General features: G+C 36.6%; 1 protein-coding gene across 1 annotated transcript; it reads left to right on the top strand.

Annotated features, from left to right (window-relative positions):
• The first annotated feature begins 49702 nt into the window (after positions 1-49702).
• On the top strand, positions 49703-53837 carry LOC129900269 (uncharacterized). The gene is made up of 4 exons (XM_055975236.1): positions 49703-50063; positions 51881-51982; positions 52073-52979; positions 53172-53837. Exons 1-4 carry the CDS (start codon positions 49830-49832, stop codon positions 53420-53422), a joined length of 1494 nt encoding a protein of 497 aa, XP_055831211.1. The 5' UTR covers positions 49703-49829; the 3' UTR covers positions 53423-53837.
• The last annotated feature ends 18252 nt before the right edge of the window (positions 53838-72089 follow it).

The following is a 72089-nucleotide window of genomic DNA, read 5'->3' as shown; positions in this document are numbered from 1 at the left end:
AAATTAGTAGTCGTCGGGTTCAAGCCTATACAGCTATGAAGAATGGTTCGGGTCTTGACATGGAAATTTTCAAGGCGTTACAGTAACCCAACCTATGTGATTGGAGATCCCATGAAGTAGGTCCATATTGGTAATAAAAAGTCGATATTGACACTGCGCACTAACAGAGAGTGCTTGCTACTAATTTTGAGGGATTAGTTATTAACTATTAATGAATTCATAGTCCTTAAGGATGGTGTATTTAAAGCAATATACACTTGATGAATTCACATATATGAGAAGTGGAGTGAAACCACTCCTATGAGACTTTGGCCTAGTCTCTAGAGCTCTCATGAATAACCAGGCATGCGCATGGCTTATTGGCGCAAAACCGCGCTGAGCAACAAATTATGAGGATTAAAATATGATTGGTAGAATCTCTGACTTACAATAAGAATTATTAGTTCCTGGAAATTTTATATTTCTCCAATAATCGTGTAAATTAAATTTTATCGGTCTAAGTTTGGTTCATAGTCCAAAAAATACCAAATCTATAACATTTGATTATACAAAATTAAGCAAGTCTTGTCTTTTATTTTAAAATATTTTTGAAATATATGAGGGATTGTTGGATATTTTAAAAATATAAAAGCTCATTGGCCTATCAATATATTTGACATCATCTTGATGACTAAATATACATATGTCATTAAACTTGGTGCCCAAGTTCACATATGTCATAAAAATTTGGTGGCCAAGTTTATAATTTACTTTGGCCCCAAGTATTTTTTATGTCTAGATTTCTCCTCCTTTACTTCTACATATATGGATGTGACACTACTAAAAACAGTCCAAAAAATGATGAAAAAAATAGCGATGAACTGTGTCGCTCAAAAAAGCAACATATATAAATAGTGATGGAGTCTGTCGCTTTAAATGTATTTATAAATTAATTATAAAATATAAATAGTGATGGAGTCCGTCGCTTTAAATTTAAAATAATTAAATATTATTTAAAAATTGCGTCTCCGTCCATCGTTATTTATTACATTTTATTTATCAATTTTTTTAAATAAGCGACGGACAGCGTCTCCCAATCCGTCGCTTTTTCGATCAAAATAGCGGTCAACTATTTAAAATTTGCGATGGACAGGGTGACACTGTCCGTCGCTTTTTCTGAAATATTACATATCAGTGCCCGACTTTTCTTATTTTCTGCTCTCTCTCTCTAAAAACCCTCCCCCTTCTCTCTAAAACTTCCAACCCCCCACCCCCTTCGCTGCCGTTCGCCACCCCCACTCCCTCCCTCATCTCCGTTGTTGTCGTCGCCACTTTCCTCTGTCAGTCTTCTCTCTCCGTATTGTTAATAAGGTTAGTTAGTTAGGGTTTTAATTTTGAAAAAAAAATTATTGATTTTTTAGTTAATTTATTTCATTTAATTTGTTTAATGTATGTTATTAACATAATTAATTTGTATATGTAATTTTGAATTGGTGAATGTTAGAAATTAGATTTTAGGTTTTTGATTTGATTTGAGTTTTTTTTTAATTAAATTATGAATTGAATATTTTTTAAGTTGGAATTAAAGTGTTCTTGATGTTCGAATGTTATTAACATAGTTGGTTAGTTCTTGAAGTTAGAATTTTTTTTTTTATGGGAACAGACCCTACACGAGGCTCCCACCTTTCGTGCACAGTCAGGAGTTGAGCATCACCCCCAAGCCTTAACATAAAATAAAATAGAAAAATACAAGGAGGGGGACATAAACCTTACCTCCGATCCTATGTTGGTTCATAAGTCGGCTAACCTATTAAGGTCGGCTAACTCATCCCCGTAGAAAAAGGAGCTATCTATAACTAGAAAGCAGTAAACCTATGAGAGGACTCCTCCCGATACAAGTCGACTAAGAAAGCATAAATGAGGGAGACTCTCCCCTTCCATGAGAAGACAAGAAAGTAACCTACACTAGTCCTATTCAACTATGCTACGTACCATACATAGCTAAATTGAGGAAGAACAAGTATATGAACCTTCTATCTCGTATGGGGTGAAAAAGCTCTTTTCATCTTTGCCCTTTTTCATCTTGTCGTACCAAGTAAGTCCAAGGGAAGTATGCAACAGCATCACAATCATGATTATCAGCTAAGGAGGATGAAACGAGAGGAAGTATATAGAGCTATAATAACCAGCAACGTTGGAGTTGTTGTTGAGAAAAAGAGTGACTGAAGAGCAGCAAATTGTAACTTGTAGGTGATGCAGCCATGGCATGAGCAGTTGCTTGGGTGTTTCCTTGCATTTTGCATGATTGTACCTGCATACCCACAAACAAACAAACAAGGAGCTCAAAGTGACTTGGAGCTGCTGCAAGAAGGCCCCTACATGAATGGTTGCTGTCTCCCTTTGTTTGGTTCTTTGTGGACCTGCACAAGGAAATAGCCAAGGAAGCAAACCAGTGTGTGGGGGTTTTGTGGTGCCCATTGGAGGGCTCCTCAATTGCAAGTAGATGGAAGTTGAAGATTGTTGGTGTTGGATTGTTGTAGTTGTAAGGTTGCTGCTGTATCTTCTGAGCTCCAAGGTGCTGTGGCTGGTTGCAACTCCTCTGGTTGATGGTGTTTGTAGCTGCTGCATTCCACAGCTGTGAATTTGTTGTTGCTTCCAATCAAATTCAGCTTCAGCACTCTGTGGCATGATATCTACAACTGCAGCTTCATGGATTTTGCAGCTTTTGATGTTCCAGCAGCCTGCATACTCAAATAAACAACCACACAAACAAGAACAATGGCCTCCCAGATTAGACTCCCATAATGAGTGTTGATGGGTGCTGCTGCTGCCTGGAGGTTTAACAGATGGTGCCTTGGATATTGGAGGGTTCTTGTGTGCCAGCACAGAATCCAGGAGGGCTGTTGCACGTGTTGTAGCATGGTAGCTGTTGGCTGCATCTACAAGTGCAACCATGCACTTTGTAATCCCTGCATCTACAAAGAAAAACAACCCTGTTGCCACTGCTGTTGCTGCAGCTGTAGCCCATCTGTTGCAGGTCTATCTTGATGTTGCTTTATGTTCTAGTGAGTGGTTGTATACTGAAGTACTTATTCTTGGGGATTGTAGTTGTGTATTGTACCTGCACAAGTAAAAGAACAAGAAGAAAAGTACCTCCAATACTCCTGCACAGCAAACACTGTGTTGTGGTTCTGCAGGTCCATTGTGGACTTGTAGTTTGTCCTTGTATGCTGCATGTTGTTGGAGTTTTTGTGTGTTGTGGCTTGTAAACATGTCCCCAACTGTAACATGTTTTAATGTATCTCCAGATACCTGCAAATGCATAGAGACAAGCCAACAAGACCAAAAACAAATAGACACCAACCTCCTCATTATGCTTACGTCGGCTAACTTTTTCAAGGTCGCTCGACTAACGTTTCCAATTATCCATTTGAGGTGGAACTTCTTGGGCCTTGTAGTTACTGTATTTTGTATGTTCTTGCAACATTTGGAGGCCTTTTGGACAAGCTGGAAGCTCCAAGTAGTGAATTGCTCCATTTGAAGACTTAAGTCAGCTAACTTTTTCAAGGTCACTCGACTAACGTCTCCAATTATCCGTTTGGGATGAAACTTCTTGGGATTTGTAATTACAGTATTTTCTATGTTCTTGCAACATTTGGAGGCCTTTTGGACAAGCTAGAAGCTCCAAGTAGTGAAGTGCTTCATTTGGAGAGTTAAGTCGGCTAACTTTTTCAAAGTCGCTCGACTAACGTCTCTAATTATCCGTTTGAGGTAAAACTTCTTGGGCTTTGCAAATACTGTATTTTCTGTGTTCTTGCAACATTTGGAGGCCTTTTGGACAAGCTGGAATCTCCAAGTAGTGAAGTGTTCCATTTGGAGACTTAATTCGGCTAACTTTTTCAAGGTCGCTCGACTAATGTCTCCAAATATCCATTTAAGTTGAAACTTCTTGGGCTTTGCAACTACTGTATTTTCTGTATTCCTGCCCAGTTTGGAGTCAATTTGATGTTGCATGATGCTTTTGTTGGGGGCTGCAGCTGTGGCCTGTGCTGGAATTTTGATGGCTGTTGCTGCAGCTGTAGTCCATCTGTTGCAGGTATGTCTTGATGTTGCTTTATGTTCTAGTGAGTTGTTGTATGCTGAAAAACTTGTTCTTGGAGATTGCAGTTGTGTATTGTACCTGCATAAGTAAAAGAACAAGAAAAATTCTGCACAGTAAAAACTGTGATGTAGTTTCTCCTTGTATGCTGCATGTTGTTGGAATTCCAAGCTCAGTTGCTGACACTCCAGCACCAGCCCCTTGATGTAAGTTCTGGTTGCATGGAGGAATTCCACAAGCTGCAAGCTCCAAATGGTGAAGTGCTCCATCATGCCACTGCTGTAATATGCAACACACATAGATGGCCCTCCAACTGTGGATTGATATGTTGCATGTGTACAAGTTCCTGCACAGTCAAAAAGTAGAAGGAAAGGAAAGAAAAAGAAAAAGGCTACTCTAATCCTAGGTAGGTAAGATGCAGGGGAGACTCTCCCCTTTACAATGGTCCTAACTGTAGAACCTTCAAAGTGGTTATCACTAGTCATATTGATATCCAATTTGAAGAGTAAGTTAGAACATTGAATATAAAAATAGTTCAAGGAGGTTGTTTGATCCTTTTTAATCTTTTTCTCTTGAAGCTTGCCATCCCTATCTTGTCCAGCTTGATGTAGCCCTTGGTGGAAAATTCTCATAGGATTTCCTTCCATATGCCTATCCCAACATGTTTTAACAGTATCCAGGAAGGTATCAATATCAGTCACCTGCAGCATTTTTTCCCAAAGACTTCTTCTCAAGTAATCTTTACACTTGGCATAGACAAATGTAATAGTGTGAGAATTGGGGCTAGACACATGTTTAATATCACAAGTGACCTGTTGTTCATCCTGGTCTCTAATGTGACAGTCCACATCCTGATTCCAGAATAGCCAAATCTTGTTATTAGGATTATGATAGGCATTATTCATTCCAAGCTGATTTTTGTATTGGTTGATCTGTGATTGATGAGCAAATGGTTCAAGAATTGCCAACATAGAGAGACTATGATAATCCTTGAGTTTTTGGAGTCTATCCAAAGCACCTTGAGTATCAATACTCCTTGCATTCCAGCATATTGTATTCATCATCAAGGTTTCATGGATTTGGACCTTGTTTTGATGCCACTCTTACAAGTAGCATTATCTGAACTGGTGGAGATGTCTTGTTTCTTTTTCTTCTTGTTCTGATCTTGCTGACCCCTGGGTGATAAACCCTTCTCCTCAGTGACCTGCAGCACCTCCTCATGTATTGTAGTATCTGTGATATCCTCCAATGCTCTAAAGGGAGAGGCACTAGTTTCCTCATCCTCATCTTGAGATTGTTCCCTTTGGTCCAGATCCTCTTCATCTTCAGATTGAATAGGTCTGTATTCATCCTCATTGTCATCTGATATGGTTCTCTTATTAAGAACACACACTTCAGTAGAACTGGATTGAATTTGAAGAGGTGACACATGAATCCCTGCTTGTTCATCAACCAACACATAGTTCACTCTGTGTTGTGTTTTTCCAGACAGAGATTTTTTTTGTTTCTGAGCTAACTTTTTCTTCATTGCATCCCTCTTCTTCTTACTCAGAGATAGAGTATATTTATTATTCAGGAGCTTAGTAACTGCACCCATATTTCCTTCACAGCTATTTAGAGATTCTGCACCTCCCTTATCCATTTCAGTGAGCTGTAACCTATCTTCTGGAACTTGTTGAATATCATCTTGTTGCCATTGCATAGAGGACCTTATTTCTGCTGGAAGAGTGTTGACAGGGGTTCTAGGATCTTTTCTATGTTCAGCCAAATTTTCCTTCCCCTTGGTTTCCCCTTCCTGCAGATTAGTGGTTTTCTCCTGTATTCCCCCATCCTCACCTCCACAGACTTCATCAGCCACAACAGTAATACCATTTAAGACATTAAAGTAATTGGGGGAGCCATGGGGGTGTGGGAGCATTGAGTCAATACCTGGGATTTTTCCATAGGCATTGTTGCATTCCACATTGTTCACAGCAGTACTTGGTGCATAAATAGCTGTAATATTTTGCTCTTTTTGTTTGTCTGCAGGTCTACTACTTCCAGTACCATGTAGAACCTGCTGTATAGGCTTATGGGGGATGGGATCCAATGTTGTATGGGGAGTAGGGAGTAAGCTCTGGACTCCAGAGTCTACATTACAAGTTTGGTTAGTACAAGTATTAAATTTAGAGCTATTAACCATACCTGCCTGCTGTGGAGTTTTCCCTTCTCTGCTGCTGTTGATATTATGCTGGTGGGGTGTTGAAGTTTCCCCTTTTGTCATGTATACTTGTGTTTTATGTTGTTGTGATTGTTGTTGGTGGTGTTGTTCTTCTTTTTTACCTTTCCTCCTTTGAATTTGCCAACCTGCATGTTCTTGGTCTCTTTTTTCAGCTGCAGCCCTGCTAGTATTTTGTTGTTCCTTACTTTGTTTGTCTTCTTGGTGCTTTAGCTCATTTTTCTGTTGTTCCTTATTCTTGTCAGTGCTGTCCTTATCTTTGTGTCTTGCTTCTTCTTCTTGAACTTGCTTTTTCTGCTTATCCTCATCCCTTCTTTTAACAGTACAAACATGAATGGTGTGACCTTGATGTTTGCAGTGTTGACAGTAATCTGGCACCCCTTCATATTGAATAGACTGCCACCTTTCTGCTCCATTTTCATCTTCACCATAGCCCATCCATACATGCTGTGGTCTTTCTTTTGTAAGGTCAATTTGTACTTTGACTTTGGCAACACTACCCCTTGTTTTCTTGTAGGTTGCTAAATCCAAGAATAACACCTTTCCAATTGGGGACAGTAAAGGGGTTACCACTTCAAGACGATAACAGTGCCAAGGTAGTTCTGGTAATATAGCCCATATAGGAACTAGAGAGGTTTCTTCTTCAGGCTTGAAGGTGGGGGTCCATAGCTGGAGTCTCATAAGCTGTCCATTTATGTACATTCTTCCTTTGGACCATACAGTAGAGTGATCATATTCATTGTCCAAGTCTATGTACAGATGCCTAGAGTTAAAATGAGTAATTTTCACTCCTCCTCTAAGCTCTGTTTGCAAGATGAATTCCTTTCTAATGGTTTCTATCTTAGGCATAGTATTAGTGAATTTTCCTATCAGAGTATACTTACAATCACTAGCCAATTTCACCAAGAAATCTTCTTCTGTAAATACTACAGCTGGATAGCCTTGTTTTGTAGTAATTTTGGGGGGTGTAATATCAATAATGGCTATTTTAATGGCTTCTTGGGCTCTCAGCTTAGTAGCCAAGGTCTGATGGATGACAGGATTTGGAGGGGTTGGAATATTAGTATTGGGATGCTTGTTTTGTTTGACATGTAACTGATTAGTAGGGGACACCACATGATTAGTAGAAATAGAAGTATTAAAAGTTGGAGCTCTAAGTTGGTTTGGATATTTGGGACCTAAATTGCTTCCAGTATTCATAGTAGCAGATTTATTATTGGATTTGAAAGCATCAAAGTTATTAGACACTTTCATTGGGTTACTATTAGGAACATAAGGTTTTTGGACATGTTGAAATTTCACATTGAGACCCCTGTTCAACTGGGCAGTTTGTTTGGTTTTTTCAACATTTCCAGGTAATATGTTCCCCTGCTCCTTGTGTTTATCAACAAGATCAACATCAACATTGTGAGTAGAAGTCTGCAGTACTTCATTATTCTTGGACATAACAAGATGCATATCAGTAGACTTAACAGTAGCTGCATTAGCTACATTTTCTTTTTGAGTATTATTATCAGTTAGACTAACTTCATGAAATTTGACAGTATCAATATGCATTTGATCAACATTGTGATTATGACTAGTACGTTCTATTATATATTGATTGAAATAGTTAGAGGACTTACCTGGAGGAACCACTGTAGGGGCACTGTTCCCTTGCTCAACAACAAAATTCCCCTTCGAATTTTCTTTGGGGACTTGATCATACTCTTCAATGCCTTCCAATGTTCCCATTCTATTTTCTTGTTGGTCATATTTATCATGATCCATCGCACCAGTTACAAATTCAGATTGAAGAACACTGTCACAGTGTTCTTCATTAAGATGAGTGTCTTTGCAACTTTTTGAGTTTGAGCTTGTTGGTTGTGATTCAAGGCACTCTATATAGCTTGGGAACCTCCTAACACCTTGATGGACCTTTTGGAAATTGTCTTGTACCAATTGGTTCACCGGAGCTCCGGCACCCCCAAAGTCGTCTTGACGACTTTTTGAATTTGAACTTGTTTGTGGAGATTCGAGACATGTTTTATTGTTAGAAAGCCTCTCCACACTGTTACGCACCTTTTGGTATTGGTCTTGGATGAATTCAGTCGCCGGAGCTCCGGCGACTCCATTGTTGTCAGAGCTCAAATGGGAATTCGAAACAATTGGAGTATATTCGAGTTGGCGCTCATGGCTGGGAGGATGGGAAATAGCTTGAGGATCATTTTGGTATTCATCTTGTTCAGTTTTGTTCACCGGAGCTCCGCCGCCAACACCGAACTGTTCGCCGGCGATGATTTCGCCGGAGATTTTTGTTCCCTGAGGGGCGCCATATCCTTGAGAACAAAGCCCAGGTGGTGCGATGGCTCGAATGTCGCCGGAACCACCTGAAACGTGAAGGTGCAGTGGTTGCACAGTGGTGTCAATATGCGTCTCTTCATTGCTCTCAATCTGGACTATTTTTGTGTCGGATTTTTGCACTGTATGTAGTATATGAGATGAGGATGCATCTCCTATATTACTTGTAACCTGCAGCAATCCACAATTTTTCAAAGCAATAATTTTTTCTGCATTCAGCAGCTCCTCTCGAGAAACTTGAAAAGTGATCTCTTCAGTATTTTGGAGATTTGAGGAGCTGTAGATGGAATCTGGTAACATGATAACTTTTGTTGTGTTCGTCTCGACGGAATCTACAGTTCCATCTTTCGAACAAAATTTTTCAGCATCGGGAGGTAGGTCCCACCCCATTTCCATTTTTGTGACTAAATTGCCCTTTCAAGGTTTTGGCTAGGGTTTCTTCAACAAGTCTAGATCCTTCTTGAAGTTAGAATGTGAATGAAGATTTTAGGGCTTTAGTTTGAATTATAGTTTTTTTTAATTAGATTGTAAATTGGGTATTGTGTTAGTTGGACTTGAAGTATTTTTGAAGATAAAATTAAAGTTAGAACATGAAGTAATTAGAAATCAGAATTTAGGATATTTTATGTTTGGAAGATATTCAAGTTAGAAAAATATTGGGTTGAATGATTTTTGATATTTGAAAGATATTCAAGTTATGAACTTGGACTTTAGGATTTTTGAACTTAGAATTTTTTTTGGTTTGTATAAATTGTGAACTTTAGATTTTAAAACTAACTATAACTAAGAACTTGAATTAATTAGAACTTGAACTTAATTATTATATAAATTAATTAATTATAACTTGAATTAATGACAGATGTAGTCTCGATGAATTGTAGTCTTTATGAACTAATTAAGCTTGAATATATATAATTTTATAGATGGATCATCATTTGTGGATGTATAACATGCATTATGAAGTTGGTGCTGGTTTGAAACCTGAATTTATTGACGGTGTAAGAATTTTTATCGATCATGCAATGACACTTGATATTTTTAAGAAAAATGGATTGGTTAGGTGTCCTTGTCATGAATGTAGGTTCTTGAAATTTTTTAATCTAGATATAGTTATGGTTCATTTGTATGGTAAACGGATTTAAGCCTAGATATTTTATATGGGTTGATCATGCAGAAATAGATAGATTGAATAATATATTTTATAATAGATGCTTGCACCACATGGTCAAATTAGGGTTGAACATGTAGGATTCTACATGATAGAGTTCAACAGGATACATTTCAACATGATAGAGTTCATGAAATGGTCAACGATGCTTTCGGGGTTCAAGGTGGGATAGAACCCGAACAATATTTTGATGAAACTCCTAATGAAGAATCAAGACGTTTCTATCAACAGTTAGAAGAGGCTAGTCGTCCACTATGTAAAGGGAGTCCGCATTTTGCTTTGTCAGTTGCAGTTAGGTTAATTAATATTAAATCAGATTGGAGTGTTTCTCATGTGGCTATGGACTCAATGGTTGATCTTTTGAGCGAACTAGTTAATCCTGAGTTTAACATACCTAAGAACTTCTATCAGGCAAAGAGGTAGGTTTCCAAGTTAGGATTGTTGTATGATAGAATTCATTGTTGTGTTAATGGTTGCATGTTGTTCTACAAGACTGATAGTGAATTAGAAAATTACAAGTTTTGTGGACAATCTTGTTATAAGAGGACTCCGACTGGAAAGATGGTCCCAATTAAGGTGATGCATTATTTACCTCTTATTTCTAGATTAAAGTGGTTGTATGCATCGATAAGGTCTGCCCCACATATGAGATGGCATTGTGAATATAGAAGGTCGTCGGGTGTCTTGTCTCATCCATCTGAAGGAGAAGCATGGAAAAATTTTGATAACATGTATCTTGATTTTGCTAGTGAACCAAGAAATGTAAGATTGGGTTTGTGTGCAGATGGCTTCACACCATTCTCTAATGCTGCCTCACCTTATTCTTACTGGCCTGTATTTCTTACCCCGTATAACTTTCCTCCTGAAATGTGCATGACAAGTCCGTACATCTTTTTAAGATGTGTTATTCTAGGTCCCCGTAATCCTAAAAGTTTGATTGATGTCTATCTACATCCATTGATACACGAGCTTAAACAATTGTGGTTTGATATCGTAGTGACTTATAATATATCAACTAAGCAAAATTTTGTTATGTGTGGTGCTTTAATGTGGACTATTAATAATTTTCCTACATACGGAATGTTGTCTGGTTGGATGACTGCTGAAAAGCTTGCTTGTCCTCATTGCATGGACAATAGTAAGGTATTCACCTTAAAGCATGGCAGAAAAAATTCATGGTTTAATTGTCATCGTCAATTATTGTCAATAAACCATGAGTTTAGAAAGATCAAACTGTCACGACCCAAATATGGATGTGATGGTACTCATCTCTACCCACTGAGACAAGTCAGCCTAATACCCAATAGAAAGTAGATGCGGAAGAAAAAGACATAAATCAAAATTTAACTTAACCAAAAACACCTAAAACAACCTCAAAATCCCCCAAAATTGGTTATCACGTGTACAAGCCACTAATACATTATCGAAGTACAAAAGAAAATATAGTAACAATGGTTTTGTCTCTAGAATAGGATGAAAACATAATAAAAGAGTAAGCGGTATCCGCTAGATAGATGTAACAGCTACCTCAACACTCGAAATGATAGCCTCGGATGTAGTAGAAAATAGTAGGAAATCAAGCAGGTCCGGGCTCACAACCTACACAAGTGTAGAAGCAAGGGGTGAGTACCAAACAACACGGTACTCAGCAAGTGGACAACTAAAACTAAGCAAAGCTCAATAGATACAAGTACTCCTGTTCTCCCAACCGAACCTCCTTAACTACAACCTACATTAAACCAGTCCAACTCAACACTTGTATAATAATAACAGTAATACAGTCCACAAATACTCATCAATAGTCTCATCAATGAATCATGTCAAGTTCAGCATATACAGAGCAATAAAGGAGTAAACAAAAATTCACGAATATCAACAAAATATGATGCAATGCAATGAGATAATGCATGTCTGTCCTATAAGTACACATCCGCTGAATTATAGTCCGGAACTCATGGGGGACATTTCTATTCATGTAACCTGCCACGGAGTGTGTGGCTCATCTCCTCAATATATATATCCTACCACGGAATATGTGACCCGACCCCTTTATTTCATAATACCTTCCACGGAGTGTGTGGCCCGACCCCTTTGTTGAATAATACTTGCCACGAAGCATGTGGCCCGACCCCTTTTGTTTTATATCATTTTCAGTCTCAACACAATATGTCAGAACCAATGCAATCAATTCGTGTTCATATAATTCACGATAATAACATGACAACAAAAAAATATTTTCCTATCTCACATCAACATAGTCATTTCACATTTCCAAAATAAATTCATAATCACAACATATCAATTCCACCAATACTTGTCATTAGATCACCATTTTATACCCCTCATCTCCATTTTAAAGGCCAATCATACAGTCAATAATTTAGTCTAATTCTCATTACTCCCTAGTACACATAACACAGAAATACAAACATCTACAAGCTTAAACTAAGGTGTAGAAATTCACTTGCCTTAAATAATAAGTCAATCACTCAAGGACTTGAGCCTTCCCTTTTTGTTGGATCTCCAAATCAATGTAATCTAGTCAAATAAATAATCACAATAAGATTCCAAAAAGAACAACGCTCATATTACTATATGTCTAACTTAGACCCAAATCTATAGTCACATTCTTAATTTTGATGTCAATTAGTATATCAAGTCTCATAGTCTCAAATTTTAAGCCTAGGGTTAAGTCTTACTTCCTCCAAAAACATGATTCTAATGGTATCCAGGTAATACAATACACCATCTATTTAATTAGCCATATTAATATGTTAAAACTTAACTGGTAACACGATGACCAAAAGTAAAAAGAATAACCTAATTTAGAGACAAATTGCACTAGCAGAATGTTATTTGATAGGGTGCAGATGTACCCCACTCTATAATTTAACTTTGTACCTCATTAGTATAGTTGAAGCCATCACTGAACATCACCAAAAATTCAGCCACAAAAATCCAATTCTTTTTCCAAGTTCAAGGACAAAGCCACATGAACAAATAGTAAAAACAAACGATAGCCTGCAACTCTAAATTGCCTTCTTTTCTTTCACAACCCCACATAATAATAATATAAAATCTACCAACATGTACAATACAATAATTTAGGTTTGGTTACCTGAAGAAGTAAGCACACCTTATGCAGTTTCACACCTCAATAGTAAGTTTTCCTCGACCAAATTTGTTTTTCTTTCTTTCTTCTATAGATAAGTATGAACCTAAAGTAACCAACCCTATTCTTTATTTTAATAAATAAAGTGGTATAAGATATTAACAAAATTAACAATTTAGTCTACGAATTAAATTAATTATCTAAAATCACCCATAAACTAATTAACTATAGTTACCGAAAAGTCCAAATTTCCCAATTTAAATATACGAAAGGGATCTTTTATGAAAGAAGGAGGACTCGTACCTGAAATTACCTAGCGCGTCATTACATCATCCATAACTAAAACCTATGTTCATCCTCGAACATAAAGTAAAAGAAAGTACCTGAAGCTTCAAAAAGTTGGGGATATCTAGCGTGCATATCGGCCTTTGTTCCCCAAGTCGCCTCTCCGACTGAATGGTGCTTCAATTGTACCTTTACTGAAGCTATCTCCTTGATTCTAAGCTTATGAACTTGTGTATCTAGAATAGCTATAGGCTTCTCCTCAAATGTCAGGTCTGGACCCAACTCCACTGAATCGAGAGATAACACATGGAACTCATTTGGAACATACTTTCGGAGCATGGAAACGTGAAACACATTATGCACAGACGATAAGCTAGGTGGCAAGGCCAATCTATAAGCCACCTCTCCAACTCACGCCAAAATCTCAAATGGGCCAATGAATCGAGGGCTGAGCTTGCCCTTCCTTCTGAACCGCATCACGCCCTTTATGGGGGACACTCGAAGCCACATGTGATCACCCACTATCAACTCTAATGGTCGAACTCTTCGGTCTGCATAACTCTTTTACCTACTATAGGCTGTCAAGAGTCTACCTTGAATTCTACGAACCTGCTCCATAGCATCTCTAAGCAAGTCTATCTCTAAGGAGTCCATATCAGCTAAGTCAAACCATCCAATAGGGGATCGACACCGCCTACCATACAAAGCCTCAAATGGAGCCATCTGGATACTGAAGTGATAGCTGTTATTATAGGCAAATTCTGCTAGGGGCAAGTGTTGATCCCATCTAGCACTAAAATTAATAACACAACTCTGAGCATGTCCACCAACACTTGGATCATCCGCTTGGACTGACCATCGATTTATGGGTGAAAAGTTGTACTCATATCAAGTCTAGTGCCCAAACTATGCTGTAATGTCTGCCAAAAGTGCGAAGTAAATACTGAACCTCGATCCGAAATAATAGATACTAGGACACCATGAAGCCAAACGATATGGCTAATATACAACTGGCTAGCTTATCCGTTGTGTACCTCACCTTAACTGGAATAAAATGGGCAGACTTTGTCAATCTGTCAACAACCACCCATATAGAATCATAACCACCTACGGTGGGAGGTAAACCCATAATGAAGTCCATGGTGATCATTTCTCACTTCCAAGTGGGAATAGGCATCCTCTAACTCACACCCCAAGCCGTTGGTGCTCACACTTTACCTGCTGGCAAGTCAAACACTAGTACACAAACTCTGCGATATCTTTCTTCATCCCACACCACTAATAGTACTGGCCCAGATCATGATACATCTTGGTTGCTCCCAGATGGATGGAATACCTTGAACAATGAGCTTCTTCCAAAATAAGTCTAGTCAGGTCACCCACCTTAGGCACACAAATTCTGCCGTCAATCCTCAATACTCCTTCCGAATCAAGTACCGCCTCTTTTGCTTCACCTCTTAACACCTTGTCTCAAATGATACAATTTCTCATCCTCAAACTGTCTCTCCCGAATCTGCTCAACCAAAGAAGAACGTGCCTCCACAAAGGCAAAAAACCACCATCCTCTGAAATCTACAACCGGACAAGACTATTAGCCAGCCTCTTAACATCTCTAGCCAATGGTCACTCCTTAACCCAGATCACGGCAAGACTCCCCATACTAGAGAACTTCCTACTCAAGGCATCCACTACCACATTGGCTTTTCTTGGGTGATACAAAATAGTCATGTCATAGTCCTTCAGCAACTCAAGCCATCTACGTTGCCTCAAGTTCAGATCTCTCTGACTGAATATATACTGAAGACTCCTATGATTGGTGAAGACCTCGCAATGCACATCATATAGGTAATGACACCATAACTTAAGCACAAAGACCACGGCTGCTAACTCCAAATCATGAGTAGGATAGTTTTTCTCATGGGCCTTCAACTGTCTCAAAGTATAGGCAACCACTTTCTTTTTTTGCATCAACACTCCGCCTAAACCAACATCGGAAGCATCACAGTGTATAGTAAATCCCACACCTTCCTCGAGTAGCATCAAAACAGGAGCTGAAGTCAATAAATTTTTGAGCTTTTAGAAGCTCACTTCACACTCGTCAGACCAATGAAAATTCATGGCCTTTTGAGTCAATCTAGTCAATGGAGCTGCAATAGGGGAGAAGCCCTACACAAATCATCTGTAATAACCGGCTAACCCCACAAAACTACGAATCTCAGTAGGAGAAGTAGGTCTTGTCCAACCTCTAACGTCCTCAATCTTAGTTAGATCCACCCTAATCCCCTCTTTAGACACCATGTGTCCTAAGAATGTCACAGAATCAAGCCAAAATTCACACTTGGAGAACTTTACATACAACTTTTCTTCCCTCAACTTATGAAGTACCAACCTCAAATGGCAGACATAATCTGCCTTAGTCTTGGAATACATCAAGATGTCATCAATGAATACTATCACAAAAGAATCCAAGTATAGGCGAAACACTCCGTTTATCAACTCCATGAATACTGCGGGGGAATTGGTCAACCCAAATGACATCACCAAGAACTCATAGTGACCATAATGAGTCCAAAAATCTGTCTTAGGGATATCTGATGCCTTAATCTTCAACTGATGATAACCGGACCTCAAGTCTATTTTGGAAAACAATGTTGCTCCTTGTAGCTGATCAAATAAATCATTAATACGGGGAAAAGGATGCTTATTTTTAACAGTCACCTTGTTCAACTGCCTGTAATCGATACACATCCTTATAGTCCCATCTTTCTTCTTTACAAACAGAATCGGTGCACCCCAAGGAGACACACTAGGGCGAATAAACCCCTTACTCAATAAGTCTTGCAATTGATCCTTCAACTCCTTCAACTCAACTGGAGTCATGCGATATGGAGGAATAGAAATGGGTTTAGTGCCAGGTTCTATGTCAATAGCAAAATCAATATCCCTATTCGCAGGAAGATCAGTAGGAAATACATCAGAAAACTCCTTAACTACTGGAACAGTCTCTATAGGAGGTGACTCAATACTGGTATCCCGAATAAAGGCCAAATAAGACATACACCCTCTATTAATCAACCTCTGAGCACGAATATGCGAGATAACCTTACTGGGATAGGAGCCATTAGTACTTTTCCACTTAATCTTCGAGGCACCAGGTATCGCTAAGATAACAGTTTTAGCATAACAATCGAAAATAGCACGATGGGGAGAAAGCCAATCCATACCCAATATCACATCAAAATCTACCATCCCCAGAATAATCATATCTACCCAAGTATCATACCCAGACAAGGAAACAAGACAGGATTGATATACTCGATCCACCACTAAGGGTTCACCCACAGGTGTAGAAACATGAATGGGCACAGATATATGATCACATATCAAATCAAAGTCAGATGCAAAATAGGCAGATACATAGGAAAATATAGACCGTAGATCAAATAATACAGATGCAGGTCGATGGCAGACTGGGATAATACCTGTGATAACTGCGTCAGAAGCCTCAGCCTCGGGCCTCCCTAGAAAAGCATAAAATTGAGCTCCCCTACCACCTCTGACCTGCCTAACACCTTTACCTCTGCCCTGAGAGACTATAGCACTACCAGCACCCCTACCAGGAGTGCGACCACCTCTACTAGTCTGCGCTCTACCTCGACCTCTAACTAGCGACGCTGGTCCTCTAACTAAAACTGAAGAACTAGGCTGGGTTTTTCCTCAACCCTGAGATATACACTGCCATGAAAGATGATCTAGATCACCACAAGTATAACATACTCTCCCATGTGAAAACCTCTGTGATGAACCTGAAGAACATGTATAACCACCCCGGCTAACTGGCCCCTATTGTGACCCATGGTAACTCAAACCTGTACTGTAGGACCCATGAGGTGTCTGACCATCCTCAGATGCGATCATAGATGCATGAACTGGTCCTCTACACTAGAAGGAACCACCTACTCTATAGGACCCTCTACCCCCAGATGAGGTACCCAAAAATTGACAAGAAGAACGGGCCTTCTTAGGGTCCCTAAACTCCTCTCTCTCCATCAACTCTGCCTCATTGGCGGCATCCACGATGGATTAAAAGGAAGCGCCCTCACGTGGGTCGAAAAACTGTTGTACGAATGGTATGGTATAGTTCAGTCGTTGGATAAATCTGTGAATCCACTCTGTCTCATCAGGAAAGACAGCCATGGCATGTCTGGACAACTGGTAGAAATAAGTCTCATACTCAGCAACTATAAGACTCTTCTGCCTCAAATTATCGAACCATAATTGGCTCTCTTGCTTCATACTCCAGGGGATGAAACGATCATAAAAGGCACTAGCAAACTCATCTCAAGTCATCTGGGGTGACCCAACTAGCCTGGAACTTGTATACACTCTCCACCACTCTCTGGCTGGTCCATATAACTGGAGTGTATTATAATAAACTCTGTGAGTCTCAGCTAACCCTATTATCTCCAACAACTCTCGACACATGCTTAGGAACTCATGTGCATCCTCAGTTTTCCCATCCTGAAACTGTGGTGGGTCTATTTTTTAGAACCTCTCATATCGGCGTTGCTCGTCATCAGTCAATATGACTATAGGTGCCCTCTGAGTTCCCCCTACCTATACTCTACCCTCATAAACTATAGGGCCCGTAGGTGGCTTGCCCACCAAATCCTAAACAACTGGAATCTGATGCTGCCCTAGGGTCTGAGCCCCTCCTCTAGTCTGAGAACCCTCGAGTGTACCATTCGCCCTCACATTCTGATTAAATCCTTCGAGCGCATCCAATACTCGCATCAAAGTAGCCTGAAGAAATGGTGCAGTAGCAAGCTCTAGAGGGACCTGTTCCTCTCTAGCATTAATCTGTGGCTCAATAGAAGTCTCTCTAGCACGACCTCTAGCTGGCGCCGCTCCTCGGACACGACCTCTACCTGCCGCCGCACCCCGACCACGGCCTCTAGTTCGGCCTCTATCTTTACCCCTAGTTGGAGTCCCAACATTAACCTCAGGGAGTTCCTCTCTTCCTCTACCTCTGGCCGTAGTCCTGGTCCTAGCCATCTGTCATAAGAGACACGCAAAAATTCAGTACCAACACAAGTAACAACATACGATACAAAGTGAAAGAATCAAAGGGAAAATTTCCTAAAAGTCCTCATAGCCTCTCGAAGATAAGTACAGATGTCTCCGTACCAATCCTTAAGACTCTACTTAGACTCGGCTTGTATACACATGAGACCCAAGAACCTGGGGCTCTGATACTATTTTGTCACGATCCAAATACGGGTATGATGGAACGCATCTCTACCCGCCAAGACAAGTCAGCCTAATACCCAATGAAAAGTAGATGCAGAAGAGAAAGACATAAATCAAAATTTAACTTAACTAAAAATACCTAAAATAACCTCAAAATCCCACAAGATTGGTTATCACGTGTATAAGCCATTAATACGTTATCGAAGTATAAAAGAAAATATAGTAACAATGTCTTTGTCTTTAGAATAGAATGAAAACATAATAAAAGAGTAAGCGGTATCCGCTAGATAGATGTAACAGCTACCTCAACACTCGGAATGATAGCCTCAAATGTAGTAAAAAATAGTAGCAAATCAAGCAGATCTGGGCTCACAACCTACACAAGTGTAGAAGCAAGGGGTGAGTACCAAACAACACGGTACTCAGTAAGTGGACAACTAAAACTAAGCAAAGCTTAATAGATACAAGTACTCCTGTCCACCCAACCGAACCTCCTTAACTACAACCTACATAAAACCAGTCCAACTCAATACTTGTATAATAATAACAGTAATATAGTCCACAAATACTCATCAATAGTCTCATCAATGAATCATGTCAAGTTCAGCATATACAGAGCAATAAAGGAGTAAACACAAATTCACGAATATCAACAAAATATGATGCAATGCAATGAGATAATGCATGTCTGTCCTATAGGTACACATCCGCTGAATTATAGTCCAGAACCCATGGGGGACATTTCTATTCATGTAACCTGCCACAGAGTGTGTGGCTCATCTCCTCAATATATATATCCTACCACGGAATATGTGACCCGACCCCTTTATTTCATAATACCTACCACGGAGCGTGTGGCCCGACCCCTTTGTTGAATAATACTTGCCACGAAGCATGTGGCCCGACCCCTTTTGTTTCATATCATTTTCAGTCTTAACACAATATGTCAGAACCAATGCAATCAATTCGTGTTCATATAATTCATGATAATAACATGACAACAAAAAAATATTTTCCTATCTCACATCAACATAGTCATTTCACATTTCCAAAATAAATTCATAATCACAATATATCAATTCCACCAATACTTGTCATTAGATCACCATTTTATACCCCTCATCTCCATTTTAAAGGCCAATCATACAGTAAATAATTTAGTCTAATTCTCATTACTCCTTAGTACACATAACACAGAAATACAAACATCTACAAGCTTAAACTAAGGTGTAGAAATTCACTTGCCTTAAATAATAAGTCAATCACTCAAGGACTTGAGCCTTCCCTTTTTGTTGGATCTCCAAATCAATGTAATCTAGTCAAATAAATAATCACAATAAGATTCCAAAAAGAACAACGCCCATATTACTATATGTCTAACTTAGACCCAAATCTATAGTCACATTCCTAATTTTGATGTCAATTAGTATATCAAGTCTCATAGTCTCAAATTTTAAGCCTAGGGTTAAGTCTTACTTCCTCCAAAAACATGATTCTAATGGTATCCAGGTAATACAATACACCATCTATTTAATTATCCATATTAATATGTTAAAACTTAACTGGTAACACAATGACCAAAAGTAAAAAGAATAACCTAATTTAGAGACAAATTGCACTAGCAGAATGTTATTTGATAGGGTGCAGATGTACCCCACTCTATAATTTAACTTTGTACCTCATTAGTAAAGTTGAATCCATCACTGAACATCACCAAAAATTCAGCCACAAAAATCCAATTCTTTTTCCAAGTTCAAGGACAAAGCCACATGAACAAATAGTAAAAAAAACGATAGCCTGCAACTCTAAATTGCCTTCTTTTCTTTCACAACCCCACATAATAATAATATAAAATCTACCAACATGTACAATACAATAATTTAGGTTTGGTTACCTGAAGAAGTAAGCACACCTTATGCAGTTTCACACCTCAATGGTAAGTTTTCCTCGACCAAATTTGTTTTTCTTTCTTTCTTCTATAGATAAGTATGAACCTAAAGTAACCAACCCTATTCTTTATTTTAATAAATAAAGTGGTATAAGATATTAACAAAATTAACAATTTAGTCTACGAATTAAATTAATTATCTAAAATCACTCATAAACTAATTAACTGTAGTTATCGAAAAGTCCAAATTTCCCAATTTAAATATACGAAAGGTATATTTTATGAATGAAGGAGGACTCGTACTTGAAATTACCTAGCTGGTCATTACACAAACATGCATCCAAAAAAACAAGGTTGAAAATGACCCTCCACCTCTATCACTGACAGGACATCAAATTTGGGAGAGAGTTTCTCAACTACAAAAAGTTACAGAAACTCCCCCTATCTAGACTTCCTAGATATGGTGTTGAACATAATTAGAACAAACAGAGCATATGTCACGACCCAACCCTGTGGGCCACGATTGGGGTCCGACCTGGACCCCCCTATATACTTAACTTTCAAATATAACCAAATTGAACTATGGGTAATGTGATAAAACCCCCCAAAACCCCAATGGGTTAAAACTTTTTCATGTTCATATAGCCTCCTTCATTCATATCGTATCATGGAAGAAAATGCAAGCCGACAAGGCTGCCATAACGTAAAAACATTTACAACATACCGTATAAGCACAGCCAAAATAAACTCAAGAACAACCCACACATACATGTCTACAGACCTCTAAGAATAGTACGGTAACATATGGCGGGACAGGGCTCCTACCATACCCCTGAATAAACAAATACATATATACACCGGAGGACCAGTACAAAAAAACTAGGCTCTGGAATAGTGGAGCATCTCCAATCATAGGTGAGTAGAAATCCTGAGCTGACGGATCTCTGAAATGAACGTCCGTACCTGCGGGCATGAAACTCAGCCCCCCGAAGAAAGGAGGTCAGTACGATACATGTACTGAGTATATAAGCATAACGTAACTGGGATAACAACTGAAACAGGGATGCAGAAAACCAAGTATAACATTGAATAGGGTACTGTACCTGCACCTCACAAAATAAAGTCTTGTATACTATTATCACGTATCGTATTCGGTCCGCCCGGAGACTCAGTGTTACAAACATATCATCTATCATGATAGGCATATATATGCTATTAGCGCTGTGGAACGTATATCCCTATCCATGTATATAGAAAGCACATACCGAGGAATGATGGCCCGATCCATATATCGTGTAATAATGCTGAGGAACGACAGCCCAATCCATATATCGCATGATAATGCCAAGGTACGATGGCCCGATCCATATATTGCATAATAATGTTGAGGTACAACGGCCCGATCCGTATCTCATATATTAGTGCCGAGGAACGACGGCCCGATCCGTATACATGCATATCATATAATAATGCCAAGAAATGACGGCCCGATCCATATATCACACAACAATGCATATATGAGCATGTAAGACTTGATAACACATCAGACATCCCCCAACCATTATCATAAATATGCCTAAGAAACCCCAAATTTAGGAATTTACACACCTAATCACTATTCAGCCTATAGAAGGCTCGAGGGTCGTAGTTTAACTACTTCAAGACCCTTAGCATTTAGGAGTGAACTCGAGTCATAAGTTATACGCAGGACTTACAACTAGAACTGCCTTTACACTCATATCATACCTCAATTCACTTACATTTAAGACATTCCAAAGGGAAGAAGAGACAGGCTTTACACATACCACCTTTTGTCATATAGAAGCCCTAAAAGGCAACAACTCAATTACTACAGGAGTTCTAATATCACGAAGTCAATGAAACTCATGGCTCATGCTTGGAATTTATGAATGGAATTACCCCAAGCTCAAATATATATCATTCATTACTAACATCTAAGACATGCCAAAAAAAGAGAAGAATAGTTTTACATACTTATGCCAAAAACATGCTAAAAGAAAGCTTCACATACCTCGTATAGACTTCTCTTAATCACGTTCACGTCGTTGTCCTCCGACCCTATTTAACATGAAAGAAATACAAGTATCAAGAACCTTAAATTTTCAGTGCCCTCAGTTGCACCTTAGCATTCATGGAACCTATTTCCTTATTCGTCTCCTCGACTAATTCTTTAATTAGTTAAGGCGTTAACAAAAATTGGACAGCACCTCTCATATAAAGTGCCCTACCCGAATTTCCAGTTACATCCCTAATCACTACAGCCAACCAAAAACAACACCCTGCAGCATATAAATATAAAACATGGCGATATCACGCAACACAAGCTCCAAACAACTTGCTGAAAATTATGACACCAAAATAGGGTTTCTAGTCTTTATTTCGCAAAGCCTTTATTTATACAAAATGAGGGGTCGTGTGGCTATTACAAGCAGCACCCACACCTCTTTTAGAACACATTTAGACCCTGCAACAACCCCCACACACCTGCAGCAGTACACCACAAGCACAACACTTTACTTCGACGACAATTCAACTATAGTGATTCCAATTTAGTTTGTTTCGATCGTCAAGTATTTCCATGATGTTTTCACATTTCCAGCCACTTAAACAACATATAATACACTTAATAACAACACCATAAACCCCAATTCGAAGGGAAAGGTCTCACCTTACCCGATGCCAAAACTGCATCTCGGAAACTTCTTGGTATGTTGAATTGGGGCAGACTGTTTGTGCCCCTTTTCTGCTTCCCCAAATTGGAATTTTATGTTATAAAATACCATTACATAACTGTGGTATACCTTAAATAATTAATTTATGGAATGAAACTCCGAGTCTTACCTTGGCAGCCCTAAACCCGTAGCTCCTCTTCTTGCCCTCTAACGTTTTCCTCTTCTTCTTTCACACTTTCTCTTGTTTGTTCCAAGTGTAAATCTGAAGGCATGGTTCCGTAGGTATTATAAAACACATATATACATCTCCACGTGCTTGACAAATACTGTAGATAATTAATTCACAGAGGAAAACATTGGAAAATTTACCTTGAACTCTTTCAAGCCATGGCTACCTCCTTCTCTTCTCTCATGTTTTCTCTCTATTTTTGGCTTATGTTTTGGATGAATACTGAACTTAGGGGTCACATAACACATATATATACCTCTTTAGAAGGTGCCACGTGGCATCCTCCTAGGGTGCCACTTCAACCCATGCGGCTAATCACATGCTGCCATGTGGCAGTGGGGTCCACCCCAAGCTGCTGTGTCACCTACTTGACCCTAAGTAGGTGCATCACCTACTTTATTCGAGTAGGCGCATCGTTTCCTTATTTCTCTTTCATGAGCTTGTAATCTCGTCTTACTTCAAGAGCCTATGCACTCCATGCTACTTAAGCTCGATGTATACTCAAGTAGCTTAAGTGTGTAGGACGTCTAAGTTAATATCTTACGCAATCAATTCGAGTTCCATGATTTGTTAGTTGTCCTCCAACTCCTTTTAAATACTTATAACTCTATTTCCAACCTTCACTATCACGGGGCATCACATCCTCTATTCCCTAGAGTTATTTGGTAACGTGATAGATAATAGGGATCACATGGAGATTTTCAAGAAGCTTATGAACACGTCTCAAGGTACAGAAGTACGGGATATAACATCTTTCCCACCTTGAGAACATTCGTCCTCGAATGTTGACTTGCCTTATAGGGTTTCTGGGAGATTTTGGGCGTTCTCTATAACAGTCACCATCCGCTCCATTTAGGAGTTCAAATTACCCTTGGATATAGGGAACAAATATGAGTATCTTTCCTCGATCTCTTTTTCGACTTCTCAAGTCATCTCCTCCCTTTGTTTTTGTTTTGCCACATTTTTTTGACGGAAGTCACGTCCTCAGTTCGCAACCTTCTAATTTGCCAATACAAGATGGTGATAAGTTTCTCCTTGTAGGATAATTTGTCTATTTCATGGACTTCATTTATGGGACATACTCTGGGTGGATCACCAGTACATTTGCGAAGCATCCATATTTGATAGACTGGGCTTATGGTTTCCAAATTAGGTGGTAAGTTCAATTTCAAGTAACTTTGTCTATCTTACGAGCAACTTGATAAGTTCTAATATAGTTTGGGCTAAGTTTCCTTTTCTTGCCGAATCTTATTATTTCCTTTTCATGTTCTGAGAGAATTTCGGCAGAGTTCCCTCTATATTTCGTAACTATCCCCAAAACCTGCACGCAGAAAATACCAACAATGCCTCACAGGGCCAACATATATATTTATCTCACATCACAGCCACACAGGGCTTTCAATATCACCTCATATCGCAGCCACGCAGGGCTTTCAATATCAACAATAGTATAAAAATAATGGACTTACCTCATATGTCCAACTTCAAAATGCATCTGTTACGCTTCCTTGTCTACTTTCCTTTCAGTTTTCAACTTTATACTTCAATCATACTTCAATACCTTACCTGGCATATATTTTTCGTGCCTTGGCTTACCTGCATGCTTGGTAACTTCCAATATCATCAGTTACTTTCTTCTAACAATGTTGTCCTTTTGCTGAAATCAGAGGTTAGTATAAGGAATTTTACTTCTTATGACTGGGCTCTATTGCACGATCTTTAAATATGAAAGAAGAGTAACATCCTAAATATCCTGTAGCCTCCTGTTTATAGATATGGCGCACAATACACCGATAAACAAGACTCTACTAGACACGGTCTACGGACAACCCAAGGACGAACTGCTCTGATACCACTTCTGTCACGACCCAACCTCATAGGCCGCGATTGGGGTTCGACCTGGACCCCTCTGTACACGTAACTTTCAAATATAACCAAATTGAACTATGGGTAATGTGATAAAACCCCCCAAAACCCCAATGGGATAAAACTTTTTCATGTTCATATAGCCTCCTTCATTCATATCGTATCATGAAAGAGAATACAAGCCGATAAAGCTGCCATAACGTAAAAACATTTACAACGTATCATATAGGCACAGCCAAAATAAACTCAAGAACAACCCACACATACATGTCTATAGACCTCTAAGAATAGTACGGTAATATATGGCGGAACAGGGCCCCCACCGTACCCCTAAATAAACAAATACATATATACACCAGAGGACCAGTATAGAAAAACTAGGCTCTGGAATAGTGGAGCATCTCCAATCATAGGTGAGCGGAAATCCTGAGCTGGCAGATCTCTGAAATGAACGTCTGTTCCTGCGGGCATGAAATGCAGCCCCCAAAGAAAGGGGGGTCAGTACGATACATGTACTGAGTATATAAGCATAACATAACTGGGATAACAACTGAAATAGGGATGCAGGAAACCAAGTCTAACATTTAATAGGGTACTATACCTGCACCTCACAAAATAAAGTCCTGTATACTATTATCACGTACCGTATCCGGTCCGCCCGGGGACTCAGGTTATAAATATATCATCTATCATGATAGGCATATATATGCTATTAGCGCTGTGGAATGTAAAGCCCTATCCATGTATATAGCAAGCACATGCCAAGGAACGACGGCCCGATCCATATATCGTATAATAATACCGAGGAACGATGGCCCGATCCATATATCGTATGATAATGCTGAGGTACGATGGCCTGTTCCATATATTGCATGATAATGCCGAGGTATGATGGCCTGATCCGTATCTCATATATTAGTGCCGAGGAACGACGGCCCGATCCGTATATATGCATATCATATAATAATGTTGAGGAACGATGGCTCGATCCACATATCACACAACAATGCATATACGAGCATGTAAGACTTGATAACACATCAGACATCCCCCAACCATTATCATAAATATGCCTAAGAAACCCCAGATTTAGGAATTTACACACCTAATCACTATTCAACCTATAGAAGGCTCGAGGGTCGTAGTTTAACTACTTCAAGACCCTTAGCATTTAGGAGTGAACTCGAGTCATAAGTTATACTCAGGACTTACAACTAGAACTGCCTTTACACTCATATCATACCTCAATTCACTTACATTTAAGACATTCCAAAGGGAAGAAGAGACAGGCTTTACACATACCACCTTTCGTTATATAGAAGCCCTAAAAGGCAACAACTCAATTACTACAGGAGTTCTAATATCATAAAGTCAATAAAACTCATGGCTCATGCTTGGAATTTATGAATGGAATTACCCCAAGCTCAAATACATATCATTCATTACTAACGTCTACGACATTCCAAAAAAAGAGAAGAATAGTTTTACATACTTATGCCAAAAACATGCCAAAAGAAAGCTTTACATACCTCGTATGGACTTCTCTTAATTACGTTCACGTCGTCGTCCTCCGACCTTATTTAACATAGAATAAATACGAGTATCAACAACCTTAACTTTTCAGTGCCCTCAGTTGCATCTTAGCATTCATGGAACCTATTTCCTTATTCGTCTCCTCGACTAGTTCTTTAATTAGTTAAGGCATTAACGAAAATTGGGCAGCACCTCCCCTATAAAGTGACCTACCCGAATTTCCAGTTACATCCCTAATCACTAAAGCCAACCAAAAACAACACCCTGCAGCATATAAATATAAAATATGGTGATATCACGCAACACAAGCTCCAAACAACTTGCTGAAAATTATGACACCAAAATAGGGTTTCTAGTCTTTATTTCGCAAAGCCTTTATTTATACAAAACGAGGGGTCGTGTGGCTGTTACCAGCAGCACCAAAACCCCTTTTAGAACATATTTAGGCCCTGCAACAACCTCCACACACCTGCAGCAGTACACCACAAGCACAACACTTTACTTTGACGACAATTCAACTATAGCGATTCCAATTTAGTTTATTTCGATCGTCAAGCATTTTCTTGATGTTTTCACGTTTTCAGCCACTTAAAAAACATATAATACACTTCATAACAACACCATAAACCCCAATTTTAAGGTAAAGGTCTCACCTTACCCGAAATTGGCCAAAGCTTGCCAAAACGGCATCTCGGAAACTTCTTGGTATGCTGAATTGGGGCGGACTGTTTGTGCCCCTTTTCCGCTGCCCCAAATTGGAATTTTATGTTATAAAACACCATTAAATAACTGTGGTATACCTTAAATAATTAATTTATGGAATGAAACTCCGAGTCTTACCTTGGCAGCCCCAACCCCGTAGCTCTTCTTTTTGCCCTCCAACATTTTCCTCTTCTTCTTTCACACTTTCTCTTGTTTGTTCCAAGTGTAAATCTAGAGGCATGGTTCCGTAGGTATTATAAAACACATATATACATCTTAACGTGCTTGAGAAACACCATAGATAATTAATTCACGGAGGAAAACATTGGAAAACTTACCTTGAACTTTTTCAAGCCATGGCTGCCTCCTTCTCTTCTCTCATGTTTTCTCTCTATTTTTGGCTTATGTTTTGGATGAATACTGAACTTAGGGGTCACATAACACATATATTTATACCTCTTTAGAAGGTTTCATGTGGCATCCTCCTAGGGTGCCACCTCAACCCATGCGGCCAATCACATGCTGCCATATGGCAGTGGGGTCCACCCCAAGCTGCTGCGTCACCTACTTGACCCTAAGTAGGTGCATCACCTGCTTGTCCAAGTAGGTGCATCACCTATTTTCTTTGAGTAGGCGCGTCGTTTCCTTATTTCTCTTTCGTGAGCTTGTAATCTCGTCTTACTTCAAGAGCCTATGCACTCCATGCTACTTAAGCTCGACGTATACTCAAGTAGCTTAAGTGTGTAGGACTTCTAAGTTAGTAGCTTACGCAAGCAAGTCGAGTTCCATGATTTGTTAGTTGGCCTCTAACTCCTTTCAAATACTTATAACTTTATTTCCAACCTTCACTATCACGGGGCATCACATCCTCCCTTCCCTAGAGTTATTTGGTAACTTGATAGATAATAGGGATCACATGGAGATTTTCAAGAAGCTTATGAACACGTCTCAAGGTACAGAAGTACAGGATATAACATCATATTCTGGAAGTTGCCGTATTGGAAGAATAATCTCCTACGAAATAATCTTGATATGATGCACACTGAGAAAAAATATTCTGACAATTTATTTAACACTGTGATGGATATTAAGGATAAGACAAAAGACAACGCAAGATCTAGAATGGACTTAAAGGAATACTGTAGGACAAGAGAATTGTGGTTGCAAAACTTATAAAATGGTAAAATTATCAAGCCTAAAGCCAGTTATTCATTCACATTGAATGAGAAACGTGAGTAATGTGAGTGGGTTAAAAATGTTACACCCCGCACTCTTGAGCTCGGAACGTCTTCTTAAGTTCCTTAGACATTATCATGTGAGCCATATAAACTACAACACTATCAAACAACTCTAAGGAAAGAAGATTGTGATACCTCGCGAGAAGGGAGGTTGGAGATAGAGTCTAAGAATCCGGAAGGAGTTGGAGGCTAAGAAATGAGTCGTAGGACTCGATTTACCTACGTAAGACACTAAGTTAAGAGTCTTATACACTTAAGTTGCTTAAGGATATATCAAGCTTACGTAGTACGGATTACATAGGCTCTTAAAGTGAGACGAAATTACGAACCCGCGAGGAAGGGAAAAAGACGACGCGTGGCAGCCAATGGAGGAGAGACACGTGGCAGCACCTCAAGCAAGAAGGTGATGCACCTACTTAGGGTCAAGTAGTTGATGCAGCTGCTTAGGGGAGGTGGACCCCACTGCCATGTGGCAGCCCCTAATTGGCAGCATGACACGGTGGCCAATCATGGCTTGACACGTGTCATCCTTAGGGGATGACATGTGTCACCCCTTGGTACCACCTATATAAGTTGATATGTATCCTAATTACTTCAGTTCATTAACAAATTTCCAGCAGAAACATGAGAAAACAAACCCTAAGAGCTAAGGAGAAAATTTCGACGGCTTGGGAGAAAAAAATAGGTAAGTCCCATTTTCATTCCGTAAATTAATTAATTAGCGTATACTACGATGATATGGAAGTATTAGTAGTACAAAATTAGGATTTGGTGCAGCAAACATCGGACAGCATGCTGCCACAACGATTCAGCACGTGAAAACAATTCCGAGGCGCGATTTTGGCGAGTTCTAGCCCATTTCGGGAAAGGTAAGTTCTTCCCCTATAATATGAAGTTTATGATGTTATATTATGGTGTATTACACACCTTAGTAACTGATGGAAGTTGGGGAAAAGGTTTGAAAAGTTCGGCGTTCGAAATAAACGAATTTGGAATCGCTATAGTTAAGTTGTTGTCGAAATAAGGTGTTGTACGCGTAGGGGCTGCTGCTGGTTATGTTGTGGCGTGTTGCAGGGTCTAAAAGTTCTCTAAATGATCTGGGGGATATTCTGGTTGTATCTACATGACCCTCCGCTTTTGCAATTAAAGAATTCGCGAAAGAAAAATTAAAAACTCTAGTTTTGGTATCTTAGTTTCGAGTGAATTGTTGGGGGTTCATATTGAGTAATTTTGTCATAATATGTATATGTATGGGCTGATGGTTGCATTGTTGGTTGGCTGAAGGTTCTAAGGACATGGTTGGGAATTCGGATAGGGCACATTATAGGGGAGGTGCTGCCCAATTTTTGTTAGCGCCTTAACAAGTTAAGGAACTAGTCGAGAAGGCGAGCGAAGGGATGAATGTTATGAATACTCGTGATTAGTCAAAGTTGCTGAAAAGTCTAAGGTTGTTAATACTTGCATTACTTCCATGTTAAATAGGTTTCAAGGACAACGACGTGGACGTGATTAAGAGAAGTCCATACGAGGTATGTGAAGCGTTCTTTTGGCATGTTTTGGTATAAGTATGTCGAGCTATTCTTCTTTTCTTTTGGCATGTCTTAGAGATAAGTTAGGAATGATATGTATATGATATTTGGGATTCAATCCATTCGTAAAGTCCTGAGTATGAGTCGAGACTCTTGTTTACTTCTTGATATTAGAACTTCTGCAATAGCTGAGTCATTGCCTTTTAGTCTTCTATGTGATGAAAATTAGTAGATGTAAAGACTATTTCTTCTTTCCTTTGGAATGGATTAATTTTGAGTTAAATGATATATGATATAGGTTTAGAGGTAATTCCATTTATGAGCTCTGATTGTAACTCGTGACTTGTAGTCACTCCTGAACATCAAGAGTCTGAAAGTAGTCAAACTACTATTCTCGAGCCTGCTATATAATGAATAGTAAGTAGAGGTACTAGCTCCTCTTTTTAGAGGCTCTGAAATGATAAATGTCGTTGATTGCATGAGTTGAGTCTTTGACTAGATAACTGCGTTTCTGATTGCATAGACTATATTTCTGATTGCATAAACTGTGTGGCATTATTCTGATGCATGTTTGTGATCCCTGAAGCCCCAACTGATGTAAGCCCTAATGACATCTAAAGGGATACCTCGGATAATTACTCCCCCAGTCTTCAGGTGATGGTTTACTTGACTATTTCATCGAGTCTCAGATAACGACTTAGTTGCATATGGTTTCTCACTACTCTACTCGTGCATACTGTAACCCATCTTTCCTCAAGTCCCACGATGGGCCGGGAACGTTATCGTGCACAGTGTTACTACTTCTTTCACCGCATCCCAGGTCGGATGTGTATAGTTCCACATACGAGGAGATGATACCATACGTGAGGTGTGATATATGTTATATGGTATGACGATACGATTATTCACTAAGTCCCGGTCGGCTGTAATATGATGGTATATATGGTGAAATAAGGAAGGAACACCGAGTCCCTCTTTAGAGGGCCGGGTACGTATGTATATTATGATGGTATGTTATAGATGTACACCACTCCATTCACCGAGTCCCTCACTAAAGGGGCCAGATACTTTATGTAGGCATGCATATAAGATTAGAGTGATACAGTGTGACCCTGAGCCCCGCAGTGAACTGGGTGTAATACGATGATATACTTGGTAAGATTATACCATATACGATGATATGATACCGTATGTGATGATATGATGAAATAAAATGCATGATGATACGATGATATGTGAATATGAAGAAATGATTATGACACCGAGTTCACTAGAGGGCCGGGCACAGTATATGATGATGTATAGGATTATGTGTCCTAAAGTGCAGGTACAGTAATTTGTTAATTGTTATACTTGTCCCCTGCATCGCTATTTCAGTTATGGTCTCAGTTATGTGTTGTTATGCTTTATATACTCAGTACATATATCGTACTAACCCCCCGTATTCCGGGGGGCTGTGTTTCATGCCCGCAGGTATAGATGTTCATTCTGGAGATCCGTCAGCTTAGGAGTTCCTCTCAGCTGTGTCGGCAGTGCTTCACTATTCTGGAGCCTAAATTTTGATGCTAGTAACTTAATGTATATATTTGTACATTCAGAGGTACGGCGGGGGCCTTGTCCCGCCATATGTTGCTGTTACTATTCCTAGAGGTCTGTAGACATATAAATGTGGGATGTTTGTGAGCTCATTTCGATTGTGCCTATATGGCATTTTGTGAGTATTGTTTTTATGTTACAGCAGCCTTGTCGGCTTGCATTCCTTTATGTGTTATGAGACGAGTGAAGGAGGTTATACGTACATGAAAAAGTTTTAACTCATTGGGGTTTTTTTTTGTGAGTAGTATCACCTTGTTCATAGTTCAATATGATTACAACTGATAGGTAGGTATATAGGGGTCCATATCGGACCCCAGTCGCGGCCTACGGGGTTGGGTCGTGATAAACAATTTGAGAATGTCATAGGGATGTGCTTCGAATTTGGGTAAGCAGGCAAATCTGAATGAAGAAAAGTTGATAGGTATGAAAAGCGATGATTGCCATGCATTCATGGAAACTTTTATTCCTATCGCTTTTAGCCATCTACCTAATAGGATATGGAAGCCAATCACAGAGGTAAATCTTTTCTTTTTAGAGATTTATGTTCTGAAAAGTTATTGGAAAGTACTTTAGACAAGATGGAGGAAAATATTTATGTTATTACTACAAAGCTAGAGAAGATTTTTCCATGTGGTTTTTTTTATGTGATGGAGCATCTTCCGATTCATCTTGTAAAAGAAGCCCGCCTTGGAGGTCCAGTTCAAATAAGATGGATGTATCCATTTGAGAGGTAATAAATTTCTTATATAAGTAATAAAGTTATTTTTCTATATATACTATAATTATTAATTAACATATATTGATATATACATTCAAAAAAATTGGAAGCTGCAAACAAACAATTAAATAGAGAGGAAAGATCGAAGGATCAATTGTTCAAGCTCATATTGCGAGAGAAAATAGTGACTTTTATTCCTATAACTTTGGGGATGAAGTTTCATGTAGGAGAAATAGGCTTAATCGCAATGATGAAGGTAATAGTGATCCGATATTTTTACCGATTTCAATTTTAATCAAAGTAGTCGAGGATCTAAACGGCGTGAAAGACGAGGCTTCACTAATATGGAAAGAAAATTAGTTGTGACCCATATTTTGCTTAATTGTCCAGAAATTCAGCCATATCTTAAGTAAGTGTTAAATTATATTATCACATTATATAGTAATAAGTGATTACTAACTATTAAAATTGTACATATAAATATCAGCTCGTTTGTAAGCATATGGAGTAATGAAGCCATATATACGAGGTTTTCCAAATGGCTATAGGATTATGTAAGTATGAAAGGTTATATTGAATCAATAGGTATAATGTTTTTATTTTATAGTAAACTGTATTATTTTGAAATGAATTTGTAGGTTTATGATGAATACTCAAATGTCGAACATTCACCATTTGTGAGAGAGATCGCACTCGGGCCTGAATCTCATATTCATACAATGAATAAATATTGTGTGAATGGTTTTAAGTTTCAAATTGAAGAAGTTTCTATGCATAAGAAAACCAATAATAGTGGTGTGTGAGTTCAAGGTGATGTCGACGGTAATGGCCAAACTGTAGAATATTATGGTGTCATTCAAGAGATTATTGAAGTAAGATATTCAAGTTGTCCTAAAAAAATAGTATTGTTTTGGTGTAAGTGGTTTGACCCATCAAACAGAGGCACAATGGTAGACCAACAACATAATATAATTGAAGTTAAGCACACCAGATCATACAGAAGTTATGATCCTTTTATCATTTTCCAAAATGCTAAGAAAGTCTATTACGCTCCATATCTATTGCATAGAGATAAGGCTGATTGGTGGGTTGTTATTAAGACAAAGCCTGTGCAAAGAATTGAAATTGAGAATGTATTAGATGTGACTTACCAAAATGATGTTGCACTTGTTCAACAATAAGTTGATGTTGAGTTGGAAGCCATACTAGAATATCCTCAACACATACTAGAGGAGGTTTCTGATGATGAACTTATAATGCCAAATGTTGAGGAAGAAGTAAACGATGAATATGAATCATTTGAGGGAGAGGAATGGAATGACAATGAATATAAAATAATTGAGGAGGTGGAATGAAAAGATGACGAAAATGAAACAAGCGAGCAGGAATAGAGTGGTAGATTATAACTAGTATGTAAGTTATTTATTTTGCTAACCCTAAATCTATTTAATTTATATATTTTTTATATATTGTATTGTTACTTTAAATACACATATCATCTGGTGGGTGATAGATCCTGAGATCATCTTGGGGTTAGCCATTTTGATAGGAGTACAAAGAAGTCTAGGAGACCTGTTGATCCTGAAGTTATCCCAAGACATATTTCTTCAGCGCCGGAGATGCAGCACCATCGATCTAGTCCTACACATATTCATGTTGTGCCTTTTGGGACTATGGATTCTTTAGTTTACAATAGTCAGTTCCGCAGACCGCGCGACGCTTTTTCTTCTTCACAGGTCCGATATACTTTATATGATCAGACCTTCCAGCTACCCACAAAGGTTATTGCTCGACCCTAGAGAGTAGCATATTCGTCTACTCCATCTCCCACAGTTCAGTCACCTCACCTATCTACTCTGAGACTTAGAGATTCTAGTGTTGAGACTGACACTCCTACAGCATCAGTTTCTCCTTCTTCTTCTAATAGACCAGTGGCAGCACATGATGTGCTTGGGTTAGCTCCTGGGCAGAGCAACAGACTTGGGAGAGTAATGATTGAGCCTGATGGATCCTCATAAGTTTAATGTTTTCTTTATTTTTTTTGCTACATTCATAAATTATTCATTAACTAATTACATATTTATTATGTGTCTTGCAGGTGGCATCCTTCGAAGGAGGCTGCTAGGTCTCTTCAGAAAAGTGTTAGGAGGTTATATATTAAGCCCTATTACTCTTGGCGGGAGATTTCAAACAGTATCCGTCAGGCAATGTTTAATGAATTCAAGGTATATATATGTTTAAATCTACTTTTTTAAGTTACGTTTAATAATTTTACTTTATTTTACTTAACTTATTATTTAATGTTATTCATTTTTCAGACTTTATTTACCTGGGATCCAAGGTACAATATGGTCATTGCGACCACTTTTGAAAGAAAAGGGAGCGCCACACTGTTTAGCTGGTTGAAGAAAGCTAGAGATGATCGGGCACCTTCGAGTTGGATATTGCCTCATATATTTGAAGAATTATATCAGTATTGGGATATCGAAGAATTCAAGGCTTTGTCCGAACAAGAAAAAAAAAAGCAAGAGCAAGCCTAAAGGGTGGCTCGTTGCACACCGGAGGTGCAAAGAGTGTTGGTACGATTCAGAGGAAAATGGTAAGGTTTCTAAATTTTAAGTTTAAATTCATTTTCTTAAATAAATTATTTGACAAAATATTATTTCATTAATTGTATTTTTATTTATAGGAAAAAGAATTGGGACGCACTCCCTATTGTCATGAAGTCTCTAAAAAGACTCATGTAAAGAAAAAGACTAATGCGTCGGATCCGGATGAGTGGATGGAGGAAAGGGCCGAACGAGCCTATGTAAGTTATTTAACATAATGTATAATATATTTTGATTCTAATTTTTATTTTTAATACATCAATATATATATATATATATATATATATATATATTGATTATAACTTTTATTTTTTAATATGCAGCAAGATTATGAGCGGCACATACGTGATATGGGAGATTCGATACAGCTAACGTCTGAACAGTCCACTCAAATTTGGACAGAAAAGTGGTTAGAGGCAACCACAAGGGCCGAATATATGGAATGGGCTCTAGAAATAATGTACGACGACTCCAATCAGGTTTAGAGGATATTGGATCGTTGCGTCAAGCCGAGGCCATTGACGGAATTTAGATAGCTACTATGTCTCAACAAATTATAGAACTTATATGCGCATTGGCAGAATCTGAAAAAAAGGGTTGAGGAGCAAAAAAGTATGAATGAACAAGTTGAGGAAATTAAAGAACAAGTGTTCAACCTCCCCGTCAACCTCCGCCCCGTTATTCAAGAGGGTCCACTCCGGATGAATCTGACGATAATGATGAATACATAGCAAATAGACTTTAGGTTTCCTATGTTAGTTTATGAACATTTTGAAATCTTTTGTTAACTTTGAAATATTTTAAATCATTCTAAATAATGACTTTATTCATTTTAAGTGTTTAATTATGTTTATTATTGTGTATTTTGCATATTTTGTTTGTTGTTATTTGTGTTTGAATGGGCTGAATTGCTATGAAGTGAATTGAATTTTGATTGCAAAAATTTTTCAAAAAAGCGACGGACGGAGACACAAAGTCCGTCGCTTTTTTGAAAATTTTTAAGAACTCCAAGATCAAACAGCGACGGACGGAGACTAGTAATCCGTCGTTTTATATTAAATAGTTACTTTTTTAAAAAAATTAAAATGATGGAGTCCGTCGTTTTTTTATATATTTTTTTTAATTAAAAAAATTAAGGGACGACGCAGTCCGTCACTTTTGGCGATCCTGTCCGTCGCTTTGTTAAAAGCGTCGAGCAAAAAAGCGACAAAAATGACTGTATCGCTTTTCCGTCGATTTTGACCAAAAAAAGTGACGCAGTCCGTCGCCTTTTTGCGTCGTTTTTTCACATTTGTTTTAGTAGTGTGAAGTCTTTGAGAAGAACAACCTCAATTAGTGAATAAATCTTAGCTTAATATGTAAACCCCCTTTTCGACTTGCTTAATTTTGTAGTATTATATTTTGTTGATTCTTGTATCCTTTAATTAATTAGAAAAGGCTTGTTTAATCTTGGAGAAACATTTCACACTGCTCAAATAGTTTTTCAAGACAGTACCTAACACGACTCAAATATTATTTATATAGATATATTATTTATAATATTATTGTAATAGTATTTATCTAAATATTCATATTATTATTTTGATATTAAAATAAATTAAATAGAAAAATCTATTTAATTTTCAGTACTTCCATTTTGCTAAATAATAAGATATATTATTATTGTGAAGATTTTCATTGTTTCCAACAATCATTTTTCCTCATATTTTTACAACAGGTTGAATTCTAGGTTACGAAAAATATAGTTTGGATTTTTGGGAAAAGCCACGGACTTCACTCTAAACTATACACATTGGTTTCATTTAAAGCTTTAGTGAACATGGGTTGATATGATCATTAGGTAAATGTTTTCTGTTATTTATTATTGTTAATTTTTTTAAAAAGAAAAAAAGATTTAGGCATATCATGAGTTGATATAAATGTTGTCCAGTGTCCCCCTTGAGTCTTGTTAGTAGAATTGTTCAAGTTTAAATTTATTTGAGAGGAACTCTCTGTCCCTCTAAATTAGTTTATTTTTCCGTGAATGATTCTAGATTGAAATAAAAAATTTAGTTGCCATGTTTAGTGAAAACTGGTTTGTTTGAAAAGCCACATGGTAATTAAAATCGGTGTAATTAGTAGGGTAGTAATTACTAGCCTAGTAATTACACAGTCTATTAATTACGATGACCTGTTTATTTGTCATAGTGTAATTCCAATGTAATTACAATGGTGGTTGCACAAGTGTAATTACAAGGTTATATTAAATTTTAAAAATAAAAGTTAATTTTCTAAATTTAAAATTTATATTAGACAAATAAGGATCTTTATAATTATTAAATTAAATATTAATTAATAAACATATGTTCTTAACTAATATTATAAAAAATAATTATTTATATTTTTAAAATTAATATATTTTAAATAATTTAATCAAATAAACTAAAAGTATAAGATTTTTATGAACCTCATGAAATGTATGTTTGAAAAAAATGTTAATACTATAAATTTAATGTCATAAAATTATTAAAAGATTTGACAAAAAATAATCTATCAAGTTTAACTAAAAAATAAATGTTTTGCAATGTGAAATATCAAGTCAATAGTACTAAAACAAATAAAATTGAAAATATGACATAAATCATAAATTCAAAAACAAAAAAATTAACATAATGTTCTTATATCAAATTTTAACACAACGTACATAAATATGATTTTAAAAATTAGAATACTAACAAAATTGTTTTTAAAAAGAAATAAAATAATAAATAAATAAATAATATGAAAAATTACATGGAATGAAAAAGTAAAGGTTGAGAATGAGAATGAAATAAAATATAAATAAAAAATAAAAAATATATATTTTTAAAATATTAGAATAAGAAAAATATTTTTTTAAAAAATAGTAGAAATAAAAATAAATTAAAAAATATATATAAATATAAATAAAAGAAAATTTTTTAAAAACTTCATGTAATTACACCAATTCATTATCCTCCCTTGGAAATTGAAGAGTGTAATTACTCTCGTTCAATTACACTTAATTCCTCTCTTATCAAGTAATTACTTGATCTACCAAACATGTCAAAGAGTGTAATGACACCAAATTTCAATTACATTGTGGCTTTCCAAACATGCTCGAAATGAGTGTTTAGTTGTTACCTTTTTCCTTCACTTTTGGTTTATTGTTTAGTTTTAAGGGTAGAAGCAGTGGCCATGTTGAACTAGTTATATACTTGTTTGATTATTCTTTTATTTTATTTTGCAAAGTTTTATTTCTAAATTGTTTGATTTCAATTGCAAGAGTTTGGTCAAGTATGTTTAGCTTAAAAACTCCTCTTTTGAAATTTAAAATGTGAGATGCTTCGTAGATACCATATCCCATATGTTACTCTTTACGTGTCTAGTTGAATATAATCTTGCTTTCGAATTATCTTCTGTACTTCATCACATCTGTGGGTGTACATGTTATTTCCCATTACTGTTTCTCCCAAGTGGTTCTATTCATTCTTATTTAAGTAGCTTAATAATTATTATTGGTCATTGATTATGTATATGGATTTAAGCTTTTATTTTTGCCTCTTCAGTTTACATGAACAAACTTTTGTTTGAATGTATTGCTTTGATTTTTAAAGCACTGGCTGTGTTTGATTCACGTCTAAGATGCTTAAGAGTGAGATTTACATAAATATACTAAATTAAAAAAATATTTACCATTTATAGCAATAACATTTTTGTCATGGATACTTATAATACAATTTTAATACATATTACCGAAATAACTTATAAAACACATATAATACAAGTTTTATTATGGATAATACATTTATCACACACTTTAATACACTTGTGTCAATTTCTTACCAAACAGGTATAATATATTTTAAACACTTATAATACATTTATATTGCCTGCATAATTCACTTTTAATACATAACATATTTATCATAGTATTGATATGTATTGCTATAGATGATAATAAATAAAAAGTATCACTAAAATCAATAATTATTTATTAAAAAGTGTTCACCCAAGTAATTTTTCATTTAATAACTATGAGTTATTTGATTGTGATGCTCCTTTTTAGTTGCTTAACCCTTTTTCTTAGCTAATTCATTCCCTTTTCTTTCATGTGATACCATCTGAGACCATTTCAGGATTTCCTCTTTGCATTTCGTTGGGTTGAAATTTAAAACTTTTATTTTTGAGTCGGCCTCATCATTTGCTCGAGAAAAGAAAGCTGAATTTCAGGCTCTGGAGGACGAAAGTAGGTTGTATACAGTCACGTATACATGATATACAGGTCTCTCTTGTATACAACAGGGCCTATATACAGCATATATACAATTTATTGATGTACAAAGGAAATGGGCCAGAAGCCCAACATTTTCAGCAGCAACAACAACAAAGTGCAGGCCCAATGGCTTGATGATTATTTGATTGGGATAATTACAGTAGATGGTCATTCGGTTATTTTAATTATCAAAAAATGATCATTCGGTGTATATTTATGTATACTCAGTGTATATTTTATGTATAGAATGTATCATAATGTATATTCAGTGTATAGCTCATGTATAAGTAATCTATATTGTATAGTCAGTGTATACTTTCTATACTTTTGGCAAGCTATATTATATAGTCACCGTATATTTTCTATGATTTTTGGTTATTTTTTATGTAAATAAAATATGGTTATATTTATTGTAAACTAATTTTTTTATTGTGTATATTTGAAATTGTCCCTATTTAATTTGGTGCAAAGGCCCACTTATAATGTCACATTATGTTTTCTTGTGATTATTTGTTTGAATTCTAGCTTTTTATTTGTTTAACTTAGTTAAATTCCTCTAAAGATGAACCTAGTTTTGTTTATGTTACTTCAAATTCTTTTTTTTCTCTTAATTAATTATTTCGTTGAATTTTGCTCATGTTTAAATTATTTCAATTGTTCAAGTTATATCTTTTAAAAGACTTCAAATGTTTTTCTTTGCTTAATCACATTTTCGTAGTCTTAAACATTTTTAAAATGCTTCAATTATTTTTCCTTTTTCAATTGATTCAAGATATTTTTTCTTTACTTTACAATTATTTTCCTAAAAAGTTAATCATGAGTTTTTTAAATTGCCGGGTAACCACTCATTAGCGGCCACTTTGAGTGCAAACACCTTCTCAAAGTAGAAATTTGAACCCTTATCCTTTTTCTCTAATTTTTTAAGACTTAAATCTGTTAAAGTCTTTTAAATTATATATTTTTAATTTCTTTTAAAAAATTAAGTTGCGACTCCTTTTAAATTGATTTTCCCTAAAAATTTGAAATCAATTTTAAACCGTATTTTTGACTCATAACAATTATTATTTGGACATAATTAGAAATCTATAATTATAATTTAGGTATTTACAATTAATAGATATCAATTGTTGATTTCAAAAGAGAAGAAATTACAGGAAAAGAATAAAAATGCTAGAAGAATAAAAACAAAGCCTATGAACTGAAGATGAAAGATCGTTATATTTTCTCTATAGTTTAAGAATACAATTTATAATAGAAATACTAACATCTAAACCTAAAAGTAAGGAAAAAGATATGATGAAAGTATCAAACTCCTAAAGTCTAGAAAATACTATTTATTCAAAATCTATCTATATATAAGAGGAGATGCAAAACTGCTAGGAAAAATAATTCAAAACACACTCTAACTATGATCGAAATTGTTCTTACACACTCCCACTTTGTAGAGGTCCTATGACACTCCTGAACTATTTTTAACTAGAACTACTATAACCCTAGCTGCTTAGACGACAAAGAAAGCGTAATACAGTCTCTTTGAGAGAGTAAGAGCAGGGAAAAGTATTTTCATAGTGTAACGAAAGTAATTAAATTATAAGAAGAGCAAGCAAAAGAAGAGAAAGAAAGACAGAAAGAGAAGAGAGAATTATTTTTGATCTATGTACTGAATTGCACACTTCGTTGGCTATTTATAGCCAAAGTTAAGTAGGCAAAAGTTGACTAAAAGGGGTATGGAGATAAAGTGGAGGTTGGGGAAAAGTGAATAAAGAAAGGAATATCCATACTTATCTTACAACACTCCCCCTTTGATGTCCATTTAAAAGAAAAAAAAATCTAGTGAAAGAACAAATATATATAGTTATTTTCAATACGTATTGATTGTTGCCTCATTAAAAACTTTGCTAGAAAAACCCAGTGGGACAAAACCTAGACTAAGGAAAAAAGAGTGCAGCGCATATTCTACTTCCCCTGATGAAGACCACGATTCAGATGGTTAAGTTTTCACATTCCACTATTGTATCTCAATTTCTCAAAGGTTGAAGTTGGCAATGCCTTGGTGAACATATCTGCTAAATTATTATTTGAACGAACTTGTTGAACCTCTATTTCACCTTTTTTTTGAAAATTATGAGTAAAGAAGAATTTTGGTGAAATATGTTTTGTTCTGTCTCCTTTGATGTATCCTCCCTTCGATTGAGCTATGCATTCAGCGTTGTCTTCATAAAATATTGTTGGAACGTCTCTTTTCAAAGAAAGGTCATATGTTTCTTGAATGTGTTGAGTTATTGATCTTAACCAAATGCATTCTCGACTTTCTTCATGAATGGCTATTATCTCTGCATGATTTGAAGAAGTGACAATCATAATTTGCTTTATTGAACGTCATGATATAGCTGTACCACCATATTTAAATAAGTAGCTTGTCTGCGATTGACCTTTGTGGAGATCAGACAAATATTCTGCATCTGCATAACCAATCAATTCTGACGTGAATTCATTTGAGTAAACTAATCTCATATCGGTGGTCCCTCGGAGGTAACTGAATATATGTTTTATTCCATTCTAGTGTCTTCGTGTTGGAGAGGAACTAAATCTTGCTAATAAGTTTACAACGAAAGTTATATCTGGTATAGAATTATTGGCAAGATACATTAACAAGCACTAAGATGTGGTATTTCAGCACCAACAGGCTCTTCATCATTTTCATGAGGTCGAAATGGATCTTTATTAATATCAAGAGATTTCACAACCATTGGGTTACTCAGTGAATGTGCTTTATCCATGTAAAATCTCTTTAAAATATTTTCAGTATATGTTGATTGATAGACAAATATTACATTTGCAAAATGATCAATTTGTAGACCACGACAAAATTTTATTTTTCCGAGGTCTTTCATTTCAAATTCCTTTTTTAGATATTTTATTGCCTTTGAAAGTTCTTCAGAAGTTTTGATAATATTCATATCATCAACATATACAACTATTATGAAAAATTCAGATTCAGACCTTTTCATAAAGATACAAGGGCAAATTGGATCATTTTTATATCCTTATTTTAGCAAATATTCGCTAAGACGATTGTGCCACATTCGCCCTGATTGTTTTAGCCCATATAAAGATTTTTGAAGTTTTATTGAACAAGTTTCCCAGGAATTTTTATATTTCAGGCATTTTAAATCCTTCAGGGATTTTCATAAAAATATCATTGTCCTGAGAGCCATATAAATAGACTGTAACGACATCTACCAGATGCATGTCAAGTTTTTAATGAACTGCCAGATTTATAAGATACCTGAAAGTGATTGCATCCACCATAGGAGAATATGTTTCCATATAATTAATGTCAGGTCTTTATGAGAATCCTTATGCCACAAGTCGTGCTTTATATCTTACGACTTCATTTTTATCATTTTGTTTTCGCACAAAGATCCATTTGTACTCCACTAGATTTATATCTTCAGGTGTTTGGACTATCGGTCCAAAAACTTCGCGTTTTTCAAGCGAAGTTAATTCAACTTGAATCGCATTTTTCCATTTTGGCCAATCATTCATCTGTCTACATTCCTCGACAGATTTTGATTCAAGATTCTCGTTTTGTTGCATTATTTCAATAGCAACATTATAAGCAAAATTATTGTCGATAATTACATAATTTCGATTCCATATTTTTCCAGATTAGACATAATTTAATAAAATTTCTTATTATTTTTAGGTGCCTCAACCTCTTCCAAGGTTTTATAAATTGTTATGTCTCCTCGCTTTTCTTGAGCGGGTTCTTCTATATTATGACCATCTTCATTAGTTGCTTCTTCTTTTTTGAAAATTTTTATCTTTGGAACCGATCAGTCTACCATATTTTAAGTATGATTTAGACTCATTTACATTAATTAATTATCCTACTGGGATATCAACTCGAATTGGAGCATTAGTAGTTGAAATATGAGATTTAGTAACTCTTGATAGGTCAGTGATTGCATCTGGCAGTTGATTAGCAATATTTTGCAAATGGATTATCTTTTGAACTTCCAGTTCACATTTATTTGTTTGAGGATCTAAATAAGATAGTGATAATGCATTCCAATCTATTTCCCTTTTCAGCTGCTTATTTTCTCCCCCCATAATTCTGGGTATATTGATTCATCAAAATGACAATCAACAAATCTTGTAGTAAATAAATCTCCAGTCATAGGTTTCAAATATTTTATGATAGAAGAAGATGCATACCCAACATATATCTTTAACCTTCTTTGGGGACCCATCTTTGTACGTCTGAAGCATCGGAGCACTATCAGGGACCGCAGGAGGCTGGGTTGGCCTCTGCTCCTCAGTCTGCTGCTCATAATCATCCTCGTGCTCATACTCTAGCTCAGGCGATGGCTCTCTAGCTCGGCCACGATCAGGTGCCACTCTCCTTGCTTGGCCTTGTCCCTTGACTCCACTGCATCATCTTCCTCTCTCGCGAACTGGGACTCGGGTAGCAGGAGCAGCCTCACTCTCGGCGACTCTGACTCTAGTCCTCACCATTTGCGCAAAAGGAATAAATTAAATGGATACAATACTTGATATGAATAACTCGCACAAAAGGAATAAAAAGAAGGAATTTATCCTAACAAGTATTTTGTAGCCTCTCTAAGATAAGTACGGACGTCTACGTACTGATTCGCAAGACTCTACTAGACACCCTTCTCTTTAGCTTATAAGACTAGTGAACCTACTGCTTTGATACCAATTTTTCATGACCTAAAAATCGAGGTAATGATGGCACACATCTCAAATTTCATCTCGATATATAAGTCGATAAGTAAAACCATAGGAGACTCCTAAAAAGAAGTTAGGTCATAAATAAATGCAAAATAAAGGACAATAATAAAATTCTCCCAAACCTTGGTATCATAAGCTTAAGAGTATCTAAATACAAATCTGAGTCTGAATACACAGTTTAAGTCTCTTAATATAAAAAAGACTATAAATGAAGGACGAACTAGCGGCGATCTGGATTTCAAGATCTCACCATTGATCTGATGATGATGTATGCGATAGAATCAACTACCGTAGTGGAAACCCTGGCTAGTATCTGTATCAAAAGGTACATAGAAGTAGGGGTGAGTACAGTAGGTTTCACCGACTAAGTATAAGAAATTAATCAGAAACTATCAAATAAACTAAGAAACGCTTCCACCTGCACGCAGAAAAGTCTCACTCCGGCTATATTGCAATTAATTTATATAGAATGGCGTGAATAAGGTAAACACATAAATATAGTTTAATATCATAATTAGACATATAGAGCAAATATCACAAGTATTAATGCAATTCAATGTATTATAATGATGCAATAATATGATGGTACGATGAGATCAAGTTTGTCGTACAACCTGTCGTATACACCTTCCAAGTTGTGCTACCAAGCAGGACCTATAGGGGTCTCGCGAACCATATACCTCAACACAATCTCAATGTATCAACTACCTCGTCACCCAGCTTGTGGCTAATGACTCATGATACTAATGTCTCATTCACTTGCCACTATCTCGTGGTTAAGGATACAAAAGATGTCACATTTTCTTTCTCAAAAATAATTTCCATAATTCTCAACTTTTCAATGATCAATGATAATATGAATGAGGATGAATGCATTCACATATATAATACATTGAGGTAATATACAACTCAACATGTAACATAAGGTTCAAAGTTCTCAAAACTTAACCTAAACATTATATTCACCCTCAATAGACAGTAATGGAAAGAAAATGCCTCAAATTAAGTGTTCACCCATCTTCTACAATATTTCAATACTCATGTATACTCAAAACTCCCAACTCAATCCCTCATGCGGGCATCTCTAGGAAAATAATTGTTACACATCTCTAATTCAGCTAAGTCATGGATTACAATCTCAATACAAATAAGATATATAAGGCCCCTATACGGGCTACACAACACATATAAGCCCCCACACGGGCATCACAATATAAAGAAGTCCCCACACGGGCATCTCAAAGCAAACTAACAGTTCCAAAATACATTACGATCCCATCCCAAAGTCTATAACATAGAATTTGACTGATCACCCCAACTCAGCCCCAAGAAGGATAAACAAACCTACCTCAATTGTTGAAATCGTACTCGAACGCTCTACCGAACGAACAACCTTTGAATTCAACACTTGAAATGATATCCCACTATCAAGAATAAAACATACGCATCATAAGAAGTCTAATGACACCCATATTGATAGGTTTTGGGATCGGAGGTAAAATAATCTAAAAATTAATTATTTTTGAAAAGGGTCAAATCTGAAATTTTCTTTCGAAAACATGTTCTACTCATTGATGGGATTTTATGGGTGAAAAAACCCATAAAAATATGCCAAGAAACAAGGTAGAAATCAATGAAACTGAATTGAACTTTAAGAGCTAAAATCACAACAATTCTAACTTAAAACTAGATTTTTTCAAGGATTTAAGAGAGGAAATTCATACATAAATGATGTGGAGTTGAAAAAGGAACTTACCCACACGAAACCTTCAAGAACTTGACCCAAATTTACCTACTCAAAGCTCAAAATTGATAACAATGGTGGTTTTTTGTAAATGGGACTGTTTTCACGACTTAATATCATTCAAGCACAAAATACTCATCGCGATCGCGAGCCACTTATTCTCACGATCGCGAGGTACTAGAAAAGGACTTATCATGATCACGTGAAAAGAGTCGCGATCGTATAGAACGAAATCTGAGTTGGACGCGATCACAATGCACTCTTCGCGATCGCAATGAACAAATCGACTTGTAGCAAAATCCCAAACTCACATTATCCAATCGGATCCTCGGGATTTATTTGGAATACTGTAAAAACAAACCTTATATGCATTCCTACTAATTTCAACGTTCCAGACTCAATGAAATTATTGAAATTTGAATTTGAAGTTTCTTGACCCAAAATCTGATAAGTCGCAACTATACTAATTTCGACACTTGAAATATCCAAAATACTTTTGGAACCTCTAAAAATTACAACAAATCCATTGATAGTGTTAGAAGCATCCTTCAAAATCATTGGAATCATCAAAAATCCAATCTGAGTCTTCAAACTCAATTTGTTGACCAAAGTCAAACTTAGTTTATTTAAAACCAAACTTTCCAACTTGAGACCTCAAATTCACATATGAATCCCAAATCTGATTTCAACAACTCCTCCAGACCAATTTCTATATTTCAAAGCTGATGGAACTGGCGTAATCCCATTTTGAGACCCATAGCTCTGATTGGTACTGTAAACCACTTTTTAACAACTTAACTCCTTAAAACTCAAAAACATGCCCAATTCACAAACCATTAAAATTTTAACACATTCAACTATACAAACTGATCAAATAACTCTTGGGAACACTAATGATAGGAGTAAAATGGTAATTTTGCAAAAACAAATTCAAAAATGACCCTCAAGGTTATTACATAAGTGATGGTTGTCGGTAAGAGAAACTCCCTTAAAATGATTAGTTTGATTTGGTTGTGTTGCATATTTTAGAGTCTTCTTTCAAAGATCGTTTACTATACACTTACATATTGTCTTTGAGTTGATTTGAGTTACATTGGAGTTGAGTTTCTTGAGTTGAGTCTGTTGAGTTGAGTTCTTTGATGTTGAGTTGTTGTCTTGTGTTTCCTTTGGCTATTTTACATACTCGTACTTTTCATGTACTGATGCCATTTGGCCTGCATAATTTCATGATGTAGATACAGGTGCTAGAGATCATCAACAAGCTCTCCGTTGAGGATTATTTCCCCCTTTCTAGATAGTAGTGAGACCTCCTTACTTTCGGAAGAATCATGTTTACTTCAATTATTTCTTTGAGTACTTTCTTTTGAGGTAGCTGTGGGCTTGTCTCAGCACATTCTTAACAGTTGATAGAGGCTTCCTAGACATAGATTGAGTTGATTGGAGTTGAGACATTTGTTAGTTAGTTTGTTTGAAAACTACATTGAGATTTGTGTTGACTTTTGGGATTGCCTATTTAAATTATTCTTTCATTGAATACTGATTTGATAGCCACTTGAATATTTTAAGTCTTCCGCTGATGAGTGTTTGAATGAGTGATAGACTAAATAGTTCGCTTGGGGCTAATAATGGTCTCCGAGTGCCGACCACACCTTGGGTATCCTCTCAAAGTGTGATATTTTAAGGCTCTAGGTTTACGTAGGATATAATATTATTTATGTATTATAAAACAACTTGGTTGTTATAATATTCTCATACATAATACTATTGAATTATATTCATATTCCATATGCATGTGACAATGATTTTAAAAATAAAGTGTGTCAAACAAGTCGGGAGATTGGCTCTCTCACACGAGCAATAGCCTCTTACATCAGAGAATGTGAAGAGATATTTTTTTACTGCAATAGTATGACTTTCTTTAAATACCAGACAAGAGTCTCTCTAAGAAAATGAATTTGAGGATCATTGAAGAGAGAAATTCGGGTTAGACATCTAGAGATGTCTAGACCAAGATCTGTACGATGTTAGATAATTAAAAGAATGAGACACATGCACCAGTATAAGGTGAAAATATCGTAACACGTGTTTCATACCACGTGTGTTAAGCGATAATGGGTTAATGAAAGAATGGTTCCCTGCTTCTTCATTGTGTGAGACCCCAAAAAATTAAATCAATTTTTCATTGGAATACCCTTTGACCTTTTAGTGTTTCTTAAAGTTTCAATCAGTGTTGCTACTTTAGCATGTCACTAATAGCCATGAATAATTCAGCAGTGCAACACATGTCTAGAAAAGCAGTTGAATTGGAACAGATAGATTCTAGTAGAAAGAAAAGATGATTAAATTAAAATAATATAACTTGTATACACAAGCAGATTATTACACTAATCATATAGATGTCGAGTGTGATTGTGTATATATAAAGTTAAACATGAACTCAAGTTCACCTCTTTAAGAGGATGAGGGATCGAATAAGTAACTACTGAAGTAGTGGATGAAGTTTGGAGTATTGTGAGTAATAGTATTCTCATATAAGTAGTGAATTCCTTCCACATGTGATTGGATTCCTATGTGGGGCTTGTAAAATCTTAAAGGTATTCCCTTGATGCTCACAAGTCGCACGAACTATTTGCCGTATGAATTGTGTGTGTAGCTGATGTTGTATTGTCTTGGGTCTTGTCCACCATGTGCGAAGTGGCAGATATAAATTTTTCTGGGTAATGAATCATGATTGATCACCCCGTGGACTGACCTGATTTGACCCGATCCGACCCAATGTATTTTTTGAAAAATAAGATAATCGTGATTTTAAAAAGGAATGGGAACAGTTACCATGTAACCATTCAACTGCAACAAACGACTATTTTTAAAACAATGTTTTTCCCTTTGTTTCAGACGTAAGGAAGAAACAAGATACATAAACAACAATAGGAAGAACACGAAAAAGAAAAACTCTTTTCTTCATATTAACATCAATTCAAGATAGACACTTAGTCTGTGAACCAAACTTTATTTCCTAGTGATTCAAAGAGGGACTTTGGAGAAATCCGTTTTAGTGGCAAAAAAAATTGACAACTTCTGCTGCAAAAAAAGGTACATAACACGCACACATCCCTCAAACGTGAGATTACATATGCTTTGAAAATAGAATTTAAAAGGTGTATTTATTATGGTTGAAATTGATTCCATGGGGTAATGAGACCCCACAAATTTTAGATATCTACTTTTAAAAAAATAGTGTAAGCTAGTATTCCGTAATAGATTCTCAAATATTATTGATAAGTCATTTTTGATGAAGTTTCACATGTGTTTCGCCATAATTTTTTTTAAAAATATTTGACATTTATATGATTTAGACCCATAAGTTATAAAATCTATTAAAATATTCATAAATTTATATTATTATTTTATAATAAACATGTTCTGTGAATAATCATGATAATGAACACAATACATATTGCATTAAAGACCGGTTTGATCATTTTTTTTCAAAGTAAATACATAATACATGCTTGTTATACCCCCTCTATTCCATATTAACTGAATTTTTGGGATTTTTTCATAGTTAAAAATAAGTTAATTATTCAAAGTTCAAGATAAATATTTAATTTTTTTCCATTCTTGCCCTTCGTTTATATTTTCTAGGTGATAAGTTCAAGACGGATAATTGCTCATATTTATGATTTTACTTTGAATTATTTCTATTTTCAGGAATAGCTTGACAATTTCTAAAAGGATAAAAGTGGAAAATAATATTCAATTTATGTTTTAAATTTTTTTCTTAATAAATGTGCATTGTATCACAAATTTAATTAATATGGAATAGAGGGAATACCATATAAAATTGTCTTTTTTTTTTTTTTTTAATATACACTCCTCCTCCTAGTAGGCCCGCCCAATTAGCGAGAATACCGATCCATGTAATCTGGAAGCCCGAAAAGAAAGAATTCAAATTCAGAGAAGACAGTAAGAAGTGACCGTTGGCGAAACAACACAAACCAGATGCCGACGAACAATTTGAAGAACACCGCCGGAAAATCTACAGCCAGATTCAAATCCACAAGGAAACCACTACGAGATGTTTCGAATTCAAATATGGTAAAGCCATTAACAACTTCCTTCAAATCCAAGAAGCTCTACGGAAGGGAAAAAGACGACGTCGAACCATTTTCCGGTGAAAATGTCATCGATCGTCTCCTTATCATTCGGTCCGATTTCTCCTCCGTCATTCACCAGGTAAGAGTAATTTTGCGCTCTCAATTGTTCTAGAAGTATTCGATGATTTTTCATCTTCTTTGTATACGTTGTGAGATTTAGGGATTCAAATAGAGTGGAATGATTATAGTATGGGGGATTTAAATGATTCATATAGAAAATCCAACTATCAGTGCTGGGTAGTTAAGTAATTGGTTTACTTGTTAACGTGAATTGCTTTGTTGCACAGCCAGAGGTTATTTGTGTCCTGCTTTTGTCTACTAACAAGGAAGCTATAAGTAATGCAATTATGAAATCTCTGTTTATTACAAGTAGTGCAGTTGCGATTTTACTTGATTTTTTCAACTTCTTCAGATTGTTCCAATTTTCTAGTGAGTAATTTACATTTTTACAGGCAGTGTTGAGTATGTTTCTGTCACCATTTTGGGTTCATCTCAGTCCAACTAAAAGAGGTTTTGATCAGTCTCTGCATTGTCAGTGAACTTTATACTTGTAAAACAGGTTTTGCTTTTTTTTTTTATTAAAAAATTTTGGTTTGTTTGGGCGGAGGGGGGAGATTGGAGGAGGAGGGAAGGAGGAAGTTTCCAATAGTTCACATTGGTTACTAGAAATTGGTGTCTTTGCACTCGGCTGTTGAGTGTTTCTTGCCTGCTGTTACTGCTTCCATGGATGAATCTACAAATAAACGGAAACTGTAGGTCTGAGCAGAGGTAGCTTCTTAACTGTGAATACAATCCTAGATTAAGTCGCGTGAAGAGATGGATAATGTAGCTAATTTTTTGGTACTGGGATAAGGTTGTGTTATTTTGACTTAATGTCTTTTAGGAAATTTATAGATCTACATAGGCAATCCCAATTAGTTGGAATTAAGTTATAGTCATGTTAGTATGTTTCATTGGATCCAATATTTGGTAGGAGTCTTTGAGTCTTGTTAGAGACTTGTATGCCATTTGAAAATTTAGAGAACTTCTATTGTTAGAGAAATTAACTTCTATTATATTAGGAGGATTCAAATAGGCGACCCCAATTTGGTTGGAATTGGAACGTAATTGTTTATTGATTTTCTTTAGGAAGTTCATAGGGTTACCCCAGAATAGGATGATGAGCATCAGTTGTTGGCCCTATTACTCTGGTAAATGTAGCAAAACTGAAGACCTATGTGAAAACGTTGGACCTTCTTGCTTCCCGTTTTATCCCTTTTTCCCTAACCATCATAAGCCTGCGCTCAATCTCCTTTGACATTGCTTAGGTTTAGGAGTTTTACTTTTGGCCTTCTTACCTGACATATAAGCATTTTGAATAATGACAAGGTATCCAGATATCTACCCACCAAAGTACGAAAGCCAGGATCTTTTCTATTATATTAGTATTTTCTATTATATTAGATATATTAGACTATTATGTTAGATTAGTAGTAGTTAGTGATCCCGACTTAGTAAGTCCTTTCTTCCGTGATGAACTGTTGGCACCAGTCCTACATTTTGTCTCTGTGGACCGAGGAGAAAAGGGGCTCGGCGGAAAGAGGAGTGTACCGTGAGAGAAGCAAGGAGGTCAACCTCTTTCAAATATACAACATGGATTCTGGCAATGTAGTTGGACTCTCATGTGTAACTCTCACATACAAGGCATCCAGATATATATATACTTATCACAGTAGCTCTCACATAAACTATATCTTGTATTCTCAAGTTACTTTTAAACTCAGAAGAGCATATTTACATCTTGCTCGAACTGTAACAGATACCAATACCAATCTCTTGAAATTTGTTTTCCCTGTATCAACTTCAATATTTTCATAAAGCGGTTAATGTCATCTTTTTTCACATGATCAACTGCAGATTGATGAACTTGTTCAAGTGCTCAAACTAGGAGGCAAGAAGAGTGGGAAGGAAATTGAATCTTTCGCACATGTCTTGTCTGAAATGCAAGCTTCTTTGAAGGTTCTCTTTTTTTCTGTCATATTCTCTGCTCCTATATTAGAATCTTCCATTACACCGTGTTTTACATATATTTTATGTTGCCAAATGCAGCCATGGGTTCCTAAATTTCAGAAAGTCCTTTCTGATCCATCCACGAGGCCTGAACATCCATCTGAACAGTCACAAATTAGTGAGGCAGTTCCCGTGGTAGTTGATAATACAAGCGATGCTGTTGATAGCCCTGACCAATCCAAGTGGGATTCACTAGTTTCCCCATCACCCCTTGTGTCCTGGCGGGCAGGCTGTACGACCGAGGGTGGCAGACAACTTTTTCTGCTCACACCTTTGCCTCTCCGCAAAGTGCTCTCATCCAAATGCCAGGGATCCTCTAAAAAGTTTGACAAGTATACATCAGACACGAATTCCCAGCAACACCCTCTTTTTGATATTAAGGGAGATATGGAAGATCATTTGCTTGAGAATACAAAATCTATGGCTAGTCAACCACCATCCCTTTCTGATGTAACTGGGGAGATGGACATATTGCATGTTAATAATGAAGTGAAGCCAAGTCTGAATAAAGTTCCTGCTAATGATATGACCATCAACGAGGTCCCTCTGAAAAATGATCTTGTTTCGCCTGTAAATCTTTCACAAATTGACAGCTCATTGCTAGTAATGACTCCATGCTTGAAAATGTCACCACCGAAGACCTGTGTACTGCTTGAACCTTCATCAGAATACAACTGCAGGGACAAGCATGGGGCTTACAAAATGACACCATTTCCTGTTTCACGTCATTTTTCTAGCATGTCTGAAGATTCAGAATCTTCCAGCTCCGAAGCTGCTGAACACTTGACGATCAAGTATCCAGAGCTATTTGGAATCAGATTAAGTCAAAACTTGACAAACGGAGGGAAGGTGGCCGATGATGAATCACCAGATTTTCTATTTTCACCACCCAAAACTTGTGTACTGATGGAACTACCTGTGGAAAAACCGTTGACTAATGCGGCTGGTGAGTACCCACTGCCAAAAAATACGCCCCACTTATCAGCAAACATATCTTTGTGAACCTAAATAAAAACGATATTCAAGATCTTTCTTTTCTGAAAATAATAATAATTAAACATGCAATCAGGATGTTTCCATTTGATTTTCATTAACATGGTCATTCTGATATTTTGTTCTCTCTCTGTTTTGGGAACAGAAACTGCTGACGACTTAGCTATAGTTGAAAACACTCCCATGATGACAAAATCCAAGAGCATTCTTGTAATGGGAAAGCATCCTGGTGAGAACACTTTGAAGAAAGAATTGTGGATGAAATTTGAAGCAGCGTCAAGTGATGGCATCTGTTTTAATCCCTCTACTATCCAGAAAACTATACAAAAAGATTTCCTTGAGAGATTGGAAGAGGTTTCTTCTGATGAGGCAACTGCAGAGGAGGAGGGGGCCTAAGATGGTGGGGATCATCACCCCCTGGATGTGCCGGAGTAGCAGGGAAGAGGGAGGCTATCATATTCCGAAGAGAAAAAAAATGGAACTGTGTATCTTAAGGTAAATTTGAAAACTTGTATTAACTTCCCCTATAAACCCCCCCACCCCCACCCCCACCCCCACCACCCCTTTTTTCCTCCTCTTTTGTTAAGTAAAGATGAACATAGCAACAAAAGACTTCAAAAAATCGTCCAAGTGCAATCTTTTGTAATTTTCGACTGAGAACTTGAAGTTCTTCTCCCCTCCTTTGTGAAGTAAAGATGAACATAGCAACAAAGGACCTCCAATATCGTCCAAGTGCAATTTTTTGTGATTTTCAAATGAAAACTTTGAAGTTCTTCCTTCCTCTTTTGTGAAGTAAGGATGAACGTAGCAACAAAGGACTTCAAATATTCAAATGAAAACTTTGAAGTTCTTTAGTAGGCGTTTGGACAATATTTGAATTGAAGTAAAAATGAAGTTTGTGGAAGTTCGAACTAGGCTTTTGGATCATGCTTCCCACCCAAAAAAACCTTCGGCTTTCACCATTTCCTGTTCTTCAGTATTCCTTGAATCTTTGTGCACATATTTGATCTTCTTGGCGCCAATGTTACAGAAAAAAATGAAAAAGGGAAGATGATGATAGTTTACTTCTCCCCTCGTAGACAGGGGCTTATTAAAGTTTACTCCTTTCGTGTCAATTTGTTTGTGTTACTTTGCTGTTTTAGTATGTTTTTAAAATGAAAGTTTCTTTTCTATTTTGGCAACTCTTTAATTCCAACATCTCACGTGGCATATTTAAGACCTCAAAACTAAAGGGTATTTTGGTACATTACACATATTTTTGATTTAAATACAACAAGATTCAATTTATTTATTTATTTTAAAATTTGTGTCTAGTCAATCTAAAACAAACATATTAAAATGGAATATATAAAGTTATGATCCATTAATTTGTTATGATTTTAATTTTTTAACCTTGAAAGTAGCTTTGAACTCGTGCATGAGGAGCTGCCCAGCTTTGAAAATATTATCTGTTTGGATCAATTGGTTGTGAGCAGGGTGACAAATGAGCGGGTCAAGTCCGATATGAGTCGGTTGAAATGAGTCAGGTAAAAATGGATAAAATATTCAATCCGACTCATATTTAATAGGAAAAATTACTTGGGTAAACACTTTTATATAAATAATTATTAATTTTAGCAATACTTTTTGCTTATTACCATATATAGCAATACATAGCAATATTATGATAAATTTGTTATGCATTAAAAGTGAATTATAGATGCAATATAAATATATTATAAGTGTTTTAAAATATATTATGTCTGTTTGGTAAGAAATTGACACAATGTATTATAAGTGTGTTAAAGTGTGATAAATGTATTATCCACAATAAAACATGTATTATTAGTACTTTATAAATTATTTCGGTAATATGTATTAAAATTGTATTATAAAGGTATTATAAGTGTCTAGTGAAAAAAAATTATTGCTATAAATGGTAAATATTTTCTTAATATAGTAAACCCAGTGGATAATATGGATATCCATATTACTCATTTTTCCATTGTTTCTTCTATATAGAGAAATATGTACTTCCATTACAATGATTTTTTTTCGCATTCTTTTTCTTCTTTTTGGGTGTGTTTGGTATGAAAGAAAATAATTTTATGTTTTTGTTGAAAATATTTTTTTGGAAAATGAGTGAACCTAAATTGAGGTTGAAAGGTCAAAATTCGGGTCTCGGGTTAAGATAGGGAGGCGAGGTCGAAAATTGGATCTCAAATCTGAACTCACTTGGGGTGATGAGATTTAATGAAAGTTTTGAATAATATTATCCTGATTTAAGAAAAGTTTTGATTTTTTCCCTCCTTACTATATGTATGGAAATTACTTTTTCTTAAATCAGAGGAAAATAAGTCCATTTGAAAAATATTTTTCAAAACATTTAAGCAAATCAAAGGTGAGAAAATTAAAAAATCTATCTATATATAATAAGAGAGACAAAAGTGTCATGTGTCAGCACCACAAAAATCCTTGAATTTTCAATTTTTAAATATTAAAGTATTGAATATTAAAAATTTCTATTTTTGCAAAAATAAAATAAAATAGACACATGCCACTGTTTACATTATTTTTTTAATTTAATAAATATACTAAGCCCGTTTTTAATTGTGTAATTCTTTTTTATATCAATTTTTTTTATATATTGCTTATATTAATTGTTTACAATTTTTGTATTTAGAGTGCTTGATCAGTTTTAAAAGATATTTTCAGTTTTACAAAAAATTATTGAATATAAAAAATTCTATTTTTGCAAAAATAAAATAAAATAGAGACCAAACGGGTAGGTTCAAAAGTTAAGGAGGTAGACGGGTATAAGTTTTGGTTCTCTGGTAGATCGAAGTATAGGAATGGGGTAGGCATTTTAGTAAGCAGTGATTTAAGTGATCGGGTGATGGAGGTTAGGAGAGTCACTGATAGGATGATGTTGATTAAGGTGGTTGTTGAAGGGATCACGTTGAACATTATTAGTGCTTATACGCCGCAAACGGGCTTAGGCGAGGAGGATAAGAGGCGCTTTTGAGAGGATTTGGATGAGTTAGGGGAGGCATACCGCCTACTGAGAAGCTTTTCGTGGGAGGGAATTTCAATGGGCACATCAGGTCTATTTCGGGAGGGTATGATGATGTGCATGGAGGCTTTGGCTTCGGGTACAGAAATGCAGGAGGAGTTTCACTTTTGGATTTCGCAAGAGCGTTTGGGTTGGTGATAGCCAATTCGAGTTTTCCAAAAAAGGAGGACCACTTGGTAACCTTCCGTAGTTCGGTGGCTAAGACTCAAATAGATTTTCTACTCCTTAGGAAGGATGATAAAGGTTTGTGCAATGACTATAAGGGCATTTCGATCGACAACCTTACAACCTGGCATAAGCTCTTGGTGATGGATTTAAGGATCAAGATGATGAGAAAGAAGAGGGTCGGGGATGACTGACCTAGGATCAGATGGGGGAGTTTGACCACAGCTAGTGCCTTGGAGATGGAAGAGAAATTGAAGAATATGGGGGCCTGGGATAGTAGTAGGGATGCAAACAGTATGTGGGATAGGACGGCTAGTTGTATTAGGATTGTAGCAAGGAAAGTGTTGGGAGTCTCGACAGGTAGTCGTAGTCGGCATCGAGGGGACTAGTGGTGGAATGGAGAATTGCAAGGGAAGGTGGAAGCAAAGAAGATGGCATATGCGAAGTTGATAGAAAGCAAGAATGAGGTGGAGAAGTGGACGAATAGGGAACTTTATAAGATAGCAAGGAAGGAGGCGAAGCCGGCGGTTTCGACGGCAAAAACGAAAGCTTTTGAACGTCTTTATGCTGAACTAGAAGAGAAAGGCGGGGATAGGAAATCTTTCAGGCTAGCCAGGGCGCGGGAAAGAAGGGCACGAGATGTGGACCAAGTGAAGTGCATTAAGGACGAGCATGGAAAAGTATTGGTAGAGGAGACCCTCATTAAACAGAGATGGCAGTCATACTTCCATAAACTCTTGAATGAAGAAGGGGACAGAGAGATTGTGTTGGGAGATTTGGAACATACAAGGAGGCGTCACGATTTGGGGGTTGCAGGAGTATTACAGTCGAGGAGGTTAAGGGTGTTGTTCGTATAATGCGCTAGGGAAGAGCAACTGGACCTGACGAGATTCTTGGAGAATTTTGGAAGAGCGCGAGCACGGTAGGTTTGGAGTGGCTGGCTAGATTATTTAATGTCATCTTTAAGACGGCTACAATGCCCGAAGAATGGAGGTCGAGCGTAATGATCCCCCTATATAAAAACAAGGGGGATATTCAGAACTGCAACAACTATAGAGGTATCAAGCTTCTAAGCCATACTATGAAAGTGTGGGAAAGAGTGGTGGAGATGAGGATGAGGAGAGACGTGTCTATTTTAGAGAATCAGTTCGGATTTATGCCGGGACGCTCAATTACAGAAGCCATCAAACTTATGAGGAGACTGGTGGAGCAGTATAGGGAGAGGAAGAGAGACTTGCATATGGTATTCATTGACCTAGAAAAGGCTTACGATAAAGTTCCACGAGAGATACTATAGAGATGTCTGAAGGCTAAAGGTGTACCTGTGGCGTACATTAGGGTGATCAAGGACATGTATTAGAGTGTCAAAATCAAGGTAAGGACAGTAGGAGGGGACTCAGAGCACTTCCCAGTTGTGACGGAATTGCATCAAGGATCAGCTCTCAGTCCATTTTTATTTGCCTTGGTGATGGATGGATTGATGCGACAAATTCAAGATGAGGTGCCATGGTGTATGTTTTTCGCGGACGACATAGTCCTGATTGATGAGACTCGTAATAGAGTTAACGCTAAGATGGAGGATTGGAGACATACCTTGGAGTTTAAAGGGTTTAAGCTGAGTAGGACCAAAAAAAGTACTTAGAGTGCAAGTTCAGTGAGACACCTCAGGAGGTTGGCGCGGAGGTTAGGCTTGGTGACCAAGTCATCCAAAAGAAAAGTAGTTTCAAGTACCTTGGGTCTATCATGCAAGGCAGCGGGGAGATTGATGATGATGTCACACACCGTATTGGGGCAGAGTGGATGAAATGGAGGCTAGCTTCCGGTGTGCTATGTGACAAGAAGGTGCCACCACAACTTAAGGGCAAGTTCTACAAAGTGGTGGTTAGACCGGCTATGTTATGTGCCGAGATTGACGAGGATGTCACACACCGTATTGGGGCATGGTGGATGAAATGGAGGCTTGCTTTCGATGTGCTATGTGACAAGAGGGTGCCACCACAACTTAAGGGCAAGTTCTACAAAGTGGTGGTTAGACCGGCTATGTTATATGAGACGGAGTGTTGGCCAGTTAAGGTCTCTCACGTTCAAAAGATGAAAGTTCCCGAGATGAGAATGTTGAAATGGATGTGTGGGCATAACAGGAGCGACAGGATTAGGAACGAGGCTATTCAGGACAAGGTAGAAGTGACTTCGGTGGAAGAAAAGATGCGGGAAATCTGATTGAGATGGTTTGGGCATGTGAAGAGGAGAGACCCAGATGCCCTAGTGCAGAGGTGTGAGAGGTTGGCCATGGATAGTTTCAGAAAAGGTAAGGGTAGGCCGAAGAAATATTGAGGAGAGGTGATTAGACAGGACATGGCGCAGCTGCAGCTTACCGAGGACATGACCTTAGATAGGAGGGTGTGGAGGACCCACATTAGGGTAAAAGGCTAGTACATAGTCACGTTAGTCTACCTTATTAGTAGGCGCATTAGCGCACTATAATTTTTTGTTCTCTGATGTTTGCTATTATCTATTACTTTCCATACTTTGATTACTCTATTTTATTTGTATCGCTCCCGTTATTTGCTTTACCAAATCGCTTTGAACTTATTAACTTCTTGACTTCTTAGATTTATTTAACCTCTTTTTATGCTTTATTGAGGCGAAAGTCTCTCGGAAACAGCCGTCCTACCTTGGTAGGAGTAAGATCTACGTACACTTTACCCTCTCCAGACCCCACGTTGTGGGATTTCTCTGGATTGTTGTTATTATTGTAATCCAAATATATTTTATAGTTAACAATAACTGAATAAAAGAAGACCAATCCTTTTCCAACATTTTCTCCCTCTTTTTCTAGTTTCTTTTTTTTCCTTCTTTCTTCTTCTATTCTTTCTTTCTTTATTTTTTTCTCGTTTCTTCTTCTTTTCTTTATTATTATTATTATTATTATTATTATTATTATTATTATTATTATTATTATTATTATTATTATTATTATTGTATATTATTATTATTGTATATTATTATTATTGTATATTATTATTATTATTTTTATTATTATTATTATTATTATTATTATTATTGTATATTATTATTATTGTATATTAATTTTTTATTTAATATTTAAATAAAATGTAATCAAATATATTTTATAACAACTTAAGGATATGTTTATGAAATAGTCTGTCATGGATTTTTATAAATACATATTTTTGTAAGTTATTATTGAACATAAATTGTATTTTTAATTTTCTAATTGAATTGTATTTTTTGAAATTATCCATACTCCCAAAATTTAAATTTAAATATATTTAATATTCAAATTAAATATATTTATAATATCTGAAAAAGAAAATTTATGAAATAGTAAAAGTTCTAAAAGTAAGAGTTCATTTAGGACTCTTCTACTGTGTATTTTTATTTTTAATTTTTTTTTTCTTTTCAAAAATTTAATATATTTTCAAATTCAAATATCGTTAGTCTTTTAATTCGAATTTCTTCTTACAATATGTGTTATTAACTTTGTCTTAAAATTGGCAAGTAACTTTTCAATCGCTTGGCGAGACATAAATAATATTAAAATATTCTTTTTAAGTATTTTAGATTGGAATGTCTTGTTTGAGCCTATTAAATGATATTTAGCTTAAAAAAAGTTTCACTATCATATTCTTCCTAAATGAAATGTACCCCCAACCCTGCACCCCCTCGCATTCTCCATAACCAAATTTATATGAATATGAATATAGTCAACGAATCATATAATTATCAAATAACATTTATTTTTCATATTTTTTTTTATTATATTTTTCACAATTTAAAATTATTAAATTATTAATATTGATTTTTATTTGTTTATCACTTGGTTTAATATAATTTATCAAGTGCTCTTCTTATTAATATAAAACAAATCTATTTATTTTATTTACTCCTAAATTTTTAAAATTTTTGTTATCTGTTCACATATCTTCAATTAAGGTTTATGGTAATATTTTAATTACTTATTATAATTCAAATTACCCCACCTTCGTCTTTGTAACTTTTTTCTGCTACAAAAGATAAATATAATGTTAGTTGTAAATAATAATTAAAACAAAAAATAAATTAAGCACATACAATATACTTTGACAATTATTCAAAAATAAATTGATGTGCATAACCTATAAAATATTTTTATTCCTGGTAAAAATTCTCTATGGCAATAAAATATATATCAAGATATATTTACTTGAAATGTTAAACTTTTAATGTATGTCTTTTATTTTATTTTTAAAAAAAATCTCTATTGTAATCTATTTTGTTTCAAAAATTAATTGATTAGTTTAAATTAAACAACTCAAATGTTTGCAAATCTAATTGCTAATTCTCTTAAAATAGAATAGATAAAAGAATGTAATGTAATCATACTGCACAAAGATGAAAGTTGATCCTACACAAAGTTGTTTTTATCTTAAGAAAAAATTTGCAAATATTTACACTAAAATGAATGTCTTTCTGTAATTTTATAACTTCTAATCAATAAAGTAGCAACAAAATCAATTATATAAATAACTATGAAGAGAACAGATTAAAGAAAAAAAAATATCCATCTAAACAAACCTATTAGGTTACCAGTTGCTCAGCTCAATTTTCTTATCTTCATCCAAAGTTCTTTCAACATCAAATTAAATAAATGAATCATCAGAAAAATATATATAAAATAATATGAACACTTATTTTAATAAAATAACAATGTAAAGTTAGCATGCAGAAAGTTAAAATGTTTGACTAAAATTCTCAATAAAAGGTCATTTTTTTCCTTTTTCTTTTACGTAATCGAATGTATTCATTTTTAGATTAAAAAAAAGAACAATATTAGAATGAAAAATATTACTTACCTCAATTTAAGTCCGTATATATTAGCAAAAAAATAGTCTAGCTATAATACGATCATGATGAAATTCATCTGCATATAAAAAATAAAAATATCAATACAAAAGGAGTTTTTAGAAAATGAAGAATGCAGTAAATAAATTCATCAGTTAAAACTAATGACCAATAGGAAAAAAAAATCAACTTGACAATATATATAATTTTAAGAGTGTATATAAGAGAGGTTAAGAAGCTAGAATTCTATTCCAACTCAAATTTCATTAAATTTGAATTCAAATATGTTTCAATTTTTAAAAAGATCTTTTTATTATTATTTCTTATCCTTGATTTTTAAAATACATTGCATATTTTTAAACACTAATAAAAAAATAAATCTATTTAAATTAGAATTGAAATATCATATCAATTTTTTTAAATGAAGATCCTTTTGTTATTCTTTATTATCCTTGATTTTTTAAATACATAATATTTTTTTATAAGATATATATTTAAATTGAGAGAAATATTTGAAATCAATAAGATTCCCCTCCCCCTACGTATTCTTTTTTTTTAAATTATTATTATTATTATTACTATTATTACTGGTACTCCTGCTACTATTGCTAATTATTATTATTATTATTATTATTATTATTATTATTATTATTATTATTATTATTATTATTATTATTTCAATATTTTTTAATTTTTTAATTTAATATTTAAATCAAATGTATTTAAATTTAATTTTACAATATCTGAAAATAATAAGTTTTTTTTTGACAACTAACATTTTTTATTAATCACCAAGAGATATTTAAAGAATCATAACAAACTACATTAAGAGTTCATTTAAAAATTTTCTACCTATGGGTTTCTATTTTTAATCTAATAAAACAAATCTTTCTTTTTAAAAATTTAGTGTATTTTCAAATTCGAATATTTTTAATCTTTCAATTAAACTTTTTTCTTTTTAAAAGCTTAATGTATTTTGAATTCAAATATTTTTAATCTCTCAATTAAAAGCTTCTATTACAATATTTATCAATTTTGTCCTAAAAATTGCCATTTGTCTTAACAACTGTAAACTATTCTCCTTTATTATATATATATATATAATTAAAAGGAAGAAAGTCTAGTGTAGGATTATGGCAAGTGGTAGCGTAGTAACAAGATATGTGATAATTTAATGACAAATTAATTAAGTTAGATAGTAATTAGTTATTGTTTGTCTTTAATTTTTATAGTTTTTAATAACTTAATTCAGGTAGTTATTTTATATTATATTTACCGTCAGTTAAATTTTTACAATTTTTTTAAAATTCAAATTGTGACAGTTTTTCTGTCATATATGGTTATCTATTTACATTAAATTTTATATACATTTCAAACAAACAATAAGTTATCTACGGTTACAAATTCAATTTTTTTAAATTTATATTTATTTATTTTTTAAAAACGCTTTTACAAGAATCTATAATCTTCATCACTGTTTCATGGCAGGGAAGCTATCTTTTATATTTCAAGGACTATATCTATAGAAATGAAGAGTTTTGGACTGTGTAATTTTTAGTACAGATTATCACCAAAATTTCAATTATTTAATCATTTGGCTCGATCAAAAATAATATGGAATAGAAACATTTTTAGTCATTGAAGCAAAAGATCAATCATTTTTTGCCATTATTTGGTAATGTCTTCATTCTCTCATTTACGTCAAAGTTAACTTTTTTCTAATCAATTTCTATATCTTTTCAATTTGAGAAACTAACATAATTTTTCGATCGAATTATTAAGGTTTCAAAAACAATTGCTGCCATCATAATGATATATTTCATTATATAATTCTTTAGCACTTAAAGTTTTGTTAATCAGTATGAATTTTATTTGGTTTTGTGATAAAGTGAGTTGCGAGTTTAATAAGGTTTTAAAATAATGATAAATATTTTAATGTTAAAACTTTAATCAAAATTTATTATTAAGTTTTACAAATAATGTAACAGGTTACATGTTTGTTGCATAACTAATCACATGTTTGTGAAATGGTTTCTCACTTGAGAATAACTCTAGCCCTTCATTTTTACTGTTTTTTTACCTTCGGAGTTGGAGTAAATTGAATCATACACTTTGATTTTAAAATTGTAGTTTGTCGTTTGTTTTCAATTGCTTTCTTTGTGTATTCCAAAGAGTTTATTATTTAAATAACTTAACATTTTGAAGCTTTTAGAATCCGAAATTGGAGTGAAATGTGCATTGGTGACTGGTTATCGGGTTTTAGTTTGTAGAATCTCTTTAAAGATTTAAATTACAACTGCTTTTTAAGTCTATTGTCGCTAATCAAATAGTTGAAAATTTTGAAAATTATGAGTAAATTGTGAATTAGTAAGCATTTAATTTGTATCTCTTTTTAGGTGAAGTAAAAATGGATATAAAAATTGTGAGATTGATAATATATTCATAAATATTTTTGACACAAAGTCATTATGAGAGTCTTTCTCTAGGTGGTTTGACAATAATATCCAGTTTGTTATCATGACTTTGTTGTTGTTCTTTTCCTTCTTTTTCTTTTGTTATAGTATTTGTCTGTTTTGATACTTTGTTTTGGTGCTAATTCAGGTAATACAAAGTAAGAGGGGAAAATGATTCAGGAATCAAGCCGTTACCTAAGGCATTTCATATACGTAGCAGAAAAATATTGAGTTCTTATATTCTGAGTAATGGAGTATATGCATAGTCCAATTATGGAGGAAAGTCGCTGTAAACAATAAATTTTCGAGCCGAGAAAAATAAATAATCAAGATCGGAAAATTGAAGTAACAAAGAGTGATATTAGATTTCAAAATGTAGTGCGTGTTATAATTTCTATGATAATCCTCTGATTCTTCAAATAATATGGAATATGTTGAACTTGAATTTGATTTAGAGTCAAAGGCGTGCATAGCTTGATCTTAAATCTTCGTCTTCAAATTTGGATTTTAATTATTCGTCACGAACACTTGTATGATTATGACGAATAATAAATGTGAACAAGTAACTTGATCTTGAACTTCTTGATATTTTCCTTCGTTCTTGATCTTGAACTTGAGTTTGAATTTGATTACTTGAACTTTGTAGCTTTGTAGAAAATTTGTGGCCTTTGATTCACGAGCTCTCTTCTTGCTTCTTGTTCTTTTCTTTTATAAACTCCTCTCTGAGAATAATGAGGACCCCTATTTATAGTTGTAGGAAGTGGTATGAGGGTGTAATTTGATTGGTTGGTTTGAACTAACCAATCAGATTTCTTTGGTGAAGAACTTTAATTTGATTGGTCAGAACATGTCACATATACACGTGACATTATTCTAGTGTCTCATTTAATTTGACTTAGATTGCTACATAACTTCGACACATGGCATGATTTTAGTGTCTTATTTAATTTGACTTGGATTGCCACATAGTTTTGGTGTAACACCCCTCAAAATTTTTCCAAAGATTCGGACCCTTCTTGTGTTCGGGAGGGGTCGAACCCGAGTATCTTGAAGTATATTCGTGAGTTAAGATGAATCTCTAAGGGACTGAGCAGTGTTAGAGGTGATGTGGGGTCACCAAGGACCCCTAGGACTAAGCTAAGTTCAAAAGATCCGTCGCGGCTAAGTTTTAGGATGAGTTCGAATAAGGGGTCGACTTCTAACGACCCTATCTTTTGAAAGACAACAATCTGGGTGGCCCATGACCCATCAAACTAAAGGTCGTCGAGTCTTCTTTCCAACGCCACTAGGAATGTAACTTTCATAGTTCGGAGTCAAAAGATATGGCGATCCTAAGATGAACTAGCACAGTAGAGATTTTCAGGCCTGGGTTGCAATTGCTGGAAAATTGGCCTTGGCGCTATAAGGGCGCGACGCGCCATTATCGCACCAGAAACATGCCTCAGTAGTTTGGGCTCTGGCGCGGCGCGCCACTAAAAAATATGCAGGGTTTTCAAGCCAAATTCCAGAACCCAGAACCTTTGGCCTTGGCGCTATAAGGGCGCGACGCGCCACTATCGCGCCAGAAACATGCCTCAGTAGTTTGGGCTCTCGCGCGGTGCTCCACTAAAAGTTGTGCAGGTTTTTAGGCATAATTGGCCTTGGCGCTGTAAGGGCGCGACGCGCCATTATCACACTAAGGGCATTTTGGCCTATTTTTTCAGAATTTTGGAGGAAGGGTAATTTGGGAATTGTCCCAAATTATATATACACAAGCCTTGAACATTTTTGGACCATTTCTTCAGCCCTCACTCTCTCTCTAAAAGCCCTAGAAATCTCTCTCTCTCTCTCTTCTTCTTCTTCTCCATTTCCAACAAAAAGAGTCCAAGAGCTTCAAGATTTGAGTCCTCCATTGAAGACCCAACACCAAGGTTTTCTTCAAGTCTTCCCTAAGGTATGTAAGGCTATCCAAAACATGGGCTAAGTCCACCCATGTGCCCTACTCTTGCTTTGAGGTTAGATGTCCATGAAAAAATGGAGTTTCTTGGTATGGTTCATGTTTGAATGAGTTTTGTCCCCTATTTATTTAATGCCATATGTGTTGATGTTGTTGAGCTAAGAAATTCCTAAAACCTTCATGTTAGTATGAGTTGATGGAGATGACTTGTTATTATGTTTTGTTGATCTCTTTAGCCAAGTGATTATGTTGCTTAAGTCATTTTCCTTAAATGTGTTATTCTACTTGAATTGTTGAGATAAAGTCATAGAGTTGTGATGAGTCTTGAGGAGATGTCATAAATGCTTACCTAAATGAGGCTTGATTGAGTTAATTGGAGGATAGAATTGACGAGTGGACAAGGTCCTAAATGAGACTTGCCATTATGACTTAAATTGAGTTAAGAATGAGGATAGAGTTGATGAGTGGGAAATGTTCCACATGAAACTAGCCGTGAGGGCTTGTTTGAGATGATTGGAGGGAGTATTATGAGCATAGAGTCATGGGAGGAGTATCGAGCACCGAAGCGGGTAAGAGTATAGTCCATACTCGAACCTCAGAAACTACGCTGCCAACGTAGGTAGGGATGGAACCTTTAAAGTTGGATGCTTCCCATGGGATCAAACCATTAAAGTCGGATGTTTCCTATTTTATTGTCCTGAAATGATAAGACTTGACTAATCGATGGTATCCATGATTAGGGAGGCGTTCATGCCCTGGCAAGGTATGGACGGACGTGGCAACAACGTCTGATTGTTGTACTATCACCGGCTCATAGGTGATGGTTGTCGGTTAAGAGAAACTCCCATTTAGGCCTTGATAGTGCTCCGAGTCAGTTGAGTTAAGTGGCTTATGAGTTAGTCCTGTCTAAACTATTCTTGTTGGACTTAGGACATTTGAGTGAGTTGTCATGTATATATGTATGAGTTGAGATCCTGAGTTGACATTGATGTTTTCTTAATGTGGTTTCATCCGGCCATTTTACATACTCGTACATTTCATGTACTGACGTCATTTGGCCTGCATCGTTTCATGATGCAGAGACAGGTACTAGAGATCATCAACCGGCGCTCCATTGAAGATCCACATACACTTCCAGCTAGTTGGTGAGTCCTCCTAGTTTCCGAAGGATATTGAGCCTTCTTGTACAGTTTTGTTGTCATTTCTTTTAGTTTGATTGTTGGTAGCCATAGACTTGTCATTGGCACCTTTTAAACTTGGATAGAGGCTTCATAGACTGAAGTGTGGGGAGGTTGAACGGTTAATTCGAGGAGTCTTATTAAACTTGTTGTTGAGTTGATGAATGCTTGGCCTTCGGCCCTCATATTGCGAATAGTATCTCATTAATTGAGTTTCCGCTAAGAGAAAGTGATTGAATGAATGTGTGACTGGACCAGGTGGTTCGTTCGGAGGTCAGAAATGGCCTTCGGGTGCCGGTTATGTCTAGGGTACCCTCCCGGGGCGTGACAAACATGGTATCAGAGCCCAGAGTTCAAGTGTCCTAGGGAGTCTATGAAGCCGTCTCTAGTAGTGTCTTGCTTATGGGTGTGTTGTGCACCACACTTATAATCAGGAGGCTATAAGACATTATGAATTGTTTCACTTCTTTCATACTCTGAACTCGTGCGATAGAGTTAAACCCTATAAAACTCCTTTCTAATTCGTGCGTTTGTACGTTACAAATAATGCCTTCTAAACCTACTGGTAGCCAGAGGAATGTTGATAATGCCGAGATGCCCCAGTCCAAGGCACGCCCAACAAGGGCTAGATGCCGACCTGCGAGATACTCGGAGGCACCCCAAGTGCCAGCTACTCCACCCGCACCCACATCAGAGGCAGAATTTTGAGGGGCAATTACAATGCTCACGCAATTAATAGCTGTCCGAAATGGTAACCAGAGTTTGCCGACTCTTAGCTCTAACTCTCAAGAGCCGTCTGCTGCCACTAGAATTAGAGACTTTCTGAGGATAAATCCTCCAGCATTCACGGGTTCTAAGGTTGATAAAGACCCCCAAAACTTCATTGATGAGATGTGAAAAATTCTCAAAGCTATGCATGCTACATAAATTGAGGGGGTTGAGTTGGTGTCTTACCAACTCAAAGATGTGGCAAACATCTGGTATGACCAATGAGAGCAAGGTAGAGGTGAGGATGCTGAACCTGCCAGGTGGGATGAATTTGAAGGAGCCTTTCTTGACCACTTCTTTCCTCGAGAGTTGAGGGAAGCAAAAGTGGAGGAATTTGTGAATCTGAAGCAGAAAGGTATGACAGTTAAGGAGTATGGCCTGAAATTCATCCAGCTGTCCAGGTATGCTCTAGAAATGATTCCAGATGTGAGGTCAAAGATGAGGAAGTTCGTCTCTAGATTAGGGAGACACATAAAGAAGGAGTGCAAGGCAGCATTGTTGATCTCGGATATGGATCTTTCCAAATTAATGGTGTATGCTCAGCAGGTAGAAGAGGAGAAAAGAAAAGACAGAGAAGAACACCTGAGCAAGAAGGCAAAATCAGCGGGACATGAGAATGAACAAAGGCAAAACAAGGGCAACAGGTCCTTCTTCCAGAAGAGGCCTCCCAATCATGCCTCATCTACCGCCAGCGCACCTATGCCGCAGAACAGGTATGATCGGCAGAGACAAAGTCATCAGAATTTCAGACCCCAGGGTTCTCAATCATAGGCCAGTGTAAGTCAAGGTGCGAGGGGGAATCCACCATGCAGTAAGTGTGGTAGGCTCCACTTGGGAGGATGTAGAGCGGGAAGGGTTGGTTGTTATAAATGCGGCCAAATAGGCCATTTTCAGAGGGAGTGTCCAACAGGGGGAAATAGAGTCCAGCATTCTTCCACCGTACCGCCGACTAGAGGTAATCAGAGGGGCACTACTTCAGGAACCAACGGAGGTACAACCCGTTTATATGCCATGGGTAGTCGCCAAGATCAAGAGGACTCTCCAAACGTCGTGACGGGTATGATTCGAGTCTTTTCTCTTGATTGCTATGTTTTGATGGATCTGGGTGCCATCTTATCTTTTGCGACTCCTTATGTGGCTAGTAAGTTTAATAAAATTCTCGAATGCCTTCTTGAGCCTTTCAGTGTAGCTACTCCGGTCGGTGATTCTGTCTTAGCTGAGAGAGTCTATAGAGATTGCACTGTGTCAATTCATCACAGGGATACCTTGGCCGACTTGGTTGAGTTGGACATGGTTGATTTTGATGTGATCCTTGGCATGGACTGGCTTTATGTCTGTTATGCCTCTATTGATTGTAGAACTCAGGTTGTCAAGTTCAAATTACCAAACGAAGCTGTCATCAAGTGGAGGGGTAGTCCTGTTATGCCTAAGGGTAAGTTTATTTCTTACCTTAGGACCAGGAAGCTAATCTCGAAAGGGTGAATCTATCACATTGTCCGAGTGAAAGATGGCAATGTTGGGTCTCCTTCTATCGAGTCGGTCCCAATTGTCAATGAGTTTCCCGACGTCTTTCCCGAGGATCTGCCTGGGGTCCCTCCTGATAGGGAGATCGACTTCGGGATTGATGTTCTTCCTGATACCCAGCCTATCTCAATTCCTCCATATAGAATGGCCCTAGCTGAGTTGAAAGAGTTGAAGGAGCAGTTGAAGGACTTGTTAGACAAGGGATTCATTAGGCCGAGTGTCTCACCATGGGATGCTCCCATCCTATTTGTACGAAAGAAAGATGGGTCCCTTAGAATGTGTATCGACTACAGATAGCTGAACAAGGTCACCATAAAGAATAAGTACCCTTTCCCTAGAATAGATGACTTATTTGACCAACTTCAGGGCGCCACTTGTTTTTCAAAAATAGACTTGAGATCCGGCTACCACCAGTTGAAGGTGAGGGAGTGTGATATTCCGAAGACTGCTTTTCGGACTCGTTATGGCCACTTCGAATTTTTGGTCATGTCCTTTGGGTTGACTAATGCCCCCACCACTTTTATGGATCTCATGAACCGAGTATTCAAACCATAGCTTGATATGTTTGTGATTGTATTCATAGATGATATTCTAGTTTACTCCAAGAATGAGAAGGAGCATGCCCATCATCTTAGAGTCGTCTTGCAAACTTTGAGAGACCAGGTATTATATGCAAAGTTCTCCAAATGTAAATTTTGGCTTGCATCAGTGGCCTTCCTAGGCCACATTATATCTGGAGATGGTATTCAGGTTGATGCTCAGAAAATTGAGGCAGTGAAGAGTTGGCCTAGACCCACATCCCCGAGGAGATAAGAAGCTTCTTAGGTTTGGCCGGCTATTATCGAAGGTTTGTAGAGGGATTCTCATCCATATCATCACCATTGACTAAGCTGACTCAAAAGAAGGCTAAGTTCTAATGGTCCGATGCTTGTGGGGAGAGTTTTCAGGAATTGAAAACCAAGCTAACTACTGCTCATATTCTAACCTTGCCCGATGGTACAGAGGGTTTTGTGATCTATTGTCATGCATCCAGAATTGGTTTGGGTTGTGTGTTGATACAGAGGGGGAAGGTGATAGCCTACGCTTCGAGACAACTTAAGGTTCATGAGAGGAATTACTCAACTCATGACCTTGAGCTGGCAGCTGTGGTGTTTGCGCTTAAAATTTGGCGCCACTACTTGTATGGAGTGCATATTTATGTGTTCACTGATCACAAGAGATTGCAATACGTCTTCAGCCAGAAGGAACTTAACCTGAGGCAAATGAGATGGCTTGAGCTACTCAAGGACTACGACATGAGCATCCTCTACCATCTAGGTAAAGCTAATGTTGTTGCTGATGCTCTTAGCAGGTTGTCTATGGGTAGCACTGCCCACGTGGAGAAAGGAAGGGGAGATTTGGAGAAGGAGGTACATAGATTATCCCGATTGGGAGTTCGACTCGAAGAGAACAATGAAGGTGGAGTAAACGTTCGAGATAGGGCTACATCCTCACTTGTAGCAGAGGTAAAGGAGAAACAAGATCAGGATTCCATCCTCCTCCAGTTGAAGGAAGTTGTTCACAAGCAAGAGGTAATGATTTTTACCAAAGGGGGAGATGGTGTGTTGAGGTACCAAAATAGATTGTGTGTGCCGGATATCGATGATGTTCGAGAGAGGATTATGGCCGAAGTGCATAGTTCTAGATACTCTATTCATCCGGGCTCTACAAAAATGTACCATGACTTGAGGGAAATCTATTGGTGGAGTGGAATGAAGAGAGATATTGCGGAATTCGTATCCAAGTGCCCAAATTGTCAATAGGTAAAGGTTGAGCATCAAAGGCCATGTGGTTTAGCTCAAAATATAGGAATTCCGGAATGGAAGTGGGAAATGATCAACATGGACTTTATTACAGGCTTGCCGAGGTCCCGAAAGCAACACGATTCCATCTGGGTAATTGTGGATAGAATGACGAAATCAGCTCACTTCTTGGCGGTTAAGACTACTGACACCGCAGAGGATTATGCAAAGTTGTACATACAGGAAATCGTCAGATTGCACGGGGTTCCCTTGTCTATCATCTCAGACAGAGGAGCTCAATTCACTTCCCATTTTTGGAAATCCTTTCAGAAGGGACTGGGTTCGAAGGTGAACTTGAATATGGCTTTCCACCCCAGACAGATGGCCAAGCAGAACGCATCATTCAGACGTTGGAAGATATGTTAAGGGCATGTGCGCTTGACTTCAAGAGAAATTGGGACGATCACTTACCTCTCATAGAGTTTGCATATAATAATAGCTATCATGCAAGCATTCAAATGGCTCCTTATGAAGCTTTGTATGGGAGGAGGTGTAGATCACCAATTGGATGGTTTGAGGTTGGAGAAGTCGAATTGATTGGTCCTGACTTTGTTCACCAAGCCATGGAGAAGGTGAGAGTTATTCAAGATAGGCTAAAGATAGCCCAAAGCCGCCAAAAATCTTACACCGATGTGAGGAGGAGAGACTTGGAGTTTGAGGTGGGTGATTAGGTATACTTGAAAGTGTCACCCATGAAAGGTGTCATGAGGTTTGGAAAGAAGGGGAAGCTTAGTCCTCGATATATTGGTCCTTACCAGATCTTGAGGTGGATTGGGAGTGTTGCTTATGAGTTGGAGTTGCCTTCAGAACTAGCCTCTATTCATCCGGTATTCCACATTTCGATGTTGAAAAAATGCTTGGGTGATCCCTCATTGGTAGTCCCGATTGATAGCATTGGAGTTAAGGATAGCTTGTCTTATGAAGAGGTTCCGGTCCAAATTCTTGATCGCCAAATTCGCAAATTGAGGAACAAAGAGGTCACCTCAGTCAAGGTCCTGTGGAGAAATCAATTTGTTGAGGAAGCCACATGGGAAGCGGAGGAAGCCATGAGATCTAAATATCCACATCTATTCGTGCCTACTAATGAGAATGTTGAAGGTAATGCCCATTTCCTAGATTTGAATTCATTTATGCATTTTGAGTCTTGATTGATTGAATGACTGACTTTGATTATGATTTGCACCCCGAGTCTATTCTTGATTTCTCGTCATTCGAGGATGAATGACCCCAAGGGGGAGATAATGTAACACCCCTCAAAATTTTTCCAAAGATTCGGACCCTTCTTGTGTTCGGGAGGGGTC

Source organism: Solanum dulcamara, chromosome 1 (genome assembly GCF_947179165.1).
Source record: "Solanum dulcamara chromosome 1, daSolDulc1.2, whole genome shotgun sequence".
Lineage (NCBI taxonomy): Eukaryota > Viridiplantae > Streptophyta > Magnoliopsida > Solanales > Solanaceae > Solanum > Solanum dulcamara.
The sequence above is the reverse complement of the archived record's forward strand: the minus strand, read 5'-3'. Positions and strand labels throughout refer to the sequence as shown.

Excerpts from the sequence above, each read along its gene's own strand:
- LOC129900269 (XM_055975236.1), top strand. The coding sequence starts at position 49,830 with ATGCCGACGAACAATTTGAAGAACACCGCCGGAAAATCTACAGCCAGA. Across the intron at positions 50,064-51,880 it reads TCTCCTCCGTCATTCACCAG|ATTGATGAACTTGTTCAAGT; the intron begins GTAAGAGTAATT and ends GATCAACTGCAG. Across the intron at positions 52,980-53,171 it reads ACCGTTGACTAATGCGGCTG|AAACTGCTGACGACTTAGCT; the intron begins GTGAGTACCCAC and ends TTTTGGGAACAG.